At 42.3% G+C, this 72,089-nt stretch overlaps 1 protein-coding gene and 1 non-coding gene across 3 annotated transcripts; both read right to left on the minus strand.

The window, feature by feature from the left end:
- Positions 1-12,017: 12,017 nt before the first annotated feature.
- Positions 12,018-12,100, minus strand: trnal-uaa (transfer RNA leucine (anticodon UAA)). Its single transcript has one exon. It is a non-coding gene; the product is annotated as a tRNA-Leu (tRNA).
- Positions 12,101-17,971: 5,871 nt separating this feature from the next.
- Positions 17,972-30,730, minus strand: ccnd1 (cyclin D1). Of its 2 annotated transcripts, XM_061245566.1 has the most exons (7): positions 30,439-30,730; positions 30,275-30,321; positions 29,470-29,831; positions 27,787-28,002; positions 27,168-27,327; positions 23,988-24,136; positions 17,972-21,766 (listed from the first exon to the last, which is right to left on the minus strand). In XM_061245566.1, the coding sequence occupies exons 3-7, from the start codon at positions 29,662-29,664 to the stop codon at positions 21,611-21,613; spliced, it is 876 nt and encodes a 291-aa protein (XP_061101550.1). In that variant the 5' UTR covers positions 29,665-29,831; positions 30,275-30,321; positions 30,439-30,730; the 3' UTR covers positions 17,972-21,610. The 2 variants fall into 2 exon arrangements, with proteins under 2 accessions (XP_061101550.1, XP_061101549.1); XM_061245565.1 differs by lacking the exons at positions 30,275-30,321; positions 30,439-30,730 and having other exon boundaries at positions 29,470-30,008.
- Between the last annotated feature and the right edge of the window lie 41,359 nt (positions 30,731-72,089).

Consider the following 72,089-nt stretch of genomic DNA (forward strand, 5'->3'; position numbering starts at 1 on the left):
GCTGACTGTCACCTCTAATTCCAGGGTATTTACATCCATATTGGGTGATCCATGTAGGAATCCGTGGTCCTTTTTCTATCCTGAATTTCTCATTGGAATAATGCCACCTCCCCGAAACACACAAACAAACATGCCCCCCCACCCCCACCCATCATTTCTGCAAAAATATGCCCATATAAAAAAATATGAGTATAAAGTTTTCATATCAGATGGTAAACTTACCTGCAGATGGAAGTTCGCATTTGATTTATCAAAGCCAAACTGCTCCCAAACTACAAGCGGAACGTATCTATCAGCTAAAATCTACTTTGATTAAATAGCCACCTGATCACATGACCCACTCAGGAATCAGATCCCATCTCACTGCATTGAACTGGTATATGGCTAATGTATTAAAGTATGTCTGTTCCAAATTGAGTTTGACACTGCAAAAGTGCAGAATATCAAAATTGGGCGCTACTTCTAATTAGAAATCATGGTCCCACGGCAGAAATGTTTTTGTTTTAGCTTAAATACTTTCATTCTGCATTGGTGATGGCATTTCTCAGAGCAGGACTCAAAGATGTAACATGTATGTGGTAACATGCTGTCCTATGGTCACAGTGAAAAGAAATTATAATTTCGACTCACTTGCGCTACAGACACAACAGAGCAAAGCAACACCCCCCCCCCCTCCCAGCCCACCCCCACACCCCACACCCCCGCCCAATACCTCCCACCATCCAAGCAAAGAAACAGGGACTCCTGTGCATGCTAACGCGAACACAGTGTTAGCCGTGTCTGTCACACCACCGTGTTGATTGTGAATTGGCCTTGTGTTTGTACACTTGTCTTTACTACAAGTGTAGATACATCGGTTTAGTCAGATCAAGCGGCAACTGTTGGGAAAACTCTATAAGCGACTGGAGATTAAGTATGTTTGTGCTCAAACTGTTTTAGATAACGCAAACTAATCCTGCTAAATGGATTAAGTTGTTCATTTTATTAATTGGGGAAATGGAATAACGCAGCAAATGTGCCATTTTACGCGGTTTCATTGATGACAGGCAATAGATTTGAATACCACATAAACTACAAACAAATATTATGTGGGGAATGGGGTAATACGTCTACTCTAAGTTAAGTTATTAAAATGTGGGCCGCTACATCCATTTGTGCTGGAGGTTCTGAATTAAATTCTTAACATAAATATAAGACTTTAATGAATAAAAAGATGCTATAACACACGTGCTACCATTTTAATGGTGGGAAAAGGCAAACATCGCTTGGCTGAATGGCCTGTTCACATCATTATGTCATGTTATGTTAAGTGGTGGCTTGAAAATTCAGCGTTCCAGCCTCTACAGGACACTACACTGCTCCGGAGAGCAAGGAGAAATACATGAGCAGGTGCTCAAGCTTTAGCAAATGAGCTTTAGACACCTCTGTGCCCACTAGAGAGTAGGATGCAGCTCATGGGGTCGGATGTTGCTTTTTGAGACCCCCATACAGGTCCCAGTCATTCTCGCCGTGGGTAGGTACAGCAGCTACTCTCCGTGTGCTTAAATCAAATCCATCCCGCATGTTAATGTCCTGGGTCACGCCACACGTGGAGAACTCAGGATAAGGAAGCCCTGCTGGCAAATCTGTTGTCTCACACCTCATTATTTGAGTCTCGTTAGGACTCAGTGCAAGCCTTTGTACCTGTGGGGGATGGCTGCCACTAGAGGGCGATGTTTTTTTTCTGTTTTTTTTTCTTGCTTTTTTTTAAAGGGAGAAAGACAGTGCAAAGACATTACAAAAGCGCCGTTTGAAGTGCCGGCTGGGTTCGTTCACCTGTCGTGGTTTTCTAGATTTACAGGATATGAGTCAATTCACTGTCATGTCTCCACATGCCAGAGTTAGGATTTCACTGAGCCAATGGCAATTAAGTAAAATACAGCCCATATACTAAGTGCTACTTCCAGGTTCTCTCAGAAGCTTGACACCTTAACTGCAGAACACCTGTACATGTTGCACAGGGCCCACAACATCATGGCAAATATATCTTGCAGAACTTGGAAAATAATTCAACTCAAGCCACCTTCTTCTTCCTCAGGTACAAGCAGACCTGGGTTCAAAGAGCCTAGCATATTTTTGGGATTGAAATAACTTTCTGTACTCTATTGATGTTGCCTGGTTCATTTGAGTCTGCAAGGAGGTGGGGTTTATACTTTTGGGATCATTTCATTTGTTCCAATACATCAGGCAAGCTTAGTCAAATGCAGAAGAGTATTTGAATCCAAAACAAATACTATTTGAACCCAGGTCTGGTTACAAGCACATATGTACAAACTGTATACATTTAATACAAGAGAAAATATAAAGGGCCAGTATGGCAGGAGTTTTCCCCATGAATCTCTATTCGGACACAAAGCGCTACCCAGCGTTGGTAGTAAAAAACGGCAAAAATCAACGGAGCCAGATTTACACTATTCCACTCTGACAGCACACAATGATGCAGAATGTTTGCTGTGTAGGGGATGGTGTTGGCGGCCTGTTTTGGATCTTCCAGTAACAAGCACTTAAGCACAAACATTGGGTGCAATAACACACTGAGCTGAGAGTGACACTAAACACCAGACCTCCCCCTTTGCTCAAGCCAGTCCTGAATCAGACCTGGGCAGCAAGACTAAGTGTAGTATTATGCAATTAAACAACCCGTGTAGCATAGTTTTCTGGTTTGTCAGAGTGGACTTTTCAAATATAATGGCCTTAACTGCACTATGAGTCTGGCTTCCCAGCATTCCATGATAACAGGTAAAGGACCAGTGTGCATGATATATAGTGGCATTTCCATTAATAAATCACTATGTTCATGAAAGTTGTTGGATATGTTTTTGTGATGTTGTTTTTAAGAGTTGGGGTGCCGTTTACATGTATAAGATGTTTTATAGTAATTTTACTATATCAACAATTTAGCAATTCCTCATCATAAAATAAAAAACAAATAGTACTGACAAATATGCACTGATTACTTCTACGCAACTCAAAACTCATGTGTGCGTGCGTGCGCGCGCACACACACACACACACACACACACACACACACACACACACACACACACACTTTCAAAAGAAGAATTAAATGATCTATGGTTCATTATAAACACAGACTGTGATCTAGCCATTGTTAGTGATTTCACATGCTATTATGTTGTAACAATGCTACAGAAACATCCCCCTTAAAATAGTTCCTTTAAGGCATATCATTTACCTGCATTCATTATGTGAAACCTAGCCCATCAAAGGCAATATGAAAGCTGATAAGACAGCATTCGTTTCAATGTTAAACCCATTCACAGCAACAGAGAGATGAGACAGAGGACTCAGGAGATTCCAGATTACTCTGGTGCGGGTTAGAAGAATGCTCTTTAACAGGGCTTTAATCGCAGCAGAACACAGCAGCTACCCCTACGGGTGGTTTTCTGCTCTTAAGCGCTCACTTGAAAGCCTTGAAGCAGTCAACTCACTCTGGCCGATTCGTCTTCCTCCGCGATGGTGGCTCTTTTCATCACCGGCTATTCTCCAATGAAGAAGTACAGGGAGTCCTGAAGAAAAACATGAACACCATAAACAACAAGGACACGTGCTCCGTAACATGAAACATGAGCCTGCTTGAAGTTTTTATTTTTCCCTTCTTTGCACGCCCATCAATTCTATATCACAGTCTAGAATTCGTAACTAACAATTATCTCCGATAATTATTCAACAGTCTCTTATGCGCTTCATGATTTCATTTATTTAATTAAATGTTGCTTCTTAAACCTGCACAGACCACAGCGCATATTCCTGATTCGGTCATATTGTTGAACACACATTCAAATCACTATTGACTTGCACCTATGAAGGCTAGCGATTTTACGCGTCTTCCTTAAATTGGGAATGTGTTCATGCAGCACATAAAAGTGTGTTTATTACATTTATCATTTTTTCCCCCACACACACATATTGTGAAATGAAATGAATTTTTTGGTTAAATTACTCTCCAAGGCAAGACAGCTACCTGTACAGAACAGTACATCCACAGCTCTCCTGGTTAACTCTGTCTATAATACAGTGGTCCTGGAGAGCCACAGGGTGTGCTAGCTTTCGTTGTTACTCAGCTCTTAATTGATCAATTAAAGCAGTTAATTACACAGTTACCTCACCTGGTTTCTTGGGTCTGTATTAGTTGCCGACATTAAGGCGAAAACAAAAACCAGCACGCCCTGTGACTCTCCAGGACCAGGAGTGAGGACCATTGGTCTAAAACCTGGTCGGTCCTGCCACAGAAAATGTGTAACTTGGGTTTGGACAGGTGCACAGATCTCACGACCTTTGGTTCATGTCTACATTGTACAGACACTCTGGGGTGGTGAGAGTTCACCAACAATACAGTAGAAGTGAAACAACAGAATGAGGGCAATTTGCATTTAAGACTACTAATTTACTTCAGTAGGCTACTTATGATCAGTGTTGGGGCCAAAAGTCTGCCTGCATGGCTTTGTACTAACTGCTAAATATGGATCTGTATCACTTGTAAGCAGTTGTCTACAAAAGGATTGTAGCACTAATATAAAAACATGTTTTAATGTAAAAATAAAATAAATGTTTATTTTAAATGTATGTTATTCTATTAAACATAATTTTATATTCGTAAAATTGCAAATAATTCAATGAGTCTAGCGTAATGGCTAAATTCGTTTGTATTTGCAGAGACCAAATCACATGCTTATGTGAAATCAGGATGACCACATAGGTCAACGTTATACCCGCATTTTTTTTTTACAACACAATACAACACAAGTATTCATAATAGAGTGATATCATTTTGGCAAACAAGCCAAGTCTGACTCAGCCAAAATAAAAGGTTTAATTCACCAAAATATTGCACCACACTGCATTTTCGAAATGCAATCATATGAAAACACGCTTTAACTCATTTCGTCACTTTCTCCACTTTAAAATTGAGCGTCATTGTCTTGTGAAATACTTAGTCTAGTATGTTGTCGTTTATTTCATATTTAGTGCATATTTAGTGGGGAGATCGAGATAGAAAATGACGTGACCTTAACAAAAACCATTAACGTTACTTGATACGTTTCAGTACTATGCAAGCATATGCTGTCACCCTTTAGGTTTTCTGTAACAAGGACGCAGCCCTCATTATAAGAAAACAAAAAGTCCCATAAATTGTTGCAAACAGATAGGTTACCGTTAAAAGGTCAATATGTTAAAGTTCTGACCGACTGCCTTCCACCAACTGGTAAATACATTCGAAATGTCACTGACGGGGAATGCTTTGTTCATGGCCTTAAAATAAGCCCGTTTAAGCATACCCTCTGTTCTTGTGCTGACATCAAGAGCGTTCCAGATTTCCCACCGCTGAACTTTAGTTGTTTTGTTTGCAAAGGCTGTGGTATTTCGAAAATCGCTTTGCAGTTCAGAATCCTTATGGGTACGTTGTCACTGCAGAATACTGTGTCCCGATTAACATATTTAGGCTACGTGCTAACTTGTACTCCCAAAGAAATACCCATTCAAGAAAATGTGCAACAGTCTAGTCGTCACCTGTGTGACGCCATGCAATATTAAATCGCCATTAGCGCCCTCTAGAGGATAAAAGTGTAAAGAATGGAAGCTGGTATGATGAACAGGATGACGGTCGTGTAGCCCACTTTCCTACTATTGAGTAGCAAGTTGTAGCTGCTTGTATACTCAGCAGTAGTCAAGTGCGCTGATTCGAACATGGACGTCATTGAAACCGTACTCTGAACCCGTATACAAATAAAAATAAAAGTGAGAACAACTCCAATACTGTTTTGCTCCGCTGCGCCACCTAGCAGTACAGTTGAAATGAAAACACTAGAGGAACGGGAGGAACTGTATGTAGTTGCAGGGACCGAAACCAACATCACTTCTTATAAATAGGTTATTCTCAATTACAGCTTGCAGGCCATAATGCTCTAATGGATTTTAAATCCTATTACAGAGGATAAAATCTCAAGTTAGAGTCAATAAATTGGGTTGCTAGTACAGTTTAAAAAGAAGTGGGAACTTTGTTTTAGCCTATGTGCAAATGTGTGAAATGAGAACGGTTTGCTCTGGTGGGTCTTCTGACTAACCCAAAAACAACAATTTACAAAAAGACATTACAGTTTGTCATGCAGAGTTTTCATTCCTAATTCATGTATAATCAATTCATGCAAAATGCAAAAAACAACATAGAGGACATGGTTATAGTGTGCACCAGGAAAAAAGCATATGGACTAAGAAGTTGTGAGCTGTTTTTGAGCTTTAAATTTGTAAAATAATTGTTCAAAGAACTGTGTAGTATGAAAAAGTCCAAAAGTCTCTTACGTTAAGCTCCATGTGAATGTGAAACAAGGAAGGAAAATTCTCAAATGTATGTGTATTTCAGTTTTGTATCAGCTACTTTTTTAACATAATTACCAGTAATGCACTCAATTTATCAGCCCTTCATGTATGTACCCAATCCCAATGTTTTGACATCAGTTCTTTTCGTTATCAAAACATTATCTCGGCTCTGCACATACGTTGCTTAAATTCTGGAAGGTTTTGGAATTCAGAATATTCATATGTTCATTCATATTGTTTTTTACATTGTTTTTTGTGTTTTACGCTTATGTGCCTTTGAAGATGAGATGTAGACTGTGCCGTATGGGTTGGGGGTTAGGAGTATCCAAGGGCCCTGACTAAAACAATATTAGAGCATAGGACTAATAACTTTTAAATGGTCAGTGATTGAACATGTAATTAATAGATTTTGTTGTACAGTCTCTAATTTTTCTAATTGGGGTGGCCTGGGGTGGTGGGGTTCAATGTGAGATCTTTTCATGGGGCCTAAAATTCTGGCAGCACCCCTTGATGTAGATAAAGTTTTTGCCATCAGGTTGCAACCGCATTCTAGAGATAGCATCATCTGCTCCATTTTTAGTCTCAGAGAAGTCTGGGAGGTTATTCCAGGCACATTGCTTCAGTTGTAAAAGAAATCAACTACTGTAACTTAAGAAACATATATGTATATACAATATATATTATTGTGTGAAAAGGTATTTGTCCTTTATTTATTTTGGTAAATCATTTAAATAGTATTTAGAAAATAGGTTTTGAGTTTTCTCAGGTTCCCTTTGTCGGATATGACATTTTGTCGAAAGATCTAAAACGATTCAGTGTGATGCATATGCAATAAAAAAGGAAATCACGAAATACGTTTTCATGGCACTGCATATAATAAAATTATAAAAGACGAGAAAATAAATGCCGTTTTTAATTAGTAGTAGTATTTTTCACTACTAATGCAATTGCGCCATCTCCCGTTTAGACCGTAAATAGCAACATAAGAGAATGCGGTGAGGCTGGTGAAATTCTTCGCTCTTCTCAATGCGTTGAAGGTTTTGCTATGGAACAGGCCTCGGCTTGAGTAAGCAATACGCAGTAGAGATTCAAACAGGTATCTTTGGTTTATTTCTTGACCACGTTGTCAAGCTTAATTTGTGCATCATGCACCGTTCACCAACATCAACACCGTGAAAACTATAGAAAAGAAACAACTTTATTTATTTATTTATTTATTTATTTATTTATTTAATCACTGCGTGAGCTAATTATTCCGCGTGCATGTATAAGACCACCGTATAAAACAATAATAATATAACTACTGGTGGTCATGTACATGCTACGCGAACAGCCTGGAAACTAAATAATAATTTAAATAAGCTACCCGAATTCGTTAAACATTGTTTTGCTTGTGACTTGTGAGTTTCCTCGTCCAAAGTTTCCCTTAATGCGATTGGTAATGTAAAGCATTTCTTATTTTTGAGAACTATGTGCATACCTTGCTATAGCGGCGCAAAATGCAAACAGATTATGGAAACATCCCCACAGAATCGCGAGATTTGTTCATCAGAATTAAGGTATTTTACTTATAAAAATCCATTATAATATTTTAATTGGTTTCATTTTGTGTATATAGGGAATGATAATGTGACCGAAAGCTGCACGTACTCATAATTCATTGTACAGAATAATCAAAGTTGGTTTTGCCTGTCCCATTACTAAACATTCGTGAGGAAATTTAATCTATTTATTTTTAAACATGTTTTGGAAATCTTTGAGATTAATGTCCAATGCTGTCATCTTGTGGCAAAATAGAGAAATGCAGTCTTCGCCTTGTAATTATGGCACTGTTCTGTCATCCCATGCGGAGGTGGGAACAAGGGACCCACTCCGTGCCTTACACAGTTTGCCTCATATTTTGCATACTAATCCTACCAAGCAGACTGGAGGACATCTTTGCTTCGGCTCCTTCTTGACTGGTGTCCCACGAGGCCAGTAGCCTCTAGCCTTGTGGATAAAGTACATGACCTGGACCTGGAAGGTTGGTAGTTCAAGTGCAATACAATCTGCCTTTGAGCGAGGTCCTTAACACCACATTGCTCCAGGGAGAATCCCCTGTTTAATTTAGTCAATTGTAAGTTGCTTTAGATACAAGTGTGCTAAATAACACATTATTATTAACTCTTCACATTAAATTACTCAGATCAGTTATTTTTGCTTAGAACATGTCATATAATTGCTATGCTGATGGAACTGACCTCTCATTTTCTTCTTCTGTCACCCAAGTGCAGTCATATATCCATGCATGCCTGGCTGACATCAGGGCATTAGGGTTGGATGTCCAGCCACCAAATGAAGCTTGACTTGGGGGAAACAGATGGCCTGTTCCTCTCGGCATGGCTCCGCAGTGTCTCCATCCAGCTCAGCTAAGTACCTTGGCGCGACCCTGGGTGACCAGCTGAGCTTCTTGGGACACGGCATGACGACAACCAGGTCCTGCAGGCTCTCCCTTCACATCTCCAGGAGGACCCAGCACTTCCGTAAGTCATCGAGTGTCATCCAGGCTGAAATGGAATAGTATGTCCCAGGCCTTCCCATATGCAAAAGGTTTGTAAAGGTCATAGACTGTATGTTGATTAGTATGACACATATATAAACATACTTATTTGTACATGATTATGGCTTATACCCACAGTTTGTAAAAGATAAAAAAAGAGGAAAAGCATGTGGTGTATACAGAAAATACGAAACACATGTGTTATAGAACTGGCATTAATCTTACATGAATTCACTCATATTTAAAATATAAGGTACACATGTAAGCCACAATAAGATCCACACAGCTGTTGGACCCCTGAGCAAGGCCCTTAACCCCACATTGTCTCGTGCTTAGTCTAATAAACTCTAAGTCACTTTGGATAAAAGTGTCAGCCGAATAACAAATTATTATTGATCAAATGGTAAATGGTTGGAATTTATATAGTGCCTTTAACCAAAGCGCTGTACAATTCATGCTTCTAATTCATCCATTCATACACACACACAGAGTAATTGGTTGCCATGCAAGGCACCAATCAGCTCATCAGGAGCATTTGGGGGTTAGGTGTTTTGCTCAGGGACACTTCGACACACCCAGGGCGGGATCGAACCGTCAACCCTCCGATTGCCAGATGGCAGCTCTTACCGCCTGAGCAATGTCGTAATCAGCACACTGCATATGATTTTTTTTTAAACCTTTCGCATGTGGGTAAAACTAAAAAAGACATGGAAATGGAGGCAGGTGAGTGCAGTGGCAGCTAACAGACCGCATGCCGGAGGACGGAATGCGGTGGTGCGGCCAGTGACACAGTGCTTCCCTCGCTCCTGTAATCCCCAAACCGCAGCAGCGTGCCTGTACCCGCTCATCTTCTAATCAGGACGGACGAGCGCTTCCCGGGATCAGAGGGAAACGCACAGGAAAGAGACGCACAGGAAACCGCCGCACCACCGCGTAACACAAGCAAACACAGATTAGCCCGGCGAGTTAATGTTTACATCGCAGTGGCAGGCGTGTCATTACGTTTGACAAGTGCATCTCATTAAACAGTACAGTATGGGAGTATGGGAAACCCTTGTATAATTTAACATGTGTACTTACATAGCACATACTATTTATATGTAATTATACAGGTGCAAGGCCACTATGCCATAACATGCAACCACATGCCACCTACTGCCACCCATTGGAGAAATAAGTGTAACACTCCGTGACGCAGATAAACAGATTATATTTCACTGCGCAGATTAGAAGATTTGCCATTGTGGTTTTACACGACGCTGTGAAATATCATGTAGGTATGATAGTCATGGATGATTTCTTGACTGCTTTCTACTTACTCTTAACTTCTCAAATTGGGCTACCTCCTCTTCTTGGACATGGCTATCCCAGAAACTGACTGCCGTGTAAGCATGTTTGTCTACGAGTGTGTGATTGTGTTGTGTTCATAATCTGGGGGTAACCTGGCTCTGGCCGTAAGAGCAGTGGTCTGGCAGTCGGGGGGTTGCCGGTTCGATCCCCTGCCTGGGCTGTGTCGAAGTGTCCCTGAGCAAGACACCTAACCCCTAAATGCTCCTGACGAGCTGGTCGGGGCCTTGCATGGCAGCCAATTGCCGTCGGTGTGTGAGTGTGTGTATGAATGGCTGAATGAGAAGCATCAATTGTACAGCGCTTTGGATAAAGGCGCTATATAAATGCCTGCCATTTACCATTTGTGTTCATAATTGTGTGGGCGTATTAGCATGTGTGTACATGCTTTTGTGTATTTGCTCGTGAGAGCATGGGTATGCGCATATGTGTATACCAACATACATATGTACACTCTATGAGCACTTTATTAGTTATACCAGTACACCAGCTTGTTAATGCAAATATTGAATCAGCCAATCATGCGGCAGCAACTAAATCCATAAAAGCCTGCAGACTTGGTCAAGAGGTTTAACAGACCAAATATCAGAATGGGGAAGATATAAGTGACTTTGACCGTGGAACGATTGTTGGTGCCAGACAGGGTGGTTTGTATATCTCCGAAATTGCTGATCTCCTGGGATTTTCATGCACAACAGTCTCTAGAGTTTGTAGAGAATGGTGCGAAAAACAAAAAAACATCCAGTGAGCAGCAGTTCTGTGGGCAAAATGAGAGGCGTCAGAGGAGAAGTGCCAGACTGGTCAAAGCTGTCAGGAAGGTGACAGAAATGCAAATAACCACACATTACAACAGTGGTATGCAGAATAGCATCTCCGAACACACAACATGCCAAACATTTAAATGAATAGGCTACAGCAGGAGAAAACCAATAAGTCTAAAAAATAAATCTAATAAATGCCTAATAAAGTGCTCACTGAGTGGATATACTCATTGAAACATGAGGACACAATGAAAAAAAAAGAAATGAATGCCAATAATTTTCACCATAATCCTTTCCCCAGCCCACACAGGTACGCAGACAACAATACAATATCTCCAACCGATAGTATGAGGGGAGTATCAGTACTCAGTTCTGCTCTTGGCTCCATAAGTTTGAAGGATGCTGTTGCATCCTTACAGAATGTTCTTTATCTAACATGCTCTTGTAAAGCTCCAGCTGGATAAATGTGTTCGAGTACTCACAATGTGACTTTATATGCCGCTCTGGACAAAGGCTTCTGTCAATAAAAAGCATAATGACATTCTCAATGGTTCAGTACATGCGCTGCCATTAGAAGGCATTCTGCCTCTTTCGAGGGCCCAGTGTGGGGATTGGATTGTAGGTGATAACAATAACATCAAGGGGTGCAAGGATGATGGTGAGGTCGCCTCTGGTGTCCAATATCGAAATCCAGAAGGACAAAACAGACAGGCAGCTGACAGCTGGCCTCCACTCTCCGTAGCAGCTGAGCACCGTCTGGCAGCACTTTCTGCGGACGACAGATAACACCACGCTCTTCCCAGACGGCTGAGCAGCAAGGCTGGGACTTGGAACACTATTGATACATAATTTACCTGTACCCAGCCGTCAGACTCGACTCTGTTTTCCTGTAATCTGTTCGTGTTGGTTAGAAGAACTGCCAAGTTACTGGAAGCAAACAAAGGAAAGAAAAGGCACAGGATTAACTTCAGCACTTGGACATTGGCAAAGGATACCAGGAGCGGGGTTCGAACCCACGTGGACATATGTCGATTGGATCTTAAGTCCAACACCTTAACCACTCTGCCATCCTGGTAGACGCAACAGCCGCAGCACCAACAAATACACATTGTTGTGTATTATTGCATCAGAAGAGTTTTCTATAAGATCAGACCGTGTTTAAGCCTACTGCTCTTAGTTTTAAAACCGAGCTTGAGCAGTTTTTTTCAGCAGGGTGGTACAACTCCGGTCCTGATGTTTACAGACACCAATAACAGTGTTGAAAGGAATCAAAAGCCTAGAATCAAGACTACCCATCTCCCTAATACCTGCGCTAAGGAAGCACCTGAACACCTCACTAATCAGAAACACCTAAAATGATAGAAATGCCCTTAAATAAAAGCTGTGAATATGGACTTTAACCACATGTAAATGGATCGATTACAAATCCAGTAGTGCACACCTATGTATGAAATCTTGAGTTTCTTGACCATCTCACATGTGGATTAGCCTTCATCAGTAATAGTAATTTGTAACTTTATCGATATCTGCAAGGCATAGTATAACATGTGCTGTGGTGTTAGCTTTTGGCTAGCAAAATAATGAATTTGGTTAGAAAGTGGAATTGACCCAGTGCCACTTTAGAGAGAAATGAGTCCGGAGAAAAACATCCAAATATTAAACACCATCTTAAATCACAGACTGTGACAGAAACAGTTATGTGAAAAGCCTATTCATTTTTCCCATGGAGAAATTGTGCTTTGATCCGGAAATCAATTCATAGGCAATGTTTTTGCTCAGGGTTATGCAAGACTTCCAAGGCTATTGGGTCCAAGTCCGGACTTTGACTAGGTCACTCTAAAACTTTCATTTTGTTTCTTTTCAGCCATTCACATGTGGGTTTGATTTTGTGTTTTGGATAATTTTCTTGTTGCATAAACAACTTGTGCTTCAGCTTCAGCTTACGGACAGATGACCTGAAATTCTCCTTAAGAATTTCCTGCTACAGAGCAGAATTCAGGGTTTCTTCAATAATGGCAAATCATCCAGGTCAGTAGGCTGCAAAGATCCCCACACCATCATACCATCACACCACCACCACCTTGTTTGACTGTTGGTATGACACTGTCAACAGTCAAACGTAATGTAAAATGTTACTACGCCCGACATAATTGGGCCTGTGTCTTCCAGAAAATTCCACGTTTTGCTCATCTGTCCATAGGACATTATTCTAAAAGGCTTGAGGCTCATCCAGTTGTTCTTTCTTTTTTTCTATCTCCCATGAATCCTATTATTTCCCAGTCTCTTTCTTACTGTGGATTCATGAACACTGACCTTAGCTGAGACTACAGAGTCCTGTAGTTCTCAGCTATTGTATAACATGTTATATTTTGTAGCTTCTTGGATGAGTTGTTGCTGTGCCCTTGGGTCATTTTTGGCAGGCTGGCCACACCTGAGAAGATTCACCACTCAAGATTCATGAAGTGTTCTCTTTTTGGAGATAATGGCTCTCACTGTGGTTTGGTGGAGTCCCAGAGCCTTAAAAATGGCTTCAGAGTGGCCTAGTCAAAGTCTTTACTTGAACCCAATAGTGCTGCTGGAGAGATCTGAAATGAACAACTAATGCTTGATAAACTTCCAATTTGTACAAATTAAGGCAGTTATGCGAATAAGAGTGGGCAAATTCCTTCATAGCGATGTGAAAGACTGATATCACATTATAGGAAGGGTTTGGCTGAAATATTCCGGCTAAAGGTGGTGCAGCCAGTCATTAAATTTAATGGGGGCTATTACTTTTTCACAGGGCTATTTTAACATTTTATAGCACTAACATTTTTTCATCAAATAAATGAAATAGTAATTTAAAAAAATGGTTTGTGTTTACTCGGGTTCCCTTTGTCTCATATTACATTTTATCTAAAGATCTGAAACCATTCACAAATCTGCAATAATAGAGGAAATAAGGAGGGCAAATACTTTTTCACGGCACTGTATATACAGTACACAGTATATAGGCTAACTTAAGTGAAAAGGTGCCTTCTGAAGGAAATCCATAATACAAAAGGCCGAATGTAAATGATGTGAGCAGTTTATATAGAGACCTTCTTTCTTCTCTTGGCACATACTGTAAAACCTCTGATTCCCATCTGTAGCCTGCATATAAGAAGCATCTGAAGACCACTTCCCCTCTTAGCTTTCTTTTTTATGAGCTCAATCCCCCCCCTCGCCCTCACCGAGGAGGAAACAGATCCATAGTCAGAAATGTTCTGTGACTAATTCAGAACGTAGTCAGAACAGGAGACGGAGAAGGAGAGGCGAGAGAGAGGGGCGCGGAGAGGGAGAGAACGGAGTGAAAAAAAGAGGTGAAGCGGTGCCGTTTCTTGGGTTTCCTTTCAGCCGGGGGATCCGGGGGTTGGTAAATGTGCAGGAATTTCAGAAGCAGGTGGTGAGTGGTGCCATGAACAAAAACCACCCCCCACCAAAAAAAAACAAAAAAAAAAACATGACAAACGCTACCGCCAGGCACCCCTAACTGTGGCCCCTGAAAGCTCCCCACCAAACAGAGGAGCGTCCGGTCTCCCTCACCCCCCCACCCCTTTCTGAATTGTGGGGTGCCCAGGGTCTCTACACACTACCCCTGGCCCCACACATACCCCCCCCACCCCTGGCCCCGTACCCCCCCTCCCCACCAACCTCCCACCCCCCCCCCCCCCCCCACACAGTAGTGTTGTGCCTGGCAATGATAAATGTGCGAGTCCCTTTTAAACACAAACAACCAAAAAACCTAGCCACATCAGAGACTGAGACACAAGGACTGGCTAACACAAGGCACAATCTATTACAAAGGCCATTGAGTGGGGCTGAATACCGGTGCTCCTGGGTGACTGGCGATTTATCTTTCGCTAAAGCAGCATGTAAGGACGCCGCGCAGAGCCTTGGGGCAGCGGGAAGGGTGATCTGCGGTCACGGAACGGGAGAGGGGGCCTCTGGTGGAGCCGTGTGGGACGCCGTGCCGCGGAGGTAACGCGTCTCGCCGAGTCCTTCTCGCCCCCCTGTCAGCGGGTCCAGGAGCGATGTTGACCCTTCCTCCTAAAACGGCGACCGCTGTGATCACAGGGTCTGGGAGCGTCGTATTCCGGCAGCTCCTGTCATTGGCAGGATCGTGTGAAATATTTTCAGCTCCTTCCCCGTTGCTTAGGGCCACCAGGCCAATCCGACAGGTTCGGGAGTTCATGCATTATACAGGTTTTCCAACTGTCACAGTAAATATCAAAATATAGTTTCACAAGCATAATGGACATGTGTACTGTGAATATTATTGCTAAAGTGCAGGGTGAAATGACACACAAACAAAAAGTCTTCACATTAACATATGACGCCCACATCAAGCATGCTCAACTTCACAAAAAAACTTAAATTAACTGGTTTCAAAAAATTCACCTTGACTGAAATCAGTGACTTTAAGACCAATTTTAGTTCCAGATCAGTTTAAGAGGAATGAAGTATAAACTTGAAATACTGGAAGTGTTGAATTTACATCAAAGCAATTTAAGTTAATTTAAATGGCCGATACAGTTCTTGGTAAATTGAATGATCTGAGTCCTTGGATTGAAGTTTCTGCAAGCTGATTTCAACTCTTATTTCACCACTTCCCACTGTCTATATTACTCATCAATAAACAAACAGTGTTAATCAACATGGTCAGGAAGGTTTAGGAGGCAGTTAGCCAAAAGACTTATAACAAAAGCTAACCCAATACATGTAAGCTTCCATGCATCCCCTACTTGTGGTGTATTTAGAAAGTCATGTCAAAAATTTTAAGGTGATATTCACTTTACACATAAATGAAGCCTATCAACCTTGCTGAAAAAAAACAGCTTAAGCTAGGTTTTGAAAGAGCTGGTAGCTGGTTGACCAGTTCAGACCAGCTCTATACTCAACATGGTTTGAGCAGCTCAAACTATGTTTTGAAACAGCTTGAAGCTGATAATTTCATAGCTGGATTTCATACCAGGAAAGTCACACTGCAGGAGAATCAAACGGAAAAAATTGATCAAATGGATCAAGTAATGGAAAACGACATTCAAAAATAAAGGAAAAACTGGAATGCAATTTGAATTGCCAACACAATGAATTCTACAGGGTAGAATCCTTGCTTTTCAGAAACTGGACTACCTTCTGAAATTATAGTGTTCCACCTGCGCACCTGTGCCAATTCCACTAATGATCACCAAAAGATAACAGCTGAATATGTGTAATGTTGCATGCTTGCTTTAAGCACATCAATGGTCCATGGACTAGGTTAAGCTGTCTTTAGATGGAGGCCATAGCTGAGTTTTCAGTGTTTAAACGGTGAACCACAGGAAATGTGCATGTAGGTTTGAGAAGGAATGCATTGAATCACAAAAAAGGGAAATAATTTAGACAACAGTCACCAGGGGACCCAACCCTGTGGCTAGCAGGCACACTAAAAACAGCCCACATTTTTATGAATTGACTGGCCCTGTGAACTGTAAGCTTCTATCTGCATTCTACGTAGTTTTGACATCCTAACTGAAAACTGAAATGCAGGGCAGTTACATTATATTACTGTTTTGGCGGATGCTCTTATTCAAGTGCAAATCATAACCAGGGACAGGTGCACTGAAAACCCTCAAAACACTCAAAAATGAGCTATAAATATGTTGTTTATGGGGCACTAAATATATGTGTGATGTTTTAAAGGTTGTCCCTGCTTGGAGCCCATTAACTTTGGGTTTTTATCTTAAAACCACTGCTGATAGAACCTTGCAATTCTAAGGTTATGAAATAATTATACTTAAGTGCAATGATTATAGCATACAGCATACAACATATTGTACATGTCTAATTAGAAATTATGATCAGTTCATAGATCAAAATGACACCCTAAAAGTACTCTGAATATACAAACTCATTTTTGTCAAAAATATCAGTTAGAACCTTAAAATTCTTAGGTCTGGATGTAGGAGTGTCTATAAAATAATGTCTATAGATGCCTATGGCAGAAAAATAGATAATAAAAGTATTCTCTTTTGTGGATGCTGGACATTTATCTTTTGATTGAGGCCCGACGTGGCAGCATTCTGCCCCCACCACAGCGGTCAAGGGAGCCTTTCATGAGAGTGGTGCGGCTGCAGCGCTAAGTGTTGGGTTTCCCCGCATGCCAAACGCGCGCAGTCCGGCGGGACCTGAGGGGCGGACGCGCGGTGAGTCAGCAGGGCCTTTCGGCGGTGCAGAGTTCCCCGTCCCTTTGTCCACTCTCCGTCCAGCTCACGTTCGCTGGGCTGTGGGAACGGATTAGGGTTTCAGCCTCTTTTTTTTACACAAACCTTTGATCAAAGGCATTCCTTGCATAACAAAACATTGTATACTGTGTCACACACATGCACGCACACACACATGCTAGCACTTAACCCCCCACCCCCCCACCCCCTCGCTCCCAAGACACACACACACATGCGCGCACACACACATATATACACACACACACATACACACATACAAGCACACACACAGAGTACCCTGGTGTCAGCTGGATTGATATGCTTTTATTTTGTATGCAATGCCCACCTATCTAAAGTCTATGGAATGACATGCTAAATTATGCAGATATCCAATGACAATACTATGAATGTTATGATTCCATATTATTGTTTCAGCGTTATGTTGATTGCCATATTAAGATGTGATGCATGTGTTATTCCATTGTGTTTAAGTTTTAAAAAATTGCATTCCTATGTATATGTTTGGTGTGTACATGTATGTGTGTGTTTCTATGTGTCCATTGTGTAAATGCAAATGTTTGTGTGTATGTGTGTGTTTTTGTATCTTAAGTTGATAAGACCTCTAAGACCTAAGTGTGCTTAAGTGTCTGGTGTACTGCTTATAAAGAGAAACAATGGAACAGTGTTAACAATGACATACAGAATCACAGGAGATAGAGAGATGACGGTTTTTGGAATTTTAATTTTTAATTCTGTTTTATGCCAACATTCCAAACATGTTCAATACAGGTCTGTGAGTAAAATGTTGTGCATTTCAGACCAGCGACTGTAAAAAAAAAAAAGATTAAAAAAAAAAAAGGTCATGTTTTATGAGTTCTGTTGCATCTTGGAACTGCAGTCAACCGTTGGCCTTCAAACTCAGTGCCCGGACAATGGCACTGAGAAACCTAGCCCAGAGCAGACTGCAGTCCAGGCAGCACACCATAAGTGAAGTTAAAACCGCTGACTATTCGTTAGGGATGTGAAGTCCGATTACGCAGTGTCCCTCAGTGATTTTGGGCCAAGAGGGGCCGTATTGCCACATTTGATGCGTGAACCATGATTTGTTCTCTTTCTCTTTCACAAGATGGACATACAGTGAAAACACTGAAAGAGCAATGTTTTCTTATTGACAGTTTTTTTTTTCAATAAACAGGTGTCACAAATATCATTTTTCATCTCTTTTTTTCTTGAGGTAACAAATATTCTTGATCCTGGACCGAAAATTAAATATTCAAGTCCCCTGGGTCCCAACTTAAATAACAGCTTTACAAGCAGTCAGAATGTTCCATCATTTTCTGTCCTCTTCCTCCTGCTCTTCCTAGCAAAACATATAGCAGCACCATATCTGTGGTTAACTGGACTCCTGCCGGCGAAGCAAGGACTTTGCTAGCTTGTGAAAGTCTTTCTCTCACCAGACGGAGGACGCTTATAACTCCTCCCTCCATACTGATCTCGCTAAATAAACACTGGACGCCCCGTGAAAGGAAAATTCGCTGACAGTAACTGACGTTCTCAAATTAAGGAGGGAGAAAAAGAAATAGTGATGGTATCGATGGAATCTACTCCAAATTTATTGTGCAGTAAAATACACTCAGTTACAAATGCCATGTCTCTGGCCACCTGCATTGAAGACAAGACCAAACCAGGTACATATCACTGTGTTAAGTTACTATCACAAAAACATACTATGGCTTTAGAAGTAGACATGGCATTTACAAATCCCATCATATCTGCTTTGAATTTGTACAAAAGCTTTATAAATATAAAGGGGGGGCCTTCAATGGCCTAATATGGGGGATACAGTCTCTTTCAATGAAACAGTTTAAAACTCAAAGAGTTATATAATCAGGTTTGCTATGGCACCAGTTTCAATCAACACTCCCTGTTCTCTCCCTGCAGGACCCATTTGGATAATGATAAATGCATTTAATTTGCAGCTGAAGACAGAATTATCAGGCACTGAATAAACAAAATAAAATAGAATTAAAAATAAAAGCAATAACCCAGACTACATTAACAATAAGTCTTGACTGTTGAATGAGGTATCGTGAAAAAAACAGGAACCTTGTCTATTTTCACTTTTTTTTTCTTTTTTTCCTTTTTTTGGAATAGCGCAGAAATCACATTAAGTAAAAACTGATCACATAAAAAAAACTACAAAAACAAAGATGTCAATAAAATCACAATTTTCTATGAGAAAATTAAAATCTATTACATGGCAGTATATTGACATTGTAATAAAAATGATCCACAAATAGCAGCAAAAAACACTTAGATACAAGAAAAAAAGCATTGTTTTTTCTTTTTTCATTTTTTTTTCCATTTTTCATTTAAAAGTCATCATACTTTGCTGGGAATATCTCCATAGCAGCTCAATATGAGGAGTGTACACTCCCATTTTTATTCTCATTGTACAATCAACACCTTGATTCGGCAGCAATGCGCTCACACCACACCATCTCCTTTCTCCTCCCCTCAGCAAACTTCAACGGTTTTTCCCCTCCAGCTTAACCCCAAACACTTCTCTCTAGAAATATGACAAAAATAACATCTTCCAAGTTTGTGCAAAAATTCTCTTTTAGCCACATTAAAGTTTTTTAATTTGAAGGTTGGGAAAACACATTGAAAAAAAAAAAAACTTTTTTCCTTTCTCTTGTTCCCCCACCCTAAGTACACCAGTTATGTACAAGGTTTAACTATGCTGTTTATTGTACATTTTCTAACACCTCTCTTAAGCAGGGCCCAGCAGCATGAAGCTCTCATTGCATTGAACAAACCCTGTCCTATAACAGTCCGCAAACGATCATGTGATTAGCAGGTTCAAATAATCATTTAAAGAAGAACTAAGCATCCTTTCATTCGCTGTACTGGCCTTGAGAGGAGAGCATTTTTGCAATAAATAGTCATTAGTCTTTATATAACTATAAATTACACACTTTAGTGTTGCAAACGCTTAAGCTTCCAATGCAATTCAGGCAATAGGAAATACAAAGCTGTGCCCTCAGTTGTACACACGCCGTCCCTACTTGTGGGGGCCGCGTTGTGTGTGATCTGTTTTCCGACATTAAGGAAATAATAGGCGAGCTTGGAATGCCGGGACTGGAACTACACATGCACAGGGTATGTGGGGGCTTCCCAACGGTGGGCTTTCTCCGGATAACACCATAGTTAAAGAGAAACCAGCTCCGTGGCCCAAAGGCTAGCCTGCCCTTACTCCTAAACCATTCCATTTTCTTCTCTCTGAACGTCCTGCATGGTTGTCAAAATAGCCAGCGCTGCGTAACTGACTGAAAGTGCTTTTAAATGGAATGGTTTCAGAAAATAAGACAGAATGATTTCTACAAAGCCAGGCTGTGGATTGAAGCTTAATGATAAGTCAGCTTATTGTTTTGTGCCTTGCTGCTGGCTGGCTGTACAGAGTAAGTTATAGGTAGCAGTAAAATACCACTAAAATACATAAAGATTTGAATGTGTGGGTGAAGCCAGACTCACACAGGCAGTGTTAATGGTTACATCTCACAAGCAAAAAGCACTAGTAATCCACAGCCTTCAAAGGAATAACATATAACGACGTATGCTAAACAAAAATATGCTATAGGGGTTACAATACCATTTCAAAACCTGAAGAGGACAAACACTAAGGACAGTGAATTTAAATAGTCTAGACAACAATGTAATAAAGTGACTAAACGCGTGAGCAAGCAGATACACAGAGGCCTAGACTGCAAAACAAAAGGGAATTTTTTAGAAGTGTAACAACATACTATCTAAGCAAGCAGGAAAACAACAGACATCTTCTCATTTAAAAATGGTTTGACAAGCTGAAGAATGACATCAACCCACTTTCCTGCATGATAAATTCATAGGCACAAAGTCTCTAAAATGACAACAAAACAAAATAAATTCTGGTGTAAATGTCATTTTTTGTGTGTGTGGCGTATTGTAAGTTGCACAAATATTATTTTTTATCTTTTTTTCAATAAAGTCGTATTGTTACTTAAAACAAAATGAGGGCGATTTCGTTATCGTTTTTTTATCCACAGGCCGAAGGGTAGGAAGGGAGAGTGACGGTGATGATAAGAAGCAAAGCCTCGATCCCTTCTTCAGCGCTGGCCGCCCGGGCGGAGCGGGGCGTGGCATTTCGCCCGCGCCGCTCCGCTGGGGGCCGTGCACGCCGGTGGGTGACTGTGATAGCGTGAGTGTTGGGCAGTTGCCGGGGGCAACAAGATCCTCTTCCTGAAGAGTTCTCCGTGGCGATCTCGCCGAGGGCGGGGAACCCCCCCCCCCCAAAACCCCCCCCCAGCGCCTGATTGGCCTGCTCAAATATTCACGTCCCTCACGTCTGTGGGAGTACAGGAGAGGTCGGCCTCCTCTTCCACCGTCTTAGTTTCCGAGGAGACGCTGTGCTGCTGGGCCTGCCTGAGGCTGGTCTCCAGTAAGGACTCGATCTGCTCTTGACATGCCCGAAGACAATCCTGCGGGAGAGAGAGAGAGGGAGAGAGAGAGAGAGAGGGGGAAAGAGATTATTTAACATTATTGAACAAACTTGTGATCTATGTAAAAGCAAACGTAAATGTGTATCCCTGTATTTGCATCAATGCAGCGGTTGCCCTTTAATTACGTCACTGAAAGCTGACCAGCTTTTCTGAGTACACTCTCGGATGAAAACAAGCCAAACTACCACACCGCAGGTTCACGGTTGCATATTTACAAATACCATAATGGCTCAGCCCGTGCAGAGTGAACTGTTGTCTTGACATCTCTCTGACCTCCCTCTAAGGCCCCAAAAATTTACAAACAACATCGTGGGCCGGCCAGCGCGGAGACGTTGTCTGACACCCCTCTGACCTCTGCAAGGCCCCGGTCCCAGAAGCCACCGGGGCAGGAGACACGGCCCCTCAGAAGAGTTAGCGCTCGCATGACTGACTGTGAATGGGCCAGCGTGGAGGGAAGGCCAGAGGCCTGCCGCATTCTTTCACTCCCGCTTCAGAAGTGGACACTATTCACCGGTGCATTGTCAGTTCCTCTATTCCTCATTTTTCCATGCCACTGTGACGCTGTTATGCTGCGTGGAGTTAAAGCCCCCTAAAACAAAATCACTCGATTTCACGCTTCTGCGCTCATACGCTCTTATATAGCACCTTCATTCTGTGGGCACTCACATGTAGAAATATACCCTGGGGTAAAATCCGGCTATAAACAGCTTGAAATGACCAGTTTCAAAACATATATTGAGCTGGCCAAACCATGTTGAGTATAGAGCTGGTCCAAGCTGGTCACCCAGCTACCAGCGGCTAAAAAACTTAGCTTGAGCAGTTTTGTTTCAGCCGGGTATGTATGTGGGTACATAGACATAGATATAGATATATAGACAGCTTGATAGATATCAAATCAGACGAGAGTTTCTGCTCTTGATATGTGGATCTAGCCAGTAAAAGAACAATGCGGGCACATGAAGCTGCCGAGCTCCTGTGTGGGAGGATTAGGAGGAAGACAATGCCCCGTGAAAGGCCAGAAACCCAATCTGCTCCGGCAAATTCCTGGCCCCAAAACAATGGAAGGTAAAGCAATTCACTGGCTGTAGGATAAGAGGGATGGCTCTATTCAGGCCGGGTAAGGATTGCCCTCGGGGACCTGATTCTAATGATTCGGACTCTAATTACCCGGGATCAAAGGGCCGACAGGAAATTGGATCCCTGCCGATGTCAAAATAAGGCTTAAAAAAGTTATAATCGAATGCCCTTTTTTAAACTTGCACAAAAGTCCTCTTGTTGTTAAAGAAAAAAACTTTGAGGATGCTATCTGAGAAATAAGCCTTGTTTGATCAGCCTTCGTTGATATTTCAGAATTTAGCCATTTTGTCAACAACGTCAAATTGCCGTTATACAACTTAAAGATTGCTTATGACATAGTTACTCGAGCACAATTGAATTCTTCCTACATAACCCAGCCTTCTGTGGCAAACCCAGGCATGTGCTGAGAGTGAACTGCTGGTCCTTTTTTACGACTGCCCCCACCCTCCAACCACCCATGACCAGGGGGTAGGGGGGATGCCCCCCTCTTCACCCACATTGTCCCAAATGTCGACAGACTTTGATGAACAAGAGGTCGCCCTCATCGACACAAGTATTTGCATGCATCCTGGCGGTCTCCCCATTCTCCCTGCTTTTTCTCGCACCCCCCTTCGCCACCCCACCCCCAGTCACCCCTCTCAAAGCCACCGAGGGCCGAGCCTCCTGCTTCCACGACGCAACACAAAAGGGCCGAGGCGTCACCTCGGATTTTAACACAGCCATTCTAATGCGGACGGTCCCATTGGAACCCCCTCTCACTGACCCATTGACTGGCCAGATTTCCCTGATCTGGTAACCTGCTGGGCCACATCTACTGTCTCCCACCGCAGAGACCGTCCTACAGCCAGGCAGCACACACACTGCGCCAGCCCCCAAATAATAAACCTAAATACGATCATGACTAAAGCTCCTTTAGAAACGGGAGTGGGGGGTGGTGGTGTCCAGGAAACTGAAAGGCCTTGTTTGCCACCCTTATCTAAGCCCTTCACCCTGTTAGCCTCCCTTAGCACAGAAAAGGGGATGGTTCGGTAAATTTCACGCAATGTATGTTGATAAAACAGTTCCAGTCTTTTTTTGAGAGATGCATTTGTCTGTGAACGGGCATGGAGGCTTGGGGGCGTACCGGGTCGCTCTTGATGATCCGGGCCAGGAACTCCGTGAGGTTCCTGGACGACAGCGCGTTGTCCGTGCTTTTCAGTCGGAGGCCCTCGAAGGCAGCCGCCACGCTGCCGGCAGCGATCATGGAAGGGGGGCTGGCGATGAATTTGACATCTGAAATGGGGGAAACACAGAGGAAAAGACGGGGTGAGTTCCGGCGACGAGGCAAACGTGCGCACAGACACAGCCTCGCCAGCGGTCAGCACAGTGTGAAGGACGTAAAAGAAGCCTTAAGGTTTGGGACAAATGTGAGTAGAGGAGAAAGGACATTTTTCTGCTTGTGTAGCTGCTTTAAAGTGCGGGATGTGGGGGGTTGAGGGTGAGGGAGGAGGAGGCGGGGGCTTGGATCATGTGGTACGGCTGCATAATGGTAGGTCCGAGAGGAATGTGGAACAATCCGGGACATTCGGGAGTCCCGCTGTGCTGACCAGCTGTGGGAGGCCCTGACTGCAGGGGTCTGTAATGTAGGTCGTGGATGACCCCCCAATTAACACATGAGCTCATTCCATGTTTTCCATTACAGCTCCCAGACACACACACACACACACACACACACATACCCCTCCGCATGCACACACGAGTATCTATCATACCCAGATTCACACAAAAAAAACACCAAGACTTCAAACATAAAAACATCCAAGAGACACATGCATGGGTTCTAGTGACTTTAAATGCACTGATGATGATACTGGAGTCCCAGAACTATACTCCCCACCATCAAGGACCAAGAGATCCTCCACATACCCCTGGCACAATCCGGCCATGTTTGTTCTTAAACATCACCAGTGGTTTTCCATTGAGCCATAGCTTGGCCCATGAAAGAACACAGATTTACCGAGTATGTCAACCATTAATTTCAGAATATTCATTTTGAGGCACTCGAAGCTTGTAACTGGATGTCCCTCCTTGCCCTCAAAGATGGTGGCACCATTGTTGCCTGCCCTTGGCCACTCTACACTACCAAGAGCCCAGGGAGGGTGGAGTATGGGATGTGATGAACTAGACCTGACATTGGCACAAAGGCTACGGAGGCCCTCTCTGACTTAGCCCACATCCCCGCCAACGTATCCAAGGCTCCTCCCAAAATGGGGGAGGGCATGAGCTGGGGCGGGACTGGAGCCCTGGCCGTCTCTCAGCAGAGTTGAAGTGAGCATGCCCCTGTCTCCTGCACTGGAAATTTTTCATTGACGTAAATCAAAGAGACATTCGGTTTCAGAGACCGAGGGTGCAACAGGTTGGAACTGGCTGCATACCAAGGCCATAGTTCACTCCACAACGAAAACAGAAATACAGGAACTGCAGTGGGTACTCCCTCTCTCTAAATGCAACTCACTCCAACTCAACTCATTGTCAAGACCATCAGTAGGGCATTACACTACCAAAGCATACAATAATAATGCAATTAGCATTCAGAAGGGTGGGTAGGGGTGGTGCTGATTAACAAATAACAAAGAGAAAACATAAAAAACAGCCAATATATAAACAAAACCTATCCAAGGGACAAATGCTGTAGTTACCTATTCAATGCCCCTGAGGCTAGACTCCCCTGCCACATTCCATACAGCCAGGGGTGCTGTGGGTCCCTCTCCCAGTAAGTCTTAATGGTTTTCCTTATTCACAATTTCTCAGATTTGAGGGAGGGACTTTTCTTTAATTTAGTGCATTTATCAGAACGTACGATCCCCCCCCCCCCCCCCCCCCCGCAATACGACTAGTCCTAATTTGTCTGTGTGGCTTTGTGCAGCCTCTCTTGTAATTAAAAACCACAGCTCTGCTTCACACCAACTTTCACCATTCATTATAGCTCAGGTTTTCTCCCCTGTCCCCCTTCAATTGCACCCAGCCTCCCCCCCTCCCGAGGACTGACCCTTTCTCTCTAAGCCACAGACAGCGTACGACAGGGCCTTGCCAGAGCTTGCTCCTTTCCCTCAATTAAGTGCTAACTCTGAGCAGCACCACGAGCAAAGCCTTGCCTCTGACCTAGCGCGGCACAAAAGAACTTCCTTCACACAAATCCACTCCTCTTAAAGAAGGAGGAGGAGGATGGGGGGGGGGGGGGGGGGGGGGGGGGATTCAAAAGCTGAGCAGGAGGAATGCTCCTTCAGATCACCTTGAGTGAAATTCCTGGTGCTCCCCAGAAGCCAAGCTTCCACCCGCCAGCCTTCGGCGGGGGCTTAGAGGATTTGGGAAGGAGTGGAAACGGGCGCAGTGTGCCGCCGTACGCTCTGACCGGACGCCTCTCCGAGGCCCTTTCATCTGCTGTTAGGCCGTCGGAAAGGGCCCTGGCCCGGGCTACAGGGCCCTGGCCACGCTGTGGGCTGCAGGGCTCGGCAGCGATAAGACATGCCTGCCCCATGTGACACAATAACCATGCACCCCCCCCCCGCCCTGCTTCTGTCCACCATTATCAACTTAGAGGGAGCGAGGCAGATACGATACTCAACTGCACCCAAATCGTTCTGCCTTTATACAGTCATATGAACAAGAAGACTGCTGCTCCTAGTGGCAGAATTCTTGCAATGCCTTCATTCCGAAATTAAGCCCTCATCCACTAGTATTAAACTCATTGTTGTACAATGATCCAGGACTAATAAATTCATACAAGATGCACACTACAGCGGTTAATGGGGATTGCACAAGGTTTGCAAAGGGTGATAGCTATGTTCTACTTCATGCTTGGGTGATATATAACGCATAACTCAAGACCAGCACGTAACGCAGGACCACTGTAGCAATAATGACTTAAATGTGAAGGTAAAATGGATATGGGTGGTAACTGCCATTGCAATCTGGCAAACAAATCATTCGAAATGAAGAGATAAACAGCAGGATATGAAATAGCCGGAACTGACTTTTACCACTCCAAATAATACACCACAAATCATGCCATCGTACACACACTTTAAACCAAAGGAAACGGGCATTTCCTTGGGGAATATCAATTGAATTGCTTACCTTTCGGAACCTTTTTTTTTTTTTAGTAATCCACTCCTACATCTCAGGGGAAACACACAACATCACCCTAAGTCATTTGCCCTGCACAAAAGCCATGACGGCAGAGACAAAAAGAGGACAGAACGCTCGCCATCGCGCACCAGGGGACAGCGGCTTTAGCAGATGACCAGGTGACTCCCATGCATACCTGTTGCACATAGAGCCACGAATGTCTGGGCGTGCTTGCGTAGGATTTGCTTGGTGTCCTGGTGGAGGGGCAGTTTGGAGAGGAAATGTTCAATGAAATCGTGGGGAGTTACAGAGGCTAGATCCCATTTCAGTTTATTCAATGCTAGTAGTTCCATTTGCTGTTGGGAAAAGGGAAAAAAGATTTGTGTGAGCGCAACGGCTTGTTTTACGAAGGGAAAAAGAAAAAGAAAAAGTATAATACAAATACACATTTACACCGCTAGAGGGTAGTGTCGCTCTGCAGCTTGAAATATGGTACAGTCGACCGGGCCACAGTAGCCCTACAGTCCTATTAAGGAAGCCTCTTCAAATTCTGAAGTTGCGGTTGATTTTATACATGTAAATGGCAACAAAGACACACACAGTTTTAACCAATGAGTATGTAGACCACCAAAGAATAGCCTAAGTTAAAATACAATTTTAACATGTTATGCAACGTGCCCCCCCCCCCCCCCCTCACAAAAAAGAGAACGTGTGATGATATTATGTTTGGGCTTCAAAACGTGGAATGATATTATGAAATATAATATGCTGAATTGCATGTTGCAAATTGTCTAGGAGTCAATAAATCAATTTACCAATAGTTCGCCGGGTCGGATGGAATTGTCGGTGTATATGCACAGTTTCTCCGCCGTTAGCGGGATCGTTTCCTTCATTTTGGAGGCCAAAAACATACACGTTGCTCCCAGTAACTGTAGTCTGGTTTTCTTTGTGGGTTCCACAGACAAAAATCTGTCCAAATAATTCATAGCCAAAGGAAAGACCTCCTCTTCGCATTTCTGCTCCTCGCATACCTGTTATCAAAAGAAGAACACCTTTAGATATCTTACACAAATTAATTAAAACAATGCAAGTCCACAAACGTCCCTTATGGCTTGTACCATATATAGGCTATAGAGTAGAGATAAATAAATATACCGTTGAGTTCCTATGTTTAATATGAACTCAATGAAAGGCATACGAAACTCTTTATTGATAAGACGCATAAGACGCAATGCATAGATTAGGCTACCTATTGCACCCTATATGATAACCAGGCATTATAACTATGCCTAAAATAAACCTTTGCAAAAAATGCATTAACTATAGTAAGCAGTTCCGAAATTGTCAAAAGGTTTTTTTGGTCTTTTTTCTCCCCTAGGCATGCCTTTCTCAAGCACAAAGGTGGCGTCCAGTTCAAGAGTCGGCAAGAATTTAATAGTTCGTCATCTTTTCAAAAAATATTTAAAAATATTTTAAAATTGTTACAGTAGTCACAAATTACATGAAAATGTCCATTGGCGTATGCTTTATTGCAAAATATCACGACATACCGAATATTTACGTAAATAATGACTAAAAATAACTTAAATAAAAAGACCCCGCTTATTCGCAGGGACCATGCGACATTTAGATCTCCTCATGACACGCAACTTCAAAAATTAATAAAAAATATACGGACGCGTATAATATGAACAAAACCGACATGTAAATGTTGTAAAATATGTGTACTTCCACGCTATGTACATTTTATAAGAGTTTTCCTGGCCATTTTAATAATATTTAGCACATTTCAGAAGCGATCTGTAGAAACTCTGTACGTAAACTGCGTTTGTTGAGCTATAACAAAACTTTATCAACATAAATAAAGCGTTTTATTTTCATAACCGTCATATAATTTTAGGAATGACTGAAATAAGTAGTATTCGATGCAAACCTAACATAAATGCCAGTAAATAGATTATTACAGATTTTTTACAATATTAAATACTTTATCACACGAGAACAAAGATGGCGCATAGCTATTACTGGCACGAGTTGCACTGCATACGTGTACATTGATTTAAAATAAAATAATAATAAAAAAACATTTTTCAAAGCTTCCAGTCTAGGCAAAGAAACAAAAAATCATATTGCAAGAACTGTTTTATAAGACAAACAAATAAGTAACGAGAGCACATAGACACGCCAGGAATACATAGCTAATATTACCCTGTAACATTGCTAATAGCACAACGGCAGATAAACATTCAAGGCAGAAGCCATTAATGACTAAAACAAGCCTAAGAGTATATGAGTTTGCCGAGACAACACTTTATGAAAATTACGAAGTAGCTGCCCGAGTTGTAGCTGTCTTACATGAAAAAAAAACTATATTTCCAATACATTAAAACGGGTCCAAAGGGCACAGCAAGAAATGTCAGGAGGCAGAATCATGGAGAAATATTACGCGTAGCCAAAATACATTTTTGTTTTGTTGTATTTTTTCCAAAAACACAAACCTCCAGCATCCATGTGGCAACAATTTTCCTCATGTAAGGCACAATTTCTTTCTGGACACATTTGAAGTAATTTGCAGAGGGGAGGTAAGTGTCTTCTGCTTTTAGCATTGTCTGTAGCACTCTGTCAGTGAGTAGGTTAGCGTCTTGGTAAGCTCTTCTGATCTCCACTTCACAGCACAGCAGCTGGTGTTCCATGTCTTTTGGGCAGCTGGAGCTTTGGGCTTTCGAAGGATTCAGAGGGAACGCTCTGTAAAAGTTCCGCGGATGCTGCGCGTTGCTACTGCTGCGTATGCCCTCTGGAGGTTCCAGGACTTCGCTCTTCCAGACAAAACTCTTCTTAAGAGCTCTCTGCTATGACGTTACTGTTGTTAAGGGAAGATCAAAGCAAAGCGAGCATGAGAGAGAGAGAGAGAGAGAGAGAGAGAGAGCGAGAGAGAGGGGGAGAGAGAGAGAGGCCACAGGGAGGAGGGTATTAGTCTTAAAGAGCTATCCCACACGTTTTTCTAGTCCTTCCCATCGCCGCCAGTACATTGCTTAGATATGGCAATGATGGGAGGTCTTTTTCTCGTGGTGGCGGCGGGCCTGGGCGGGGGTGCATGGGGTAGGGGATATGCTTGTGTATTGGCGAGGGGGCTGTTGGGGGCGGTATAAGAGGCACATTGACGATATTGTCATCCGCAAGAAAATTTCCATGAGGAAAGCGTTTTCATTTGCTGCCCACAACTACCCATAGCCTTTATAAACGTGCTTTAAATGTGTGCATCTTTACGTATGGAAGAAGAACACCAATGTCTAGCCTACTTACGTTATCATAAAACTTTGCGGCTCCATAGGCTTCAAGTAGCATCGATGCTATAAAATAAAAAAACACAGTACATATTACCTATATATTTCAATAGGAACAGCAAGTAGCCTACTAGGTATGACGCCTACGCCTACAATACATGACATTAAATCTTTAAACATTACCTTTACTTTCACATTTTATTCTGATTCCGTGAAGCTGTACATATTATTAGCAAGCACGCGACAGACAACAAACACGAAACGGCACCAGCCCATTCATGTAGGCATTTTATAGAAACATTACATAAATGCATGTGCGTACATCTGCATGTATGATATAACCTACAGACAAAGGCAGTGGGCTACTACGTAAATAAATACTGGGTTTTCAAATAGTTAAATTCTGCATAGGACAAATTGGCTATTGTTAATAAGACACAACGATGCACAGCTTAGCTACTTCCTTCTTAGTGTAGCAATATCGGCTAAAGTTAGCGGCCAAGCAAATATTTTAGAGGAACCCCAGCTCAATCTCCCCAATATGGAAAGAAACCGAAATTAGTTTAAACCAATGGGGCTAACTTCTGTTACTACACGGAAATGAAGCAGACACACAAGCATGCTGTCTTTCAGTAAGGGGCCGTGTAAAAATGTACACTATCACTCATAAAGGTACATGTCTTGCCGGATTTACGATACAGCACACAGTTTTCTGCAAATAAACATACAGTGATAGATAGATGCACTGAGGGCTCGTCTGAATGTTTAATTTATAGATTTTTATTTACGTGTATTATCGTGACGAACAATTAAAACCATGCTTTCCACCTTCACACGGATATTCACAAATTAACTCAACAGAACCTGTAAATAAATTATAGAAATAATACGCTTATTTATAGCAATTGCTTGATAATGCAATCCACAGCTGATAATTTTATATTTGTACAAATACTGCATCCATAGCCTATTTTCCGGTGGTCCTTATGGGACTTAAATACGAAATGAAACTAAAAGTACCTAAGGACAACTGAACAAAGTGCGCTGTGGTTCAGGCATGCTTGGAAAATTAAGAACCGCAGAATTCATAGAGGCGTTATGTATTGCTTGAAGATGCAAGCCCGTGTTTTATTCATTGTTTTGTTTCTGATTGCAACCATTTACAAAGAGCTTATCGGTGCACTGAAATAAGGTCACTTCCCCTTTAAAAACTACTGTCGCTTGAGCATAAATTGGAGTCTTGTACATTCCTTGCATTCCGATCTCTACCATGTTACCAGCGTTTTGTGCACCATAAAACCTATAACAAAGACGCATCCCTAAGGCCGGAATGTTCCCAGCGGAACTGGGTAACTTTACAAACGACTAAGCGTGATTATTTGGGAATAGGATACATGATCATGTAGTTGAACTATGAATATGTTGAAATCTTGTAAATTCATACTGCCCTGTTCATTATGTGTGAGTTTTCAAGATAATTTTAAAAAGATCGTTGCATGTGTTTAAAAAAAATTATTGATAGTAGCAATGGAAACAGACACGAGTGACTTTCATCAACTAAACAAATTAGCGCATGCATAAAAATATAACAATGATTCCTTGCTGCGCTTACAATAAGCGCATAATTAGTGTATGGCACATAATAAGTATAGACATAGTCTTAACAGTGTGTAATTACATGTAAAGTCGATCGGCTCTCCAGATTCAGTCAATAATTAAATTACAATGTGTCATACAATTATTAAAACAAACGAAAACTAACATTCTTTAACACTTAAAAGCACCTGCTTATTTGAAATCACCATGCCATTCACTATGCCTGACAAATAAACAAAACAAATAAACAAAATCAATAATTTCAAATACTGAGCACCACACACAGACGCAAACACAAACACAAAGTTGACATTTTCTTTTCATTCTCCTGGTCAATGAAGACAATGACTGCCTGGCCATGTGACTTTTTAGTGTGGCTGCTACTGTAAGGATTACGGTAAAATTATTGGCCGTGAAGCTGCGTCGGGAAAGGAAGCATTTAAAGATGCAGAACCTTTTCGAGCCATATGCCGCTATCAACCAACCAGAAGAAACACAGTTACAATTCATGTAAAGTCTTGTAAGTCTCTATGACAAACATGCATGTACCACCCAGTTAGAAAGACATCGACTACTATTACAAAAATGACATTCATTTCTGTATCAATAATTATTTAAAACATGGTGCAACAAAAGAGGAATGTTAAGATTACATTAACATTGGAGTTCATGGTGTCCTGTCTTATCACAAAATTACTGTAATTTATTAAGTATTAAGTTTATTGAGTTCCTATATACACTCAGTGAGCACTTTATTAGGTATTTATTAGACTTATTTTTACTTCTGCTGCTGTACTGCTTGCACTGCTAACTCACAATTGGCTGATAATCGCATGAATGAGTAGGTGTGATAAAGTAAAAATGCTCCTAATAAAGTGCTCTGTGAGTGTATATGCTTCCCTGTCTGCTCTTTGGACATGGAAATTTCTGATTTTATTCGGTATTAGGAGTAGAGATGCACAATTATGTGGGATTCACAGATGTGTGTATGTGACGCAGGCTACCTCTGATGACAAACAGCAGTGAAATCCAATGTCAAAAGGCAGAGATGTTGAAATCCTCTTCAGCTCTGGTTGTTTCGTACTTCAAAAATGCTCAGTATTTGTCTCACTTCAGGGGATGGCACAGTCAAATCAAATAAAATTATAGCTATATTTGACTGCACATATATCATATGATTAATCGCTCCAAGGATCCAAAAAGTATTTTGGATTTTTTTTTTTCCTGAGAAAAAAAAAAAAAATCGTAAAATGTAAAGTGTTCATTCAACTATTAACATAATGTACATGAGTACAAATGAGATACAATACATTTTGAAAGTATATTTAATACTAAACATTTTGCTGTGCAGTATAAACAAAATAAAATATTTTGCTTCATTGTATGTCACTCTGCAAATATAAAGGCTGCAACAACAATGAATTAGTTAATTGGTTCAGATCTACCACAGTTATTCTTTAGGGCTTTTGTTATGATTCATGGAAATAAAATAGGTGGAAAAGAAACCCCATCTGGCCACAATTTCATCTCCAAGAAAATAACATGGCATATTAAACTGGCAAAAATACAGCTGTAGAGGATAATTTAAATGGTTAGTCTAGATGTTTGAATGTTTCACTGTATGGGGTATGAGGTGATTCCTGGGGGGGGCGGGGGGGGGGGTTTACTATCAGTTGGGGACCAAGTCACACCAGCCAGATGTGCATGTTCCATATGATATCTTAAGGTTTCCAGCCATTTAGCCATAAAATAACAAACATTTTCAGCCCACCTAGCCAGATGTGCTTGAAAGTAGCCTTTTAAAATGGCCTGGTATTACAGTGCAGGAGCTGCTTGCTGCCTGCAGTCATCCAGCACAACGACACGGCTTATCTCAAACTTTGCTTTTTATCTAAGAAACAGTTTGCTGTTGTCAGGTGGCCATAAGAGGCAACTTTACTGTTGAGCAAACATCCGTTTGGAACTGGCGCTGTTGGCTTGGGCTGGCCGGAACCCTGCCAGGGCAGGGCCTCGCTACGTTCCTCCGTGTCAGTCAGGCGGGGCGCCTTTTCACCTGCGTGATTAGGCCCCGCTGTGTTCCTCCACTCAGGTAGTTCCCACTTTAATCTCAGGCACTATATCAGGTAAGGATGAGGTTGCAGGTTGACGGCTAGCCTGGAAGGCCAGGGGCTGGAGTGGGGGAGACAGCCCACGGGCCCACGTGTGTTCTGCAACACTCTGCAGCCCTGCCCCTGGACTGTCCTCTGGATGAATGGGAAGGTGAGGTGCCTGACAATGAGTGAACCCTCTGACCCCAGGGCCGAAAAAGCACCACTCAGGCCAAGTGACAGCCTGGATTAGGAACAAAGAGCTGGCGGACTGTTCCAGGCGACAAAGAAGGTGTTTCAGTAACTGCTAATATGGTGTAGCTCCTCACACTTCTTACTACTGTAGCCTACATGTTTTGCAAACAGGTGGGGATACATGTGCCAAGCTGAATTGGAGTTAACCTCCCAAACAATTTGGATCATATTCATTAGGAGTATTGTTGCAAGAAAACTGAGTTTCTGCACTGTTCGTCTTCCCTTTATAATCACAATTTCACAGCCCTATGACATGCAGTCTTACATGAATACATTTTATTCAACATTACTCAACAGTACCAAAAAAATAGAGAACAATTTCAACTCAGAAGAGGGTTCAGTGGCAATCACTTCATGAATGATATCTGTCAACATTCATCAATTATCAAATAATATAATTATATTTATCATTCTAAATATAATTATCAAAAGTGTCGGCGTTTTGAACAGCAAAAGTGAGTGATAAGTGGCCCTACTGCTTATTTTAGGGCCAAGGGGCATAAGGGAGGGCTTGCTCTCTGTTCATGTCACACACACACACACGTTGTGCTGGAAATGTGCAGCGAACATGTTAGTGTGTGTTTGTGAGTGTGTGCATGTGTGTGTGTGCACAATGCAGGCCCAGCCCAAGTGTCCTGTTCAGACACCAATGAGAAGCGTAGGAGGAGTGTTGGGTGAAGTCTGACATGTTCCCATGGCCTGGCGGTGACTCGCTTTTCTGCCTCTGCAGCCAAAGACACAGCGTGAATTATTTTTGCGTCAGCTTCCAGGAGATACTTCAGGAGATATTCTCTTCCTGAAAAACCTGGGGGTTTTAGGTGACCCAAAGAGCAAATAAATTGCTAATGAGGCCCCATTTGAGGTTACCCACCTGATTGTTCCCAAACTGACACTCTTCAGGTGCTGAGTCTTTAGATTACTTTGTCCCCGTAGGCACAATGAGTCCACTTTCTGCCTTCCTGATTTTCAGGGTTTGGCTGGGTTAGACTTTACATATTGCTGAGATACCAAAGTAATAGCACTTCAATCAGAAACAAAAATATCTGAACACACCCAGTTGAGCAAAGAATACACAAAACAAGTATGCACCTTAAATACTGTACATGCACAATTCCATGTTCATATTCAGCAGTCCTGGTTTTGATATATTATTTGCTAAGGGGCAATATGGGGCCATTTGAGTGTTACCCTAGCTGCATTTCTGCTGTGTTTCTAGTCCCTGAAGCACACCAAGGCCACCTCTAAAGTTTCTAAAAAAAACAGTGACAGGAACCCCAGGTTTTCACATAGGGGTGATACCAGGATGGGTCCAGATCTAAGTAAGGTCTGGGGTTTTCGGGGCTCAGTGGGGGGTGGCTAACTGGGTTTTCTATCCAAACCCAAATCCTAGTTTAGGACCCTGCTGCACCCTCCACATTGTCTCCTCTGGACAGATCATGACCCATGACATCTCGGAAAGTAAATCGCAACCCTAAAAGCAGCCCGAGCATTGACATGACAATAAATCAGACAATATAATGGAAAGCCAACTACATAAGGAGTGTTAAAGTACCATGTAACGGGAATCTGAGATTAATGGCCAGTCCATTCCATCTTTTGACTACACCATTTGCAACCAGAGGCCATGAATCAAACCCAGCGCTTCACAGCTTACACTTGAAGTGATACTGAGCTAAAGCACTGGACGTGAAAGATCCTCCTTCACAAAGGTTTCAAAAGAAAGGGAAAGAAACAACAAGAACAATATCGTTGGTTGTAGAACCCATACAGAATGATGCCATTTCACTGGTGCAAACTGAACGCAGGTAGGTCTGATGTCGTTTTCACAGGTTGACCATCAGGAGCACTCACTATGCCGTAGATCTGCTCCGAGCGCTGCTAGCCCAAACCTACTGGGCGTCTTTCTGGAGCCTAAATTAGCTACCTCCAAAGATGTGTGGAAAGACACTTGCATATTTTACACATGTGTAATTCTATTTGCCATACACGTGTTCACTTGTTAGACACAGACTTTTAAACCCTTCAACGGATTCCAGACATTTGGAAATATGTAGTTGAGGAGCATAGTGGAGCAGCCAAGACTTGGAAAGCATCCCTCTCAAATACATATTTGCACTGAGATATATCCCTACAGTATATAAATCAAAAGTAAAAATGAGCTAACAAAACTGTGAAATATGTGCAAGGTGACCTTCCCGCCTTTGTGTCTGTGGAGCGGAGTGTGCTTTCGGGTGATGCTGATTCACGCAAACCCCCTGGTGATTGGATGATGAGGGTGTGCTGGGTTTAAAGGGTTTTACCTGAACTTTTGCACTACTGAGCTCTCCAGGGCCAGGCTCTGTGAACGTTCATCTTGTTCGGACGTTTTATTCTCCATGACTGTCTGGGCTGGACTCACCAGCAGTCACCACAATGATACAAACTGCTGATGAAGAAAAAATAAATGCTGATACTTGCTTGTGACTCACAGTTCAGGACAAATGCTAACTAAATCCCGGATCCGTCTGCATGTGATGCCCGGAATCTCCATCTTTGCAATCTTTTATTGATCTTACAATTGTAACTTATGCAACAGTTCCATTGCTGGTGAAGCCACAACAGAGAAAGGTGATTGTTTTGCCCTTGACTGTCAGCTTGCCAGCAATTGATCACATTGCATGTGGGTGGGGTTCCTCCTGGATGAGGGGCATCCAGAGGGATGGAGTCAAAGGCAAGTTTTTCTATTGTTATTTCTATGTTATTTTACTGCAGTAATCTTGTATTGATAAAGATAAATGTTTCTAAATTGATTGCCCATTCACCTCACAGGTGGACAAACTGCAAGGTCTTTCGGGGAGAGGAACTAAGATGAATTGCTGTGCTGTTGTTTCAGGAACCTCAGGGTGGAGCATCAGGCATCACAGGATCTCTGCACCTTTTTCCGATTGTTTATTATGGATTTTTCCTCATGCTGCCGGTAACTTAAAGGTTTACACATGTCACATTCCATACAGACACCGACTTAATAATTTAAAATAAATCAATGGAGACATGATGTTTGAGTATTAGTTAACACAAATAACTCAAAACCAAGAAAACCAATGCTTATGTCCTCAGCTAAAGGCAAAAAAGACTTAGATCTAAAAATGAATTAGCATATTTTAACATGAATGTCATGTCTGTTTTTTGGTGTCATCTAAATGGTTCCTTAGTAACAGAAACAGTCAAAAAATACAAAAACAAGCCATGAAAGTATTTTCAGCGAACACACTGTAAGGATGATTATGAATGGCGCGCATGAAAAAAATGAATCGTAAAACTATACCAAAATATAAAAACTTGTTTACGAGCCGCCTATTCTCAAACATATAATCATTCCGTCATCCTTTTTTCCAGTTGTGATTGACGAGTGTTGCTGCTTGGCTTCCTGAAATTGATGTGCGTCCCATATAACTGTAGAGCATTAAATCCGACTCCTAATCCCAGGGATCAAAATGTGTGGAGCTGCCCAGGGCAAACCCCGCAGGAGAAATACCCCAAACCCAGACCAACAGAGGAGTCTCTACGGTGTGATTTTTCCCAGAGCACCAGTGGAAGACCCTGCTCCTTTCAAGTTGGAGAGGCCAGATTAGGGTGTGTATACACAGGGTAATCTCCAGAGAAAGATGTGCTGGATCAGGGGATGGAGGCGAGCTGGGGGCGGGGGGATGGTGGGGGGTGACTGGTGGTCTCCTGCAGGATCGTTCACGCTTCAGGTTGTAGGAAACGCGTCGGTGACAGACACAAAGTCGCCTGTGTAATCTTCCCCTTGGGCCCTCCCCCATTTCCAAGGAGATTTCTCCCAGAATTATAATTAGCCTTGACTGTGGGTTTGGTAAAGGGAAGGAAAACTGTGGAGAGGGCTTATCCAGCAATTATGGTGAGATTACCACACAGCTCCTGTCGGAAGTGTCCGAGATGTACCTGCACACATGCGTAAATGAGCTCTCGAGCAAACGATTACTTTGTTTCACTTCGAATCGTCGTCCATTGGTTACAAAACAGTAGCAATGCGTCTCCTTCACTGAACGTGTGGTTACTGGCTGTTTCAATACACCACTTATGCACTGCGTAATGATGACAGATTTGACAGCTGCTCCTACAGTAGTATGATTCATAATGGATCTTTAATTTTGAATGTTAGAGGCCTTACTCACTAACATAAACATAAATAATGAATACAGTTATATAACGTGTTAATGTTTACATTTTTTATTCCTGATAACATCTAAGTGGCTGGAGGGATTTGATGCATGTAATAACTGAATTCCTGACATATCAGTACACGTTAAACATTCCACACAGTCATAATTCAATCCTTTTTGAAATATTGTGTTGTGTGAGAGCCTTGGACAAGGCAATGCTGAAATTGTCTCAGTGCCTGTGCTGATGAGTATGGTTGTGGTTGTGGGATCTTCTTATATTTTAGTCTGAATTCACCACATGGATTTTCCATAGATCTATTCCACTCTTTCCAACTTTCAGCTCCTTTCAGAATCAACAAGACTCCTTCTGAATACACCATGGGTCACAAAGTCCATTGGGAATACCACTTGTGATTCCATGTAAATGTACTGATGAGTTAAGATTCCATTCCATTACATTATTGACATTTGGCAGACACTCTTATCCAGAGCGACATACAGTTTATTAGACTAAGCAGGAGACAATCCTCCCCTGGAGCAATGCATTAAATTACATTACATTATTGGCATTTGGCAGATGCTCTTATCCAGACCGACGTACAGTTGATTAGACTAAGCAGGAGACAATCCTCCCCTGGAGCAATGCAGGGTTAAGGGCCTTGCTCAAGGGCCCAACGGCTGTGCGGATCTTATTGTGGCCACACCGGGGATCGAACCGCCGGTCTTGCAGGTCCCAGTCATATACCTTAACCGCTATGCTACAGGCCGCCCTGTGATGAAGGACATCAGCATTCCTTCCCCTGTTGCACTGTATCTCAGACTGATAGTGTTCCCTGGGAAATCTCCCTGTCACCTTTCCTGTCAGCACATGATTTCCACAGTGTAATCAGATTGACTGATGAAAAGGGTTCTCCCACAGGCCGGCTGAGTTCTCCCTATTCTTAGACAGTTTCACAGAGACTAACGCGGAGAAGAGGGGCAGATAATCCTGGCACTTTCTACAGTATCGTGTTCCCCATAGACCTCACTCATTACCTGATATAGTCAGGACAGCTTATTACCAGTTTGATCATCTCAATTTTCAAGCTGTCAGGCTGGCATAGCTGGATTTCACAGTAGGGCTAACTGTACCATTGGCCAGTAGCCCCACATAATGATATGTAATTGATCATAGTTCTACCAAGAGAGGGTTTCAGTTGGTGGGATTGTCTCCAGCTCATATCGATTGGTTAGTTAGGTGCCTGCAGTCAGCCTGTGCCCACTGCAAATGAAGTGAAGCCCTCTGATACTATAACCCAGTGCAGTTGGCAGTCAACATACGTGGGCGTTAGCAGCACAAACTTATAGCACGATGAGTGGACATTCTTGTCTGTGATGATGAATGGTGTCACAGCGAGAACACAAGAGTACAGTCTAAATTAAGGGAGAAGATTGGGTTAGAAAATCGGCTAGGACAGAATATGAAGCACTGTTTCTTTAAACATAGGCATCAGCTTTAAAAACAGACAATAACAGTCGGAATTTTAGCTGAGCCCTCATCTTTCTGTTGGAACTTGCTTCAAAGGAAGATCAGGGTAGGCAGGTATCTAATTTGAGTGCTTGGTTAGTGATTCATAAAATAGGATTTCAAATGTGCCTGCCAGTGACATTTGTATGTATAAATACTGACTGTCAAATTCAGTTTCCATGAAATGTCAAGGTTTATGATTGCCATTTCTTGACTGATTAGCTCCTGATAAACCACATGAGGAATGCTTTATTAATAGAAGCAGTGCCAACACATTTATAAGTGATCCTGTCCGGTCAGGATCGATCTGCTTTGTTGGGAACAGGCTTTAGAGCAAACAAATTATTTTGCAGTCCCTTGCACAAGTGCCAGCCATTGGAAAAAAGGGTGTGTTCTGTTATTCATGCCTGTTTTCTCTGTAGGAAATTTTCTGTGTAGGCAATTTCCATTGTCATACACATTCTTCAGTTTACATTACATTACATTACATTACAGAATTCCTTTGACCTAACATCGCTATCATCAGAATACCTTTGACCTAACATGAAAAATCAGAATTACAGTAATTCTACAAGGACTTCACCAGTTGCTTGTGGGTCCTTACCGAAGTTTATATATTTTTATATATATGTTTATATAAGGCGGCACGGATGGTGCAGTGGGTAGCACTGCCGCCTCACAGCAAGTTGACCGGGGCCTCTCTGTGCGGAGTTTGCCTGTTCACCCCGTGTCTGCGTGGGTTTCCTCCGGGTACTCCGGTTTCCTCCCACAGTCCAAAGACATGCAGGTTAGGCTGATTGGAGAGTCTAAATTGCCCATAGGTGTGAGTGAGTGTATGAGTGTGTGAGTGTGTGTGTGTGAGTGAATGGTGTGTGTGCCCTGCGATGGACTGGCGACCTGTCCAGGGTGTATTCCTGCCTTTCGCCCAATGTATGCTGGGATAGGCTCCAGCCCCCTGCGACCCTGTTCAGGATATGCGGGTTCAGATAATGGATGGATGGATGGATATTTATATATAGGGGCGACTTGGCTCAGGCAGTAAGAGCAGTCGTCTGGCAGTCGGAGGGTTGCCGGTTCGATCCCCAGTCCGGGCTGTGTCAAAGTGTCCCTGAGCATGACACCTAACCCCCAAATGCTCCTGACGAGCTGGTCGGGGCCTTGCATGGCAGCCAATCACCGTTACCGTGAGTGTGTGAGTGTGTGAGTGTGTGAGTGTGTGTATGAATGGGTGAATGAGAAGCATCAATTGTACAGCCCTTTGGATAAAGGCGCTATATAAAATGGCAACCACTAAGTGAAATTAGCTTAACTAGCTATCATCATTCATTGTGCGGTCACTACAGATGAGCAAGTTAGCATGTTGTAACTAATCGTTGGCTAGTTTCTGTAACGTATTGTACAATTCAATGTGTCATGAAACAGCACAAACAGGATATCTAAATTGCAATTGATAATTTGCTTTCTTTGCTGTTACATCTTAAAACATTGTTTTTTACATTACATTTATGGCATTTGGCAGACCCTCTTATCCAGAGAGACATACAGTTAATTAGACTAAGCAGGAGACAATCCTCCCCTGGAGCAATGCAGGGTTAAGGGCCTTGCTCCAGGGCCCAACGGCTGTGCGGATCTTATTGTGGCTAGACTGGGGATCGAACCACCCACCTTGTGGGTCCCAGTCACGTACCTTAACCACTACACTACAGAGCATTGTAATGCTTGTTGTTGGCATACTCCAGAACACACTGATGGCAAGGAATATGGAAATGGTATGTGTTAAGTTCTAACAGTGGACTATGATTTCTTCTAACAGTGAACATTGCATACTCCAACATTGCATAAGAGATCACTACCTTAATGTGTAGCTGAGACAGACAAACCAAACCAGAACTCTCTAAGGGATTAAAATCTTCTCAGTGTTTCTCTATGTAGAGTTTGGGGATATACTAAATGCAAATAAACACGTTTGAGAGGTGATTGGCCTTTGTGAGCAGCTGAGATACTGTTGCGTAAATGACACACAGACATGGGAACCAGGCACAGCCCAGTCCTCTGGGCAGGACATCCATGAAGGCTCTTGTTTGTCTGACTCATCCGCCCTCAACAATACTTTGAATGCCTGAGAATTACACCTACAGTACTGTATGCAGGGACCTGTTAAGGCTGGTGGAGATTTAAGATCAAATGATACGACCGAACTGACTACTAAGTAGGTGCTGCTCATCACTGCACGGTTATTAACTGACTTTTTACATTTTTAATTCCGTTCTTCGGGTATACATTGCTGGTCCAAAGGCATTTATATTCATCATTGTGTTTCCCCTTTTTTTTTTTTTTTGCGATGTGGACACGCTATAGTATAATAGCTTCACAAGCAAAGGGAAGGATTTTTTTCTAGTCAGCTTCTGGGTGACAAATGCAGTTTATTTACCGTGTGGGGCACAGTTGACAGTTGTGATTTGACTTGTCCGCAATTTAACCTTGGATGCAGCAGCTAGGCTATTGATTGACCTCATAGCACTGGCGAGGCCCAAACCCGGTTTCTCAATGCCTGGGAAATTGCCAGTTGGTGATTAATAATTTCACTATGTGACTAAGTGAAAGGAGGTCTTGGCTGCCATGGCAGAGTAGAATAAGGGTATATGACAACTACATTTTAACATCAACCATGATTCAGGTGAGAGACCTACTGCTTGCCTTTGTGAATGAGCCTGAAAATGAACAGGTATACCACAATATTGTGTGCTTTGAGCTCCTCATCACCATCTCACCCCAAACCCAAGTCTGGACCTGTCAATCTCCAGCTTTGATGTCCAGAACACTGTTCATATCAAGATATCAACTCAGTCCTGAAAATGGAGGAGAAGGGGGTCCCCAAAAGAAACACACAGTGAGCAAGTCTGTGTGTGTGTAGGGGGGGGGGGGGGGGTCTTTAACTCCCCCCAAAAAATGGAGACAAAAAAAAGGGAGAAAGGGTTTCCCCCCTGAAAGAGACCCTGGCCCAACCTGGGGTGGCTCTACAATAGGCCCTGAAAAGATGGATAGAGCGGTTGTCCTGTTTAGTGATCCGCAAATGGGAAAGGAGGGGGCCTGCTGCAGAGAGGCCTACACCGGGCCTGACCTGACACTGGTGAGCCCAGACAATGAAAGGCCAAGGGTGCTAACGAGAGGGAAACTGGGGACAATGGGGGCCCTGGGCGACAGCGTCGTTCACGCCAGGCCGGCAATGGAGCCGCAACATTAAGTACTTTAGAAACGTGAAGGCCAAGCGGAGCGGAAAGAAGGTGAAGTTTCCTCCAGCCGAGCGGCCGGTGTGGCCCCGCTGCTCGCTAAATCTACTCGGGGCCTCACAAGCCGGGGGGTCAGGGGCCACAGTCGACACTCCCGTCCCAATCGGAAAATAAAAATGATTTGATTTGACGAAAAGAGAACGGGGGGAAAAAGCCCCATTTGAAGGTGTAATGAATAGGGCCTGTGTTTCGCCGTGATTGATAAGCCGGGCCCTTTTCTCCTGGCTGGAGTTGCCACTGTTCTCTCTCCTTCAGGAATGTTGTTTATGTTGTCAGCCAAGAAAGGCGCAGATGGGAAATTAGAGCATTCGAAGGCAATTAGAACAGAATTATGCAGTCATCAATCTTATTTTCTGGACACTGAGACCAAAACACTACCTTCACGGAGGTTGTGGTTGCAGTCGTCAGTGTTTATTTATTTTTTGTGCACATCGTCAGATGGCCATGTTGAATGTTAAAGGTCTGAGTTTGGGACTTGAAAGTGTAATTAAAAAATTTTTTCAATATCAATGTTAGTTGGCGAATAAAAAAAAAATGATCGGAAAAAGGATGCATACAAGTATTTGCACACATGGATCAGATTATACATTTTAATATGTATCTCAGATTGTAATATATAATATATATATGTGCGAAAAGGCACTATAAATAGGGCCACTAATGGGATTCATTCATTCATTCATTCACTCATTCAATTCCTTCAATTCTATCATTAAACTTTTCCATCACAAAGATCTTGAAGCCATAGCATAACACATACACCAAAAGTGTACATTACAAAGTAATCTTTTGGGATTTGGTAAATATTGAAAGTAAATGTGCAAAGTGGCTCTCATTCATTAACCCAGAAAGATACCTCATTCGAAACTGGCTTGTTAGCTTTAGACAAACTGGTAAACAACAGCGGAATCTGGTTTACCTGCCCTTTCTCTCATAGTAAAACTAAGAGCTTCTGTAGAAGACAACACAAAATATGCAAAGCGTTATCTAGCACTACATGACTGCTGATAAGCACAGCAACTAATAATTTCATATTTTGGTTCGCCCACACACACTGTCTATTAATAAAACCTGTATATTCTAAGGGGGAAACAGTTATACAATTTAAACCTTGAATTCAACATGATGACCGCATGTTGACATTGTAATTATCATTATTGTTCACAAGCCAGCCTCCATCTCTTCCTGCATCATTACCTACAGCTTTATGGTGTTAGCACAGCTAATGACTATGGGCACGTACTTATTTGCTGGCTACATAAGTACGTGTGCAACTTATGTACTTTTGTTTGATCGCTTAGTGCATATTTGCGTATTTGATCAACTTAGGGAAGTTGTAGACACAAGAAGACAACAGGCACTGACAGCCACTGATAACATTCTCTCCAGTTTAGGACTGTACTGCTGTTATCCGCCGACAGTTGCATTTCTTTTGTTTTCATCTTTGGCATGTCTCAAAGAAATAGCGGAATAACTGTGGCAACTCTTGTAGTGCAGTAAATTGTGGTGGGCACATTTGGTGGGTGCAATTCTGCGCCAGATGACAGTGTGCACATTGAAGCTATTGGCATTTATTTGAGTATGTTAAAACTCCTAATGCCAAAGTATGTTATATAAATAATTGCATACATATCTAGTCACATAATTTAAATATGTATTCAAAATATGTATTCACATATTGAAAGTATCTCGCTGCTATTAATTGACTGCAATATCATGATTTCTGGGTATATGGGGTACAAGTACATTTTGTACTCTCTGTCAGCTCTCACAAGCCAAAGTGTCAATTAGCTCTTGTTGACAACTGACAGTAAATCTTTGCATTGATGGCGGGGCGCCTGTGCTCGTAGTATAATTTGCAGCCCTTTATAGAGATTCTTGAGACTGGCCCTAATTTGCCTGTGAATGTCCTCTTAGTGCTCCTTTCATTCTTATCTTGTCTCATACAAAGCATGCTGGCATCCCAGGATGCACTTGTTTGGGGGGGACAGTTGTCTGGGGCTCCCTCCTTATCACCTACTCTTGTCCCTGTCTGACTGGCCAATTAGCATTTTTCTTAAAACAGAAACGATGTTCTGTCAGGTTACCCGAGTTGATTTTACAGCCCTGTACCTTTTCCTCCTTCAGCCATACGCCTCCCACACGTGGGTGGTACAATAAAGGTCACTTCTTTTCCTCACTTATGGGAGAGTTTATCAGCTGTGTATATTCCATGTTCATAACAAAGATGACTGTAAAAGAAAACAAATGGGAGAACAGAAAGTTAGAACATTTTGATTTCATGATTGATTAATTTAGTAATAACATCCCAGCTGAAGTACCTTTTCTAAATATATAATAAGTGCCTATGACCAGCTGCTCTTCAAATCTTTTGATGATTAACAGCATTAATTACAGTGCCTTCATTAGTTTTATATGACTATCTATTCAGTCTTTTTGATGAATTGAACAAAAAACTGAACAAATAATCAAATGGAAAGGAAAAAAAGCAATTGGTTTTGTATATAGAATATGCCCTCCAAAAAGACACAACATTTTATATTATAATGATTTTTTGATGTATATACACTCAGTGAGCACTTTATTCGGTATTTATTAGACTTATTTTTTAGACTTATTAAGTCTTCTGCTGCTGTAGCCTCTCCACTTAGAGGTTTGATGCGTTGTGTGTTCAGAGATGCTCTTCTGCCTACCACTGTTGTAATGTATGGTTAGTTGCTTTACTGTCACCTTCCTGTCAGCTTTGACCAATCTGGCCCTTCTCCTCTGACCTCTCTCATCAACAACATGTTTCTGCTTGCTAAACTGCTACTCACTGGATGTTTTTTTTGGTTTTACGCACATTTCTCTTGAAACTCTAGAGAGTTTTGTGTGCTAAACCCAGAAGATCAGCTGTTTCTGCACTATTCAGTCCACCCTGTCTGGCACCAACAGTCATTCCACGGTCAAAGTAACTTAGATCACATTTCTTCCCAACATTTGGTCTGGAAAAACAGCTGAACCTCTTGACCAAATCTGAATGCTTTTACGCATTTAGTTGCTGCCACATGCTTGGCTGATTAAATATGTGCATTAACAAGCTGGTGTACAGGTATACAATAAAGTGATCACTGAGTGTATGGTAATATTGTCTTGACATTTCTCTGGGTAAAAGCTTAAGGGAAAGTGAGGTTTAAACAAACCAAGAACACACTAAAAGCAAATGTCTGTCCCAGTGTGCATTAAACACACACAATAATGTCTGACCAAACACTAACTGATTTCTTTTCTTTTTCACAACCCTGGATGCCCTTTATCTAAGTAGGTAAAGTGTATGCAAAAATCTTGAATAGTTTCCAATCTCTTTGCTTTAACTGTCACGAGGAAAGTACCAGGCTCTCCTGAGTCAGGAAGTTCTAATTCAACACAGGCGTTCATTATAATTCAGTACTATGGTAAATTTCATCGTTTTGATCAGGAAATGCACTTCAGTCATAGTGCCTTGGGGCAGAAAATAGGAACGTGTTCCTGTATGACTTTTTGCCCCCTAATGTTAATACAATTCCTCCATAACACATTCCAGGATTTGTATTTGCATAACATTGCATGATTTTGCCTAGGCTCCTATATTTTTTTTCAGGACATCTATTGCGGCTAAAATACATGGAAATGTACTGGGAGTCTGGATAATACTCAATTGCTTTCATGCAACGACAAGAAACCACTAACAGTTAACACTGCACAACAGTCAACGAATTAGCTTCATTTTACTTGATGAAATATGACTTCTGTTTGGCTTATGTTAAATCCTATGTGAGTCATCCAAGGTGTCCTAGATCCCAAAAAAACAATCTTAAAAGTGAATCATATGATGTTTCTCCTGTGGCGGATACATATACAATGTACACATAGCACAACAACACTATCTAGAGCAATGAGTTTGGCAGGGTGGTAGCTAATGCTACTGAGCAGCTATCCCTGGAACACGCACAAGTCAGATGTGATTAACAGAGGAACCCCCCGCGCCTCAAGCAACAAACCCCCCAAAGCAAACGTTTAACAACTAAATTGAACATAAGCAAACCCAGAAAATTCAACAAAAACAAACAAACAAACAAACAAACATTATAGTGTTACATTTAACACTACATTCAAACAAAACATGCATACGTTGAACCCATAACAGCTATACTTCATGGCACTCAGTTGCCCTGCTCAGACAGAATTAACATAGAATGAACCCTTCCTTGTAGCTGATAAGGTCACACATCACTTCCCATGAAACTGGGATCTGACATATGAGCGTTCACAGGATTACACCACAATGAGCGTTTTCTCTGTTTATTTAAGGCAGACTAAACAAAGTACCACCTCACATCCGTCATGCTTGGGTTTCAAGTCCGAACCTGTTCCACTGGGCAGGTATGGAGGATTTTCAGTCGCATTCATGGGCTGCGTACTGTAAGATGATCAGTTTACAGAAGTAATATCCTTCAACAGGGAGGTTTGGGACTTAACTGTCACTCTCCGCACCCTACGTGCAGCCTTCCCCTCGAAAAACCGTTAATAAATCAACCCACCCAAGAAAAAAAAAATAAACAAAAAAATTAAGTCTTCCATTTATTGTATACTGGGTACATAATAATATTCATGAAATCTGACCACATTTACAGGAAGAACGTGCAGCTTAATGGAGAAACATTTGGTTGTATTACAAGGTGAAATACTTTTATTTGGATCAGCAATGGCTACATTCATGTAAATGACATACCACAGTAGACCAGTATATGACAGGCCTAGTGGTCCCTGGTGAAGCCTTTCATTCACCATGTGCAGTGTTAGTCTGGTCTCTTCCCCCAAATTCAAGGCCAAAATAAATTTCAGTGTCTTGAGGAGCACTGGAGTGACAACATGACAACCAAAGCCTCTTCCATGTCATAGTGGACATCCCTTTGTGCTTTGCAACTCTCTATTTCCATTGTCAATAATCCTGGAGCGTATAGGCATTATAGACATTCAGTATTGTTCACTACCCCAATATATAAAGTACAGGCAAAAATACCGACTGCAGAGAAAGAAAATTAGGGGACTTTTTGAGGTATGGTTTTAATCAAGATATGTATTTATTCATTCTGGATTATTATTTCTTTCACCTCCTCAATACCTTAGGATACTGTTTCCTTTGGTGAACTGTGCACATTTTCACACTAGGCTGAAATATAAAGAATGCTACAATGTAATTTGTTATTTATCGTGAAAAGGCTGATAAGCTTAGTTCAGAAAATGTTTCTTTTCTGGGAGTTGGATTTTAACACAGACATGGGTCATTTAATTTCTATTTATTTCCTCTCAGTATTAACAAATAGCAAATAACAAACACAAATAAACAGAAACATTTATTTGGTATAGTTTCGAATATATAAATGCAATGGTGTCTAGAAACATATCTAACCTTGAGATAGTAATTCAGAAATTCAAAATTAGTATTCAATCACAGCTTGAATAACTCTTGCATTTAAAGGAATTCACTAAAAGTTTTAGAACTTATATTTGAGCTGTTTCACAGATTCCTGAGAAGTGAGCATTTTGTTCTCCGCTGAAAACTGTGCGGCTGAAGGGGGGGGGGGGGGGAGAGAAGTGGAGGATGGGAAGATGTTCTGCAGACATTAAATCCTTATAAATATTAATAATGCTAGACAAGGGCCAGGGAATGTGACCTTTCGTTGAAACTCGAACAAACCTTCTCTGAGCGGTTTACAATGCGCCCGAGTTCAAAGTGATCCACTGGCACATTCCAGCCCCATTACTTCTCCCCCTAAAGCCCCGGCGCTCTGCGCTGTGGAGCTCCGGCCCCATTGTGGAGCTGTGAGCAAGCTAGCAGGAGGTGCTGCTGCCTGACCCAGTGCGGCACGGCTGCTTATCCCCGCATTACTCCAGGCCAGGGTAGCTGCTGTCAAATGCTCCGACTAAGATGGCTGCCGGGAGTCGACTGAGAGTCCCAGGCAGCAAGCTACTATTTATCACGCCAATGGCAGCATGCACCTCTCTGCCGTACATGAGAAATTAAATGCCAAAGGTGACCAAACAGCTAAGCAACTTGCCATATGTAACCACAGTGCACCTGGAGGTTAAGTTGGCAGTAGAATCAGAGGAAGCTAAATGAACTGACTGTAAGATCAAATAAAAGATAGAACCTGAAAAAAGATCTAAATGGACTTCTCAAACTCCAGCCTACAACATTTATAGTGCAGAAATTATATCACTGTATTCACACACACACTTTATTATAATTAGTCACAAAGTCATTCTTGTTAGGTAAAACATATTGAGATAAAGAAATAGAGATTGACGAGCAAAATAATTTTTTTTAAAACCAGAAATAATTAAGTAAATACTTCATGGAAAATGAGTGCATTTCTTTCTCCAGCAATATCATATTTTTAATGTCAGTCAGTAATTAAGTAATATGTCCCAACTGAAAAAGAGGCAAACACTGCAATTTTTCACCTTTAAAGGATCGCCATTGTAAGTGTGCGTAGCACTTGCCAGAGTTTTTCACATTTAACTTGCTTCCATGCATAATGCCTTCGTTGTTTTCCCAAAACAAGTGCGAAAGTGGGCAGATTGTCAGGGCCCGGCTCGGACAATAACGCGGCAGCAGCACCCAATTTGCATTCACACCTTCGGGGGACACTGCGGCTTCACAGCTACCACCCGTCAGAAGAAAAGGGCGCATTGGGAGGACGGTATTTACAACGCAACGCCGCCTTTTGCAGCCCGATCTGCCAATGGCATAATGCCACCGTCCTCCGCATTCCTCCCCCCCCCGCCGCCCCCTCGATCCCGATCCCCAAGCATTAGCAAGTCGCTCAGTAACTGACCTCTGGATTTCGCCTCTTAAAACCCGCGTTTATGGCCAGGCCCCTGGCCTCTTGGGCGAGTTCAGGACGGACTGAATGGAAGGACAGGGAGGGAGAAAGAGAGAGGGAGAAAGAGAGAGGGAAGGGGCAGACAATGACCCCAGCCTCCCTCGCCCTCTTTTATCTTGGACACCCATGATTTTGGGTCCTGGCAAATTTTTTTTCTTTTTTGTGCATTTGGTGTTTAGGGGCAAAGATCCTGAGAAAGAGGGCGTGCATGAAATCACCTACGTTTCTCGGGCTTACGCGGCCCGCCACGACCCGCGCAAGACACCGCAGATAAAGGCAGGGCCCCGGACTGTTTTATAGGCCATCCTGGCAGATATTTACAGCTCTGACAACCCCAGAATGCACAGCAGCTAAAGCAATCACGGGCAAACCGGGACCCGAGACGCTCGCACTCCACAAATGAGATTTCAGGCGCTAATATCAGAAACCTTGGCCTGGATTTGATTAACATTATATTGGTATTAACTATGATCCCCAACACATGCAAGCGTTTTGGTTTTTTTTCTTTTTCTCCGCCACTGTATGCTGATCGCAATATTGAACAAAAAAACTGTGGGAATATACTGTATTGTTGAAAGTAAGCAGCACTTGCATTATTTTGCAAGACAAAGTTAAGGACATTTGGTGTTTAGGGGCTTGAATCTTGGCAATTCTGAGCATGGAAAAGAAGAACACTGCTTGAAGCAGCTGTTGGCTTATTACAATACAATCTTCCTCTTTCTCAACAGCCATAATCTAGCACAGGCAAGTGGCATAGTGTTCACATGATGAAAGATCCTAACCACCATGAATGGAAACGATGCTTTCTTGTCTGCGCTTGCAGCGACAGTAGGGCACAAGTTGACTTTTATTTCCCACAGTAAGGAAGGACGGGTGAAGACGGTCTGGTTGTGGCGCAGATGTGAACTCCAGAGCAAACTGAAGTCCACAACTACAATTACGATTTGAGTATTTGAATACTTGATAAGGTCTGTATCTGTAGTCTGTGGTGCACTAAGAAGCCTGTCAAATTGATTTCACTCCCACATACTATCAACAGCGTGAAGATAACTTCCCAGGATAAGTGACAAGATTTCAGTCAGTTAGGGAAAACCCACAGTATAAAAATATAAAAACAAACAACAGGAAGTAAACAGGTAGGCTTTATGGAACCATGAGAACATGCCAGTAGAAGGTACCTCCCCCTGAACCTTCACAGCCACACATCAATTAGTAATAATCTGTATCCTTCTGAATTATTTATACAATAACTCCAACTGTTCCTCATATAGACACTTCTCGGTTGAGAAAAGTCTAAATCACATGTTGTTTATATATATATATATATATATATATATAAGTGCAAGGTGAGCAGTACATTATTTTTTATAGGTATACTGCATTTGTTAATGGAAATTAACATCAGCATTGTAACATCATCTATGGTTAAAACTAATCACCATTCCAGCCTTAAGTTCTGTACAATTCTATATTCGCTGGTACAGCATATGGTAATGGTAATTAACAGGAACTGTATGCTATGCACCTCTTAAGAAGACCATATATGATAATCACTCTCTCTCTCTCTCTCTCTCTCTCTCTCTCTCTCTCTCTCTCTCTCTTTCTCTCTCTCTCCCTATGTGTGTGTGTTTGTGTAACATTCAATACGTGTTAACTGAACGTTAAGTTAAAACAATAGACAACAAACCTGAACAAACCTTTCCAACAAAACAAGCGTACTTTCACTTTCCAAATGGTCAACAATAAAATTGTGGAACTTGTATGCAACCACAAATTATATAGTAGCACTGTATTTTTATGAACCACTAAAACATGATAAAAACTGCTTTAGACAATTACGCCTAGTGAGAGTCTCCAGGGTTAACCAGACTCATCAGAATGAATGTAAAACAAAAATAAAGACCATCAATATATAAATGTATAGTGTATTTCCTATTTACATTTATCTTTGATAAGGCTAGGTATAATTGTAATGACATGCCCACAATATTTATGATATAGTGCGCTGGAAAAGTATTCACTCATAGGGAATATATCTTCACCCTGCATCATAATTCCTTGGACCTACACTCGTTTCAACATACAATGATTTGCAATGTTAAATACTCAAATAAGATCATTGTTGCAATGCTGAGAGACAACATCCAGAATGCTAGCAGAGCTATCTGCTAGCCGTAGTCTACCAGGCAACAAACTTCCAGATGGGATGCGAGCCAAAACAAACGGTAAAAACAAAGGCTGTGTCCCCAAAGAAAGTTATTATTCTGCACCTGGAGTTCAGCTCAGAATTACAGCCCCTCATCAGTGAATCCAAACAGGTGCTAATTATATAGCTGGCTGAGGAACAGAAAAGTTATTCCTTTCAAGAAAACTTCAGAATAATCACACATCAACAGCAAATAAAAAGAAATGCCATTGCATAAATCAGTTGCATATAAATTGTAACAAAAAATAATTCGTTTATTTTGATCTTCGTTAAGAAATCTGTCAGTTTTGCTTTAGAACCACAGCTGTCTTTTTATCTTAAGCAAGCAAAACTTTATTTGTATAGCACACTTCATACAGAACTGTAAAACTGTGTGCATTAAAGAGACAATAAAAAAGAGAATGGTTAAAATAAAAGCGCTCTATTTGGGGTCTAACCCGCATTTACAGCAATAATGAGGTGGGTCTAGCCCCCTGACACACCGTAGGTAAAAGCGACACTGAATAGCCGCATGCTATGCCGTAAGTGTGATTTCTCTATGGAACAGTCAAAGTGTCTTTGGTATTATCGAAGACAACAAACACCTACACCAAAAGGCCTATTATAAGGTGGTTTCTACAATGAACAAAAAACACCTTTAGAGAAGAAAAAAACAGGGTCAGCGGTAATGCACCACCTCACAAACATGCTTGTTAGAGTTAATGAATGAAAGGACTTCTGCAGCTCTGTATGGTTCAATTCTTCTCACTACTACCAAGCCGCCAGGAAAATATGAGCACAAACCCAACATACCTAGGTCTTACACACAGTGCACAGCATGTGCTATGAAAGCTTCGGCAATTTTTTTCCCCCTTTAAATTTCCAAAAACCTAACAGACGTCACAGCATGATTTAGGGTGGCAAAATGAACTCGGTGATATGTCTCATAGCACTTAACAGGAAGTCAAACATCATTTTAATTTAAAGACCTGTACACCCTCATCTTTTGGTCTCTAAATTTTGCTTGGACTGCTTTTGGCTTCTTCTGAATAATACCCTTTAAACCCAGTTTTGCTCAGTTACTTTTATTTCAGTCTAAAGGTTTTACAATTTGGGCCATATGATTCATTGTTTCTCAGCAACAGTTAGGCTGACTAATGTTTCAGCACTTCCACCTAAAACACCCTCAGGTGTATAGCCAATTATTCGTTTTCCAGCTGTGTCATAAGAGAATTGATATGTTTTTCTGTACATAATTTGTAGAAATTGTGTGTGTTCTCACATCATTTCCCAAATTATTTAATTTTATTTCTTGCAGGTTTCTTTTCCATACATCCTCATGTCACACACACTGTGCCCACAGTCCTACAGTAGAGAACACCTAAAATGCCTTTGGTAATGAAACTAAAAACTTCATAATAATGAGCTTCTCTGAGTTAAATCTAATCTCAAGGTAAAACATGCATCACTCAGGATCCCAGACACTAAAGTCTTGTTTTAGGGTTTTCTGGGATGTTGGCTTATCTTGCTCTGCGCCCTACGGTGTCCCCCAAGGCTCTGTACTTGATCTCCACCTTGTTTCCCTTCATGTGCAATCTCTTCGGTGCAATCATCTCCTCCTGTGGTTTTTCATATCACTTCTCATTACACATCTCAGCTTGCCTGAATGATATCTCAAGCTGGAAGGCAGACTGTTACCTAAACCACAACCTAGTTTACACAGAGAAACATTATCTCATTAATTTGCACCACTGCAAGACTCCTCCCTGAGTCCTGATGCTACAGGAGAAAAAAATTGAAAACCTTGGTACTAGCCTAGAGGTTAGTTACTGTGACAGAATGACTCCTTCATACCTGCATTCAATCTTCAAACCTTCCACTCTGAGCAGATCTTTCAACCTGGCTATCCCCTCCCGCCATAGTTGCTCAAGATGCCTGTCTGTTCTGGACCCCCCCAGTGGTGGAACTGACTTCCCACGGTGGTCAGGACAACAGAATCATTGTCCAATTTCAGACGCAACTAACTAACACTGCATCTTGGTTCACTTCCCATCCCCACCCACTAACACCCATGTCCTTTGTGTTGGTTCAGGTTATGGTGTTTTTATGGTTTTAGGTTTTTCTTCCTAGGACGTGTTGTAGAGGTAATGGAGGTTATGAGGGTATTCAGAATTAGTATTTTGGCTGTTGTCAGTGAAGTTATATACATTTACCGGTCTGGGAATATTGCTTGCCAGGTCTGGCATGATGAAATCAAACAAGTGCACTTTGGCTCTCCTGCATTGTAAGCCACTCTGGATTAATATGTCTTCTAAATGAATGTAATCATCACAACAGAGAAAACAAACACAAAAGGCGCACTCTCCTAAATCCGAGACCGCTAATCTTTCAGCGTTCCTCCAAAACCTGAGACACAGGTATAACTTTGTGCTCAAACTCTTGATGACTTCTCCATGGGCTTTGTGTTATTTTATTTGGTTCCCCCTCAGGGTAACTAGGATCCCACATGCGAACCCCCATTGTAGAGGGAAAGGTTCACCCCCCGTTCCCCCGTCCTCCCCCCCCCACCTCCCTTCCTGCCAACGCCCATTTCCTGTGACTTATCAAAACACCCTCCTGGAGCAGTTGAACCCCCCAAAAACTCATGCTTTCAATTACGAAGTTATGGGTAGGGAAGCAGAGCCCGTCCACCAGTAACTGTAATTGAGCGCACTGATGTTTTAGTGCCCACGGCCAAGGCCTGCAACTGGCTCCGCTTTCCCCTTGACCTCCAAACGTACACAAGCTGAAATCTGTTTGAAAACCTCTTTGTGCTCCACTGGCTGGATTGAGACAAAGGGCCCAAGAGGTGAGCGCTTGAATCTAGCACTACCCTGCAAATTAGCTGGACCCCTGTGTCCTGCACTGCCCCCCTCCCCCCCCCAAATGAAGTGTGAGAGCGCGTCTAGCCGGAGACGTCAGGCTGGGACAACAGGGGAGTCAGTAAAAGTTGCCACACACAGTGTGGACACGGCCTGGCCTGGTGTACGGACGTTACACGGTGGAGCAAGTAATAAGCTAATAGGTAGCAAAGCTACTGCCTCTGAAGATGGCTACTGTGCACACTGTGATTCCCCTGAGCTGATGGAAAGGGGGATCCTTCCGTGTTATGCACACATATCTAAGCAAAGACACACACACACAAACACGCACATGTAAGCACACACACCCAAATACATGCACACACATACACATAGACACCCACACACACACACTCATATTTTGTATCATATTTTCTGTAAATGTATTCATTATCTTTGCTTACATCTCTGAGAGAACCTCACCAAAGCAAACGTGAGACGGACCTGCAATGAGTTAAATCACAGAATGACATCATAGGGGTGGCAACAATAATAATCGCTTTCAAAATACTGGGAAAAAAGAAAAAAGATGAGAATGCATAACCCCGCTTGTGTCTCCATAGGAACTGATCTGTTATTTTTGGCCTGAGCGATCAATCTTATGATATCAAGGCTGGGAATGGGAATATGGGGAGACGCGGCCCCCCAGAGCTCAGTGTTTCTACAGAGTCTGATGGCTTTTTAATGGGGAAAGTGTGCTTTTATCTGGCTGCCTGTCTGAGGGCCAGAGGCAGCCCCTCGCTCTCTCTCACTCACACAGCCCCACTAAATAGTTTCAGATTATGTGGCTCATGCATGCACACCGATGGCAGTGTTTCAACTGGAGTTTTTAGTTGAGCGAGTTTTAGAAGGACAAGCTTTGATGAGGTGCTAGGAATGCATGGAAACGGTTTGCTTGGTGCATGCGTCGCAGACACGGCCATGCTCTTTGCTGCAAATTCATTGTGTCATTGCAGTGGCACTGTTGGCGTCCTGTTTGTAGTTGCCATGGCGTTGATTTTGACGTTACGTTGCTGTAAACTGACGTTGGTTTTAATCGTCCTTTGAATGGCTGAGACGCTATGTCAACCCTGAAGAAGAAGGAATTCTCTTAAATGGGAAAGTGACTGGAAGCAGCTCATGGTGGAGGCCTTTGCCCACATGTGCAGTCACACGCATGGACACCCTCTTCCAGAGACTTGGCTCAGAGCCAAGCAATTTTGGTCGTCTAGCACAAAGCTCGGAGGTCGTTGGCATACAGCTAATGAAAAACCGCTGCCACCAAACTGCACTGGCGATGTTGGGCAGTGCCTCTGAAAGCTTGCCAAATGGGTGTCTGTGAGGTTTGGCATCATTTCAGCCGACCTGTAAAAATCTTTTAGAATCATTGACAGAGCACTTGTTCCTTGTAACCGAAAACAATTCCTTTAAATTATAACATTAAATAATATACTGGGGGAGCAATATTATATCTGTGCTTTGTCATTTTTTATTCTCTGTTTGTTTTATTCAATTTGTGATGTGATATTGATAGCACAATGTCCTGTCTCGTTACCCAGCCTCTCTGGACATGAAACACTACTGTGGCGTATTGGCTGACAAGGAAGCAATGCCATAATTCAATTAAATAACTGTGTTGGTTTTTTTGTGGGGGGGGTGGGGGGGTAATGGAGTTGATACCAGGACACCTCTAAGTATACAGACTTCAGGTGTTTGTTCTGGACGGGGTGGAACTGTGAAAAACTGACATCTCTGGTGTCAAGCCACCAGTGAGGGATGTGTCATTCCTGTTGGTCAGCTGAAGGTTTCTGCAGCAGAAGGTGTAATCCTGTCCTGGGGTCAGCCCTATTGTGAACTGGTGCAGACAAGGGTACTCAATACCACATACTAACACATTGTAGTTCCTTCCTCCAAAGCAATAAATTCCAGATCAGTATCTTTGCGGAATTAATCTTACACCAGAATTACTGAGCTTCTTCTATCCTCAATGGTTGACACAATACTTAAGTGTTCCTACCTTCTTCAAGTTGAGTGTTTAAGTGAAGACTGTGTTCATGTGTTCAAAGAAAACATTAGAACCTGACCAGATTAGAACCTGACCAGATTTTCCTCCTGTTCAACTCCACACAATAAATAGTCAATACATAAATAGAAATTGAACTGAAATATATGTTCTAACAAGTCTTTAAAAAGAGGTAGCACACTGAGCATCTCTAGAGTTGCTTCGTTGTAACAACCAAAACATTTGGACAATGCAATGATGCCAAAAATAATCAAAACATGAAGATTCAAAAACTCAAAGGCAAATGCATTCTCCAATTATAATATCTAGATTACAAACAGGTATTCATAAATATTTGCAGTTAAGATGCATTCTCAGCAAATAAATATGTGATGGCTGAAAATAATTGATAAATGCAACAGACAGGGATTCGTCTCAGGGGAAGCCTATGGACAGTGCTGTCAGATACCATCCGCATGTTTGTTTTTACATGCTTCATTCTTCATTGATTTCTAATGTCCATCTTCTATGAAAGTCACCTCTGACTGTCTGTGCACGGCTGTGTTTTTCTCAGCAGACACGATAATCAGGATAATTGGGCCTCAGCATAACCCTTATTGATCCTCTTGGACTAATATTTGTCTGGGACACTGGTTTTGAGGAGGGACATTTGTGGTTACGGAAAGGCGGGACACCAGATTGACTGCTTTGTTCCTAAGCTGAGATGACTGGCTAATTTGCTTCAAATGAGTCTTCCTGCATTAAAAAGGTATCATCCTCCATGCTTTATACTACAAGATATGCATGTCACATATCAAACCAGTGCAATTGAGATGCTGGAAATATGAAAGCATGAAATTATCTCCAGACTTTTTGGGATATTTATTGGCTAAGTATCTTTGAATGTTTTGGTGGGTCTTCTGAAAGAAACAGATAAACAATGGAATAAAGACGAAAAACCTGCACTAGTCACGAAAAACGACTGGTACATAAAAGCGTATGATAATTCCAGTTTAATATTTAAAATTTCCCCTTGGAAAAAGACCATTAGCGATGTGTTTGCCTGCATTACTTTATCAATGATATGCAATATGAAAAAATGTATTGTGCAACAAAATATGCCTGCTGAATTATTTTAAATGATTTTATGGACCAAGGAGGACTTCTGTTGACATGCACTCCAAGAAGTTGAGGGTATTTACTTTTCTGGGTTGTGTACTCTCAAAGATGGACTGAGAGGAAGCAAAACTGTTATCCCCTCCAATCAGGAAGACCATCATCCCGTCGGGGGCACGCTCTGCTTGCGTTCCTGTCTCCCAAACCACCGTGCTTCTAGAAGCCTCTTATCTATAGTGTGGTGGGGCTGCCACCCTCAAGAACAAACAAACAGTCGGTCTCTCGGGCAGTTCCCCAAATGAAAGAGGAGTATCCCGGGGATGTGCGCCTGGCCAGTGGGCAGCCCCGGCACCAAGCGTGGCAGGGCTCAGATCAAAGCTCACGCCCCACATTTTTCTTCTTATTCCTAATGCCTGTCTGGTGAGCGATTACTCACAGAAGGAAGTCAGAATGCAAAACAGATACAGTCAAACCTCCGTGGAGTCAGGGGAGTGTGTGTGTGTGTGAGAGTGTGTGTGTGTGTGTGTGTGTGTGTGTGTGAGAGTGTGTGTGTGTGTGGGGTTGGAAAATGAAGGGCGAAGCTGTGGTGAACGTAATAGCGCAGCTGTGTCATCTCCGTCCAAGAGTGCGGGCACCTCCCAAGCTTGTCCACAAACCGGTCTGTGGCGCGTGCTCAAAGCCTTTTCCTGCAGGAGAGGAGCAGGGCCTGTTTCTGCGAGGCCCCTCACCACATTAAGCGTGGGGCGGGCGTGCGGGCGAGGGGGGGTCTTGGGGGGGGGGGGGGGGTCAGATGCACGACTCCGGCGACACTGCCTCCCCTACAGGCCCGTAGGCATCCAGAGAGTGTTTACGCACCACGTCTGCCCTCACTCATCTCGTCAACAGAGTAAATAAACAAACACAAGCAAAATAAAGCAAGCCGGGAGAAGGCTTCAAAGCCAAAAGCCAGAGAAGGCCTAAAATGCCTTATTTCAGAGCTCGAAATAAAGGCTCCCATTGGTCGAAGCGATGTTGCCTGTCCACCGCTCTGAATGAATTCTACTCGCTATCTTTAACTTTTAATGTTTTAACGTTTCAATGATTGGTGTCTGTCATCAAATTTCACTTGACATTATACTGTCATTATGCATATTCTGGTCCTCAGGTTACCAGGTAACGGCAACATTTAAATACATGAATTATATTAATCTCTCTCAAATGCTATGTCTGGTTTAGTCAGGATACTAGGGATTTGCCTGGAGAGGTATGAAAGTTCCCAGTATTGAGAAATGCTAAATTAGTGGGACATTCCAAATCCCTACTCCCAATCCCATTCAGTCAATGCTGAATATCGCTAACTGTAGACTTATTCAGCTCCAAAATGCATAGCTTTCTACATGCTGCCAGCGACATGCACTCTCAAGTTTAAGTCTTAGTCTTACAGTGATTGTGTCAGAGACCTCGCCAGATAGCAGAGCTGACTGAAGGAATTGCTTTTATTTGTATTTTTCTGGCTGCTGAGAATGTCCAGCATTCGTTGTTTGAAGTGTACGAGCGGTGACGTTTTGAAGAGATGTGGGAAACTGCCGAATTAAATGAGTGCATGATGGGACATCCTTGTGCAGTCTGGGTGTGACAGTTCCCCAGATGACACTTTGGCATCGGAGAGGTCACGTTTCTTGTGCTAAAAAAGATTTGAGTTTCCCTGAATGGATGATTGCAGCTTGGTGAGCCTAGAACACATATTTTCCCATGGTTGCGGCAATGTTTGGCCTTTTTTCAGGAAAGACTTGTTTTCCCTTCCCAATTGTGTTGCGTTAGACACCTCAGGCTGGAGAGAGAGAGGGAGGGAGGGAGAGAGAGAAAGAAAGAGAGCGCAAACTCGATGAAAAGGAATAGGAAAGAGCAGACTTCATTTTACATGAGTGATGACTTGCATAGTTTCTCACTAGCAATCTTCTGCAAAGATAATTGACCATCAAAGCTGTATGTAATGTAGGCACTGAACATTGTCAATAGGGAAAAATCTTGCGGTATATTTTTTAAATCATATACATTAATAGGTTAACATCATGCTCACAATGTTCAGGTGCTTATTGTATTACCGCCTACTTACATTTAAGTACAACAGATACCCATACAATATTACATTACATTACATTATTGGCATTTGTGCATGGTAAATGATGTTGCTGCACAATAGTGTCTGTCTCATTTACTTTCTGTGTTGTCTTCGTTTCAAGTTGATGTCCACAAAGACAACAGTAAAAAGCTTTATGAGCAAAACAATAAAAATAAAAACAACACAATTTATGTCAGTATGAGGCCAAGCCCGCATTGATTGTGTGTTTGCATTATAAGCGATATACATTTAATAATTGTTCATTTTTGCATATGTATGCATGCATGTCAATGTTATATGCTGTATGGCAGATTCTGATGAAACTCAGGTTATAATGTGTCTTCTTGAATACACATTAAAATGATCACCAGGCATGAGCTGGTGGCTGAAGTGTCTTATACAGCTTATAATGAAGCTGCATACCAGTTGGGATGGTATTTAAGCTGATGGGTTGGTTCATCCTGAGGGACCAGCATGAATGTACATGTCTTAATGACCTTACCCAATAGCTGTTTCCCATAGAACCGCAGCAGGTTCCAGGTACCTGTACATACCGCAATCTCAGACTGTTTTGCTTCAAAGCCATGGGAAAATTAAAGGCAAAGCCTCCTGAAACGCAAGCAGCTGTGATGAATTGAGGAGAATCAGCAGTCCAGCGCTTCGCTCGTTTTCTGCTTACATAACCCGCTGCATGTGTTCGAGGATGGTTAACCCCGCGAAGTACGCCGCGCCGAAAAAACGCCTGGGAACCGTGTTTCAGAGCAGAGGTACGGCCGTGGCAGGCTCCAGAGGCAGGGGTGCCCGCGAAACGCCAGGCGGGTCCGGTGAACCCGCTCCGCTTCGGATTCACGTCTGCAGACGGAGTGGTCATGTGCCAGCGGAGGGGTCATTAAAGACGAGCTGAAACTGAAGTTAGGGCAGCGCTAGCTTCCGCGATATGACGCGCACGCGACTGAAACGGAATCTTTCGGGGGGATATTCGGAGAGCGGGGGGGGGTCGATTTGACTCGTGTGAAATTGACGAGGGGGACGCGGAATGAGGGCGTGTGCTGCTGTGTTAAAAGGATATTGATTTGAGGGGGCCGAAAAATTGACAGACATGCGATCGACGTACGCGCCCACTGGTGCACGATGACGTAAAATTGTGTTTTCCAGGCAGTGGATGGAAAAAAAACTTTGGCGTGAGAATACAAACGTATTAAAATTTTTTAAGTGGTTTTGAAGAATTGACTAAATTGGCTAAAAAAGCGAATTTCGATTTCCCCGCATCCTCAAAGCGGAGTGGGGCTGGGGAGCAGAAGTGGCTGGTTCAGGAGGTGGACACCCCTGAGCGTGATAAAGCATGGCGCTGATCCCCAGGGCCCGTCCACAGCTGTCTTCTCCACTCAAACGTCTTCGCTGTTGCCGCTGGCGCATGTCACGCTGGCAAGTTGAGCCTCGAGTTCAGCCTTGTGAAAAGTGGTGTTGGAGAGCAACAGCCCTATGACACAGTTTGTCCCTAGAGTGACTCAGCAACAAGCAATTACTGAGAAAAAAACCTCTGAGCTCTACAAAGCAGTCCAAAAGCGCTTTCTCCCAAGATCTCTAAGATTGTATCACAATTAAATTATACACAGGTATATATACAGTATGTGTATGTGTATATTGCATGTGTGCGTGTGTATGTGTTGAACTCTCCTACTCCCACAAAACACTGTTTAGTACCATTTGTTCCTGCTTCTAGTAGCCGTTCCAGTGAAATAGCTAGACAGCAGAAATGCCTGTGACTGGCCCGCTTCCTCCCAGGGTACCTATAACTCATCACTGATTGGTTGAGCCGCCTTTCATCTAAAACCAGCCCCCTAATCAGAGAGGGCCTTGTTTTTTCTGGGGGGTGGTGTTCTGGTTTGAGAGGCCCGGCTCATTTCGGGGGCTTGCCGTCGTGCACCCCCCAACCCCACCTCCGAGCAGCATGGGCCAGGATGACATCACAGGCTGAACAAACCTGGGAACAACAGCTGCCTCTGCTCCGCTGCCTTCCGAGGCCCTCCCTCCGGCAGACGCTATTCTTACACACCCTCTCCCATATCCGCGATCGCGGCCAGCTCGAACCCAAAGCCCCCGCTGCACTCGGAATGGCCTCGCCTCTCCAAAAGGCACTCTTCAAAAATATCCATAAATATCGACTGATTGGAATGTGACAGGGGGCAAACCAACCCTTTAAAAGTGCTGTGAATCCATAAGCATTTTTGTCTTGAAAGTGTTGCCCCCCCCTTAAAATACTCGCTAAAGGGAGCACTGCTTCCTCTTAAGTTTCTCTGACGTATCTGGCAGGGCTTCAGTAGTGAGGAGATTTCCGCTTGTTTCTGCTTACTCCCACATGTAAATAAGACCATTTCAGAAGAAAAAAAACACCACAGCTGTCAGATATTGGGGAGGTTGGAACAAAAAGCAAACGGATAAAATGTCTTGGCGGGAGTTCAGGTGAAGCAGAAAAATGGATGGAACAGGATTCTCCTGTCCTTCCCAGCCAGCTTTCTGACAGGCAAACGGTAAATTTTGACTGCTGCAACCTGCCTGGAAAAAAAAAAGGTCTGTGTTTATGTGAAAGAATCTGTTAATCAGCGGAACTTCCTGTCAAGGGGGAATTCTGTTTCCTGTTTGGGGCTATCACTAAAGGTCAATGTTGCGTAGGGTAATCTATGACATGGGGGAAAATATTGACCGTGTCCAGAGAGAAAGTGGGTGGAACTATGCTGACTTGATAATGAATGGAATGTTGACATTGTTTGTTGTGTGTTTCAAATCCCGATTACATAAAAGCTCCCTGCTGGAAAAAAAACAGCTCAGGCTATGTTTTGAAACAGCTGGTAGGTGGTTGACCAGTCCAGACCAGCTCCTAGCTTGAACTGGTGGTTGTCCTGCTCATACCCAACTAGACCAGATTATGACCAACTTGACCAACTCAATTTTCTTGCTGGTCAAGCTGACATATCTGGATTTTACACCAGGGCTGTCAGAGTAATAAAATAAGTAAATATTAAATAATATTGAATAATATTAAAACTTAATAAATAAGTAAAAATCAACACTTGATTGCACAATTGTTGAATCGTTATAAATAAGTAGAAGTCTTACAAACCAATAACCCCCTTGCCAGTAAAACAAAATGGAGCTTCTGTAGCACACGGTAAGACACTGTTGACCAAACCACAGTAATGCGGTCTTGCACGGTGACATGAACAAGCTCAGTCAGGTCGGACACTGGCTGGGAATTCAGGCCTTGTCAGTCTGATGTCCATCTCATTGTGCACTGCTACGGTAATAGGATAAAAAGGTCACGACCAGAATCCCTCTTCCTCTTAGGTATTACCACTGCGGCCCACACTGTCCCATCTGCCCTTTACATAATTAAGGAGTCTGCAGAGCTGACCTGTACAGGGACCTGATATTACAAATATAATACATAATTCCTGAGCTAATCCCGCACCATCGATTTCTATTGTTTTCTTTTAACTTTTGAGGTAACACATTAGTGGTGATTATCACTCAGTAGGAATGAAGGTGATCCTCTTCAGTCCAGCTCCATCTGCAGAGTACACCACTAATTTATCTGCTTAAATAACCACCTCAGCTGGTGTGCCTTCATCTATAATCTACATATGTAATGCAAAAGACCAAGCAAAGAGGATAGGTTGGATTTTAAAGCATATGTATTTGCAGCTGGTGCTGGTGAGATTAATTGACTAAAGTAAGAACAGGAAGTCAAATGAATAAATCTTGTATATAATATAACACACACATAATACATTATGTATTTCATAACATTTTATGATCGATGGTCAGGATTAAACTGATTTTGGGAGCACAAGCCAACGCTAACCCATGGCTCAACTGCATATCGCTATGCGTACTTGGTTTGTCCAGGACAACACACATGCATCATAATAAATCAAATAAATTGATGTTTTCTTTGTGCGCTAATCATTCAGTAGCTCATCAACCATGTACAGAGACAGAGGCAGGGAAGGGGAGAAATGAGCTTGAATGGAACCTTCCATTTGTAAATTCAGGGTGGCTTGCTTCCCCTCTGTAACGCTGCGGTTCAGGTTGGCCCTGGCTATTGTTGTGCATTCCTTAGAGCTTTTGCTTGGTGCTGTGTGACCTCTGACCCTTGGGTCTTTGTGCCTGTGAACAGTGTTTATAGTCCCGATTCCTCTGAACTTCTATTTTCTTTATTGCGTAGTTTCCCACTAAAAGATGATAAAGGAAAGAGAAGGACAATCCATTTCCCCCATCCTACCTCCAGGGGTTTCAGCCCCCCCTCCTCACACAAAGACAGCCCCCCCTTTTGAAAATCAAAACAAAACCCTGAAAAAGGAAAATGGAATGGACGGAGGTAGGTCTTTAATGAGGTGAGCCCATCGTCAAACCGCTGACCCAGGGAAGACTATGAGGTTCTACAGAGGGGGGAAAAATCCTTGACAGCATTGATGTTGTTTTCGGCCCATTTCTTTGTCAACCTCTGAGAAGACATGTTCTCATCAAACATCTCACTCCTCACCATCCAGTGTCATTTAAATATATGAAAGCAACACCATGGGGCATGCAAATACCTGCTTTCCACATTGATAGCACCGTAACTCTTTTTGCTTCATCAACATTTAATAAAACCGGACATGTAACTGCTGGTGAACTCGAAGGCTTCATTTTTCTCCTTGTGTCTTTGCACTGTCTGGCATCACCACACGTCTGTATCAGAAATTATGGAAATGCATATAATAAATTACATTTCAAAGGTAAGTCGTTGAACAAAACAAAATGGTATCTAATGCCATTACAATCAAACAAATGAGATGCTTGCAGGTGCAATGTATTGATGTACTATTACAATTCATAATTATAGTAATGCAATGTAGTAATGCAAATAAGAACAATTGGAATGGATTTCATAAATCTGGAAATAAAAATAGAAATGCAATAATCACATAACCTGAGCTTTTAAATATTCAGAGGTTTAGCTAACCATAAACTGTATCACTACAGAAAGCAAGTATTCCTGTAACAACGTTATTTTGGGTGTAACATCATGTCTAGTCACTAGAACAAACCAGCTCATGAAGAGTTACAAAAACATTGAGACAAGGGAGACTAGTAGTTAGCTTTCTTGGCTAGTTAGCAACAGACCTGGCCGAACTACGTCATTGTTTTGGATTCAAATACATTTCTGTGGAACCAGAAGGCAGTGTTTGCACTTTTGGAGAATATTTTATAGGTTCCAATGAACCAGACAAGCTCAGTAATGCGTGGAAAAGTATTTGAATCCAAAACAATTACGTGTTTGACCCAGCTCTGGTTGGCATGTAGGTTAGCAGAGTGGCTGTAGTAGCAATACATAGGAAAAAGTTTGATGGCAACATAGCCAGAATATTTATTTTAACCTTATATTTTAACCTTCCAGAATATTTCTAGCAAGCAGTAAGTCATACAACTACAAAGTCTAGCTGTAGAAATGATTTTTCACAACTGAGACTGTGAACTGAGTTCTCCAGGTTGATAGTAAGGACACAGAGATATTAGATTGGTAGCTTGCTAGTATATTAGGCTCAAAATGTCACTGGTATGTCTAGTTTAAAAAAATGATTAGGAGAGACATTGAAAAAGTACTGCAACAGTGATCAGAAAAATATTGAAAATTGAAGAATAGTCACTTTTCTAATGTCAAATTCTATTCTGAAATGTAACTCAAGATGGGATGTCACTTGACTAAAGGTCAACCCTCTGACCAGCATTCCTGCCCTCATGCTTATGAATCATTTATAAGGATGTTCTGCTAATTATACATGCTTCATGAAAGCTTTAGGAATACATACTTCAGTGTAAAATGTGACTCGGCCCGCAAAAGAAGCATGAAACTACAATGTGTTATTTATTATTCTAAGATTAATATTATTTTTTTAGGGTAAAAACATTTAATTCAAGACTGTTCCCACCAAGAACATGAAAGCCATGTCACCAATCTTAGATCACCGATCGGGGATCGTGGAGTCGAGCACAGGAACTCACTTCCATGTTAATATTGATTACTATCAGAGCAGGCCTCGCATAAAACAAATACGTGTCCATTATCTGTAGCGTTGCTAATAATATCCGTCTGTGCGGTTGCTCCACGGTGGGGTTTGAGTACGTCTATGTGTGGGCGTATGTGGGGGACAGTTCATGTGAGGGGATGCTTATTTTGGGGGGGGGGGGGGGGGGGAGCGGCGAACGTCGATGTGACTCCAGAGCTCCCCTTCAGGAGGGGCGGACAATGGCAGCTCTCACCGGGCCGCGCGATCCGCGCATTCTGCCTGAATTCCTGCTGCCTACGCTACGCAGACAGACAATGCCCGGCCTTCTTCACGGGCCTGAGCCCTGCTGTCTGTGAACAGGCCACTGTTGACAAGGATCCATGCTCTCACCCAGCAGGAATTTCAAACATTAAACATTACAGGGCAAGGGATGGACCGGGGAGCAACTCCCATGTCAGTCCTGTCTTCTAACCTTTTGGCGTGCATAATGCAGTGAGACTGTTTGACTTACTGTTCTGAACAGTGACGACAGACAACAACAATCGCAGCGATCGTTATTTTCACCACCGTCATCATTATTGGCATCGATATGTGCATACGCATATACACTCAGTGTAAACGTTGTCTGGTATTTGTTAATTTCTTTGGACTTATCGGTATTATGCAGCTTTAGCCTATCCACTTCAAGGTTCTATGTGGTGTGTTCTACAAGTTACTGTCGCCTTCCTGTCAGCTTGAACCAGTCTGGCCATTCGTCTCTGACCTCTCTCATTAACAAGGCGTTTCCACCGACAGAACTGCCAATCACTGCATATGTTTTTGTTTTTTTGAACAATTCTCTGCAAACTCAAGAGAATGTTGCGTGAACCTCTTGACCATGTCTGCATGCTTTATGCATTGGGTTGCTGCCACATGATTGGCTAATTGGATATTTGCATTAACAAGCTGGTGTACAGGTCTACCTAACAAAGTGACCACTGAGTATATAAAAACTGTGGAAGTCAGCAGAGAGGAAGGGGAAATCTCAGTTGCCAGGATGGTTGCATAAAATGGTGCGGCGCGGCAGCATTAGTTAGTACAGATCAGAGTTTGGAGTGACGGAACGACCCACTCACCACTGGCGTCACACCCTCCTGGTTCTCTGAGACGACAACCGAAGGAAGGTGAAAGATCTTGTCCCACAGCTTCCTCTTGCAATACATGGTTGATTCAGATGGCTAGACGGTAAACACAAATACAAACATTAAATAAAAAAAAATCTGATTATCATCGACAGTAAAGAAGCACACTTTATAGAGTACACTATTACAGCCATAGGTATATCCATAGGTTTGGCAGCAAATTCTAGGCCGTTGAGGGAATTGAAACAAAAGTTAGATGAAGGTTGAATGGATCTACTTGCAGGCTGCAGGAAACATGTTAATCCCATACATTTATTGTAGCAGCAAAACTGACAGACTGAACTGCACTGTTACATATACAGAAAACAGTCCCTGACCCAATAGGTGCCATATTTTAACAATATGTTCTGAAAAAAGCAAGCAGCGATTTTTGTCTAGGCTAAATTCCACCCAATGAGGTATTTGTTCTTTAGGAGCGATATCATTTTAGAAATATTTCTTAAACTTAAACTTAGTGGTCGAGGCTGCTGGGTGCCTCATCATGTTAAGGCACCGATCCAGTGCATGGATAGGGTCCACAGTCTGGTATTGAATCTGAAAATGGCAAGTGCCTTCTGGCCAGAAGCTCTAGAGGGTGATGCACAGTTTATGCTAGCTTTGCCCAGGGAGGGAGGGTTTCAGTTGGCTGGGACGGTGGTGTCTCATTGTGCGCTAGCCACCTTCACTAGTCAATCAGGCGACTGCAGTTGACCTGCATATGAAGTGTCTTCATCGAAATCCTGTCTGTGTGAGCCAGCTTGTACACAGCAGTGATGTAACAAGCAGCAGTTGATGTAACAAGCAGCAGTTGATGTCTTGTGCTTTCTAAGAGAGCACGTACTGTCTCTGCTTTCATGAGTCTACAGTGGAAGTTGCAGCCATGGGCACTGCACAGTGAGTACGATTAGGCGTTCCAAAAATGGAATGTTAGCAAAGTCGTAGAGGAATTTGTATTTTCCTAACAAACTAATCCCGTCCATGCGATAAATTCCAGCTATGCCAGCTTGAACATTGAAAATTGAGCAGGTCAACCAGCATGGTCAAGCTGGTTATAAAGTTGGTCTAGCTGGGTATGAGCTGGTCAACCAGCTAGTGCTGGTAGCTTTGTCAAACCATGTCAAGCTGGGCGCTGGCCTGAACTGGTCAACCAGCTACCCGCTGTTTCAAAACATACCTTGAGCTGTTCTTTTCAGCAGGGATGTACACTGCCCATGACATTGCCTCACAGGTATTTTGCATGTTGCCACAGATATCGAGGTGGGGTCAAGTACGAAGGCTGACGAATGCATCAGCATTTTTGATCTCTTCCAAACCCTGACGCTCATAAGAACAAAGTGTGGTGACAACAAAATTCCACACCGAGTGGAAATTCACCTGCAAGTATAAATGTTTCTCGTCGGCCTTGTCCCAGCATGCACCACCGTTACTCTATCCAGGAAACATCCAATGGCAAATGTGCAGCTGAAATAAAAGGAAAACACTGTCAAACAGAATGGGATTTTATCTCCGTTCTAACTTGCAATGTTTGTGAGTGCTCCGGGGCGGCTCCCTGAATTCTTACTGATCTGTAAAGAGACGAAAACGAGTTATTCAAAATGGGGAAAATTTGGAATATGGAGTACAGAAATAAAAACAGGTTATAATAGTTCCAGAAAACATAAGGTGTTCTCACATTTCACATGTATACTGAGATCAATGAAGTCCAGATTAACAAAGGAAATAGATGCAGTACGTAATGTTCGCTATATTGCTGCTCTGTTGCAATTTATAATATGCCTGAAATAAACAAAAAGTCATTAGTAGAAACGTGTGAAACATGTTAAATCTCTTTTCCACAGAGGATGCATTCATTCATCTGTAACCGATGCAGGCCACAAGGGAAACTGATTTGACTGCGTAGGAGGTGTGTACGGCCCAACACCCTTCTGCAGCATCATGCACATGAGCTCAAGGCTATATCGATGCAAATACTGCTTTCAGAAGTTCTACACATTCTCACACAAAGAGGGGAGACGAATGAATGTATACTTCCGTAAATTAGACAGAATACTGAATTTGTCTAATTAACAGAATCTCCACCATGTTTTATCATGTTCAGTCCAGGTACACATACATATGCATAAAAAATATATGCATTAGCTATGCATCAAAGTGGAAGCTACAGTGATGTAATCCCCACAAAACATCCTAATAGTGATTTTTGCCTATTGCTACTATTAAGAAAATAAAACATAGATATTGTGCAGATCTTGTAGCAACTTCTTCTGTGTTGGAAAAGCAGTGGCAATCCTTTAAATCCTTTAAAGTGTTTATAATTACGGACAATTTCAAATTACACATTTAGGGTGTGAAGTTGACTTGATTTAAAGTACCTATGGACCATGTATTACAAATTGAGAACCTTTAAAATCAAAGAAAACATTATTTTCATTTCATTTTTTTGAAGGGACATAGAAATATATTTTAATACCAATAAGGATATGTGTTTCTGCTAATTTGACTAATATTTTTTTTATAAAACGAATTGAAGTGTAAGGAATTGGGATAAAACCAAGCGTTCCCAAAAAGGCATTCAAATAAACAAAAGAAAAGTAGCAAAAACACTGAAAAAATCATATTGATTCACTGGGCTTAGATTGCATAGGTCACATGACTTTGTTCATCAAATAATTTTTTGGATAAATTAAATAATAATGTTGTAAAACCACATAAACCAAAAATATCAAATCCACATTTTTGAAAGACTTGTTAGTTTCAACTCTGTGCACACAGTACAAGAAAGAAATAAACAAATAATATAGACGGGGTAGACAACAAAGATGTAAACACATATCCACTACTGCCCTCACATAACAAACTCAAAAACAATTCTGTGTCTTATAGGTATTGATTAGCAGGGATAGTCTGTTGAAATATGGAGCCCCAAATGTATAACAGACCTTGGCTTTCTGCTGTATTATTGATGTAGAAGCTTAGATGTAGCATTGGCGGGAATGAATTAAATCACATTATGGCCCTGTCAAGGAAGATTAAAGTATTACACGGTGAGCTCAAGGTCTGTATCCAGCACATAGCGAAGCTATTGATTTTATAATTAGCAATATCATTGCTTTTAATTGGTGCTAACTAGATGGGTAATGCAGAGTGATAAATCTTGCCACGTTAAAGCCAGGTCAGTAGATTAACCCACATTCACCCTGCGCCACAGATGCTGTAGCCATTGACTGTCACACGTTTATCCATTTTTTCTGCATTTCCCCCGTCAGTTAAAACATACCCATGCACATGCATAAGTGCTCAAACACATAGACATGTACATAATGCACACATGCATGCACTCACCCAAACATGCACACACGCACACACACGCATGCACACACGCACACACACGCGCACGCGCACACACACACACACACACACACACACACAAACACACACATGCACTCACCCAAACATGCACACACACACACACACACACGCACTCACCCAAACATGCACACACGCACTCACCCAAAAATGCACGCACACACACAAATACGCATACACTTACTCAATCATGCACATACACACACACACATGCACTCGCCCAAACATGCACACACACACACACACACACACATACACACACACATGCACTCACCCAAACATGCACGCACACACACACACACACACACACACACACACATACAGAGTGAGAGAGGTATAGATTGTATAAAGACTTAGCCAATCCAGTACTGATAAGATCTTGTCGTCCACGAGGTGTGATCACTGATTGGTCATCCTACAGGAAATCCTACAACAAAGGGCCCTCTAGTTGCAGAAACTGCATTGCGGCGTCCAAATGACATCTCTCTGCCTCATCCCACACTGCTCGCCAGGGAAATGCACAGATGAGGGAGATTCAGAAAAAAGAAAACAGATGACAAAACATAAATAAATGCAGCGAATAAAGAAAGTCAGGAATGAATGCAATTGCTACACTAACTCGGAAGGATGTAAACATTGGCCTTGTGGTATGAGTCCTCCATGAACTCGTTGGAGGAATTTGGTCCAGAACAAAGAAAGAGAAAGAAGAAGAAGAAGAAGAAGAAGAAGAAGAAGAAGAAGAAGAAGAAGAAGAAATTAAGCTATAGCACAATTAGCAACTTATAATTCCAAAATAACGGATTGCCTTAAGAACTGGAGAGCCACTATTGTTTCAAGTTCACAATGTACAGTACAGCACTAACAATACAATATTCCAGGAGTTCCTCTTCAATTCATTTCCGTCACAGAAGGCACAATCTGCTCTGAGCTTCTGTTTGCCATTTTGGTTTTATCTTAATGATTAGGATACAGGTTCATTCCTTTTCCATCACAGATAATTATGTACAGAAACAAGATAACTTACCAAAATACATGCATGGAATACACAGGTATGGCTTATTTCTGCCGAATCATGCCAACTTTTCAAATTCCATTTCAATAATTTAGTAATAAGTTGACAACAACACTATTGCACAGAAAATATTTTGTGACACTTACAAATGGAAACC

This window comes from Conger conger, chromosome 6, assembly GCF_963514075.1.
Source record: "Conger conger chromosome 6, fConCon1.1, whole genome shotgun sequence".
NCBI lineage: Eukaryota > Metazoa > Chordata > Actinopteri > Anguilliformes > Congridae > Conger > Conger conger.

Excerpts from the sequence above, each read along its gene's own strand:
- ccnd1 (XM_061245566.1), bottom strand. The coding sequence starts at position 29,664 with ATGGAACACCAGCTGCTGTGCTGTGAAGTGGAGATCAGAAGAGCTTAC. Across the intron at positions 28,003-29,469 it reads TTGCCACATGGATGCTGGAG|GTATGCGAGGAGCAGAAATG; the intron begins GTTTGTGTTTTT and ends TTTTGATAACAG. Across the intron at positions 24,137-27,167 it reads CGTGGCTCTATGTGCAACAG|ATGTCAAATTCATCGCCAGC; the intron begins GTATGCATGGGA and ends CCCCCATTTCAG.